Source organism: Chanodichthys erythropterus, chromosome 3 (assembly GCF_024489055.1).
Source record: "Chanodichthys erythropterus isolate Z2021 chromosome 3, ASM2448905v1, whole genome shotgun sequence".
Taxonomy (NCBI): domain Eukaryota; kingdom Metazoa; phylum Chordata; class Actinopteri; order Cypriniformes; family Xenocyprididae; genus Chanodichthys; species Chanodichthys erythropterus.
The window spans coordinates 20,129,126-20,201,214 of record NC_090223.1 but is presented as its reverse complement, the minus strand read 5'-3'; the positions used below and the strand labels follow the sequence as shown (position 1 = coordinate 20,201,214).

The window sequence follows — 72,089 nt, the reverse complement described above, 5'->3', positions numbered from 1 at the left end:
GGTCTGAATACTTAGGACCATGTGATATTTCAGTTTTTCTTTTTTAATAAATCTGCAAAAATGTTAACAATTCTGTGTTTTTCTGTCAATATGGGGTGCTGTGTGTACATTAATGAAGAAAAAAATGAACTTAAATTATTTTAGCAAATGGCTGCAATAGAACAAAGAGTGAAAATTTAAGGGGGTCTGAATACTTTCCGTACCCACTGTAGTTGTGATTATACTGCCTTTTCAAGTATTTTTGATAGAAAAGTGAGATTTGAGATCAGCCTGTAATTGACTAATTCTCTAGGATCAAGTTGTGGTTTTTTAATAAGAGGTTTAATAATAGCCAGCTTAAAAGTTTTTTGGTATGCATCCTAGCGATAAAGATGAATTGACGATATTAAGAAGAGGATCTATGACTTCTGGAAGCATCTCTTTCAATAGCTTAGTCGGTATAGGGTCTAACATACATGTTGTTGATTTTGATGATTTAACAAGTTTAGACAATTCTTCCTCTCCTAAAGCAGTAAATGAATTTAATTTTTCTTCAGGGACACTACAATGCACTATCTGACGCGATACTGTAGTAGACGGTTGCATGGTTATAATTTTTTTTCTCTAATATTATCAATCTTGCAAGTAAAGAAGTTCATAAAGTCATTACTGCTGTGCTCTTTGGAAACATCAGAAGTTGAAGCTTTATTTCTTGTTAATTTAGCCACTGTATCAAATAAATACCTAGGGTTGTGTTTATTTTCTTCTAAAGGTTTTGAAAAAAATAGGCCGATCTAGCAGATTTTAAGGCCTTTCTGTACTCAATCATTCTCTCTCTCCACGAAATGCAAAATATTTCTAGTTTTGTTTTCTTCCAGCTGCGCTCCATTTTTCTGGCTGCTACCTTTAAGGCCCAAGTGTGCTCATTGTACCATGGCATTGGATTAATTTCCTTAATCTTTTTTAAACGCAAAGGAGCAACTGAGTCTAATGTGCTGGAAAAGACAGAGGCAATAGTTTCTGTTGCAAGATCGAGGTCTTCTAAGCTGTCTGGAATGCTAAGGTGATTAAACTGTTCAGGAAGATTATTTATAAAGCGATCTTTAGTGGTAGAAGTGATGGTTCTACCATATTTATGGCAGGGAGGCAGTTTAGCTGCCTTGACTAAATGTAGTATACACGAGACTAGATAATGATCTGAGATTTCGTCACTCTGCTGCAGAATTTCAATGGCATCAATATCGATTCCATGTGACAATATTAGATCTAAAGTATGATTACGGCAATGAGTGGGACCTGACATGTGTTGTCTAACACCAATAGAGTTTAGAATGTCTGCAAATGCCAATCCCAATTAGTCTTTTTTATTATCTACATGGATATTAAAATCACCACGCACAACAAGGACTTTATCTGCAGCTAGTACTAACTCCAATAGAAAATCAGCAAATTCTTTGATAAAGTCTGTATGGTGTCCTGGTGGCCTGTATACAGTAGCCAGCACAAATGTCAACTTACATAATGTTATGTAAAGTACCATCACTTCGAAGGAATTATATTTGAAAGACTTTTGACTAATACTGTAAATATTACTATAAATTACAGCAACACCTCCCCCTTTGCCTTTCTGACGGGGATTGTGTCGATAATCATAACCTTGAGGGTTAGACTCATTTAAACAGAGGTGGGTAGACTATCTAAAAACTGTACCTAAGTAAAAGTACAAGTACTTATAGAAATATTTACTCAAAGTAAAAGTGAAAGTAATAATCCTAATAGTTACTTGAGTAAGAGTAAAAAAGTATCTAATAAAAATCTTACTCAAGTAGCTCGTTACTAGTTACTTATATATATATATATATATATATATATATATATATATATATATATGTATATATATATATATATATATATATATGTATGTATATATATATATATATACACACACACACACACACACACAATAGCATGTTATTATTTAATGTTTATTATTTAAATAGATATTTAATTTATTATCATAATTAGATATCTTTGCAACAAACAAACGTATACGTATACAGCTAACGTTACATTTTAAAGAAGAGAGAAAACTCTTTACATGTTCTCGCGCTCATATCTGAACTAGACACAAACAATGATCAAATACACATTGACGGATCTTCTTCGGATCTTGTTCTCCAAAATGTAATCAAATGTATATTTCAGCAGGCGCGTGTAACTGCTTAACTGTGTCAACGCAAAGCGTTCATTTTCAAGACGAACAGGTCGCTGGCACCGCCATTGCGCAATAGTATATGTATAAAATAATGTATAAATTAAGATATATGCCCATAAAAACGGTAAAGAAATACTACATTTGTTATAGTGACGTAATAATCTGTTTGGTTGTAAAATGTCGGCTATTGGCTGTATCATGAAGTAAAATCAAATGAAATCGATAGGCCTACCTGAGCAATTGTTCACAGACAGCATACGCAGCTCAACTAATAAAGGTCTTCATTGCTGGGAAACAATTGGATGCATTTGCAGATTTGCTTTTAATTGACTGTAGGTCCACTGCCACTTCATCCAACTCTCCGAGTGAGAAACCGCTTCAAACGATTCAGCGCGTGCAGGCAGTGGCGGTTCTACATTGAAATACACCCTGGGCGAGACCCCTTTCGACAATGAACACCATTCTGCACAAAATATGAGTATAAGTTATCAGAACTTAAATAAATATACACTATATTAATATGCCAAAAATATATACAATCAGATATATAAAAAGTAACAAAAGCAGAGAGCAACAATATCATTATCAACAAAAAATATTAAGAATATTATACAAATAAAATATGTATTATAACATTATGAATGAAATGTGCATTATTTGGAAGAAAGTCGAGGTGTGTGACTGACTTTAGCCTATTATTAATTATATTACTGGGCTGCGTTCCAGTTCGGTTTTAGACACGCTCTCGCGAACTTCCTACACACTTCCCCTCGGGGGAATCCCTGCCGCCATTTTGAAGTGCGTTCCACTTCGTGAAGTGGACGAGGGAAGTTTATATGGACAGACCCTCGCTCCCTCGATTTTGACCGAGGGAGCGAGTCTACTTCATATGTACACTTCAGGCAGCTCCATAACCCACAATGCAACACGATTGTGACGTCACCGCATATCGCGTTTATTTTACCCCACCACAAACAACTCTATGATATATTAATTATTTTTTAAACATTTAAAACACACATATATACATATAGAATGCTGTATTAAACAATTTTGTAAGGGGAAAAAATAAATAATAAATCAGCTCCATTGCGGATTCCAAGTGGTCAAGGGCTTAAGACGTTCCAGTTCAGCCCATACAAAGGTTCCGCCAGAAGTGGGCACTCGTGCAACGTAAGCAATGATGTACATCCGAGTCAACGAGACCGAGTGAAGTTAGCGAGGGAAGGGCATTTAAAAACCGAACTGGAACGCAGCCTTGGTGTGGATCCCCCGTCCCCGTCCACCCGCCCTGTACGTTCCATTTGAGAGAGACCCAGAGGTGAAATGTCACCCGCGCCTCTCGCCCCACCCCCTTTTACACTTCTCTCACAACACACAGCTTCTGTGCATGGTACATTTTCAGCAAGCAGGGGCGCCGGCAGCTGCAGGGAGCGCCAATTTGCCAATTCCATACACAGAGAAATTATATAAATGATGAAAAACCGCCTCGCGACGCAGAGGATTTTTTTTTTTATCTGCTCGTGCTGCCGCCCCCAATGTGTCACGAAAAAATGACGCCCCGGGCGGCTGCCCGGTTCGCCCGTGCCTAAAACCGCTACTGCTAAAAAGTACAAATTTTCCAAAAACCTACTCAAGTACATGTAACGAAGTAAATGTACTTCGTTACTACCCACCTCTGCATTTAAAGTAATATAATCGTCTGGTTTTAGCCAAGTTTTCGTCAAACACAGCACATCTAGATTATTGTCTGTGATAATATAATTTACAATAAGTGATTTTGAAGAAAGGGATCTAATATTTAACAACCCAAGTTTTATCATTTGTTTATCATTATTATCTCTATTTTTTATTTGTTGAACATCAATTAAATTTTTACCATTAAATGGGGTTTGGAAGTTTTTTGTTTTTACTAATTCGGGGTACAGACACAGTCTCTATGTGATAATATCTATGTCTAAGAGTTTCTATGTGTTGGGAATTATCTGACTTCTGTAAAGTGAGGCAGCTAGCAGACGGTCGGTTTAGCCAGTCTGTCTGCTTCCTGACATGGGCCCCAGTTTGTCATGTTTCAGTTCTAAGACTATGTGCCATATTACTAGAGTTAAGAGCAGCACCATCCCGAGAGGGATGAATACCGTCTCTTTTCAACAGGTCAGGTCTGCCCCAAAAACTTTTCCAATTGTCTATGAAACCTATATTATTTTGCGGACACCACTTAGACAGCCAGCCATTTAGTGATGATAATCTACTAACTATCTCATCACTCCGATGAACAGGAAGGGGACCAGAACAAATTACTTCTCCTGACATTGTACTTGCAAGTTCACACACCTCTTTAATGTTAATTTTAGTGATCTCCGACTGGCGAAGTCGAACATCATTAATGCCGACGTGAATAATAATTTTAAAGTATTTACGATTAACATTAGCCAGCACTTTTAAATTTGCTTTGATGTCAGGTGCTCTGGCTCCCAGCAAACATGTGACTATGGTGGCTGGTGTCTCTATTTTCACGTTCCGTGTAATAAAATCGGCAATAATTAGGGCACTTTCAACAGGATTCTTAGTGGGTGCATCACTGAGTGGGGAGAACCTGTTTGATGTTCTTATTGGAATGGAAGAGTGGTGTTTTCTGCGGCTAGGCTGCCTCACCGTTACCCAAGTGCCCTGCTGCGTGGGCTCTACAGCCGGAACCAAACAATGTACAGAGTTCACTAAGCTAGTCGCATCCAAAACAGTATCTGAAGCCCTTGCATTCTTACTATCCTTGATTAAAGTTTGGATGCGTGTCACTAATTCTGAGATTCTCTCTGTCAGCCTGACTATTGCTGAACATGTGACAAATGGAACAGGTAACAATGCTAGGAGAGGATGACATGACTCACCGTGTTTGTAGACTGATCCAAGTTACCACAGGTGTTTGATGAACGCATTGAAAAAGGAGCGCGCAAGAAACTGATGACGCTAGCTATTAACGTCATCAAACGCATTGCAACAGCGTTGTAACAGCGATTTAGATTCAAAGATTACAAGCTAGCAACGTCAGATTAATGTGGTAGGTAATGTTATATATAAGGTAATAATAATATAAGCAACAATGAATAAAAGTAAGAGATTCAAAACAAAGCTATACGGAGCTTTGTGAGTTACAAACGCAAACCACTCTGAGCAGTGAGGCTGACAGGAGCAGAAAGTGAACTTACTTTTCAAGTTTTCAATACCAAAGCTCATGTTCATTCAACCTAATTTGACTTATTTTCTTATTTTATGTTTTAGCCATGTTTTGGTTGATAACTTTTTCATTTGCATTCAAATTCATTTCTACTGCAAATAATAATTGATCTGCTGTCAGCCACAGAAACATCAACTGCAAACAATTAAATTAAATCTATCAAGATCTCAGCAGAGGTTGATTAAACAAGTATTTTGGTGAATAGCATTTCCTTTAGTCCAGGAAAAACATATCAAAGAAATAATGTTAAACTGGTCTGTAATAAGTGAAGATGTTAAAGCTGTTTTTGGAGTTGTTTAATCATCCTCTGCTCAGATCTTGAGAAATATAATTGATTTGATTTGCAGTTGATGTTTCAGTGGCTGAAATCAGATCAGTTATTATTTGCAGTAGAAATTAATTTAAGTGGGAATAAAGTTCTCAACTGAAACATGGCTGAAGCATTTGAAATAAAATATTTACAACCGACACAACATAACTTAAATGAGATAACGTCTCAGGTTACATATGTAACCATGATTCCCTGAGAACAGGGAACGAGACTTTGCTTTCGAAAATGCTATAAGGAGCGCCTCCGCATGAACTAGTGTCTGAAAACAATATCAACTCACGACAATCCTATTGGCCGGCAACAGCCTATGATGTAATGCACAATAGCACAATCCAGAAGTATATAAGGAGTGCCTAGAGAACCAGTCAGTATCTTACCGTTTGAAGGGACTGTTCAGCAGGCAGCTCCGATGCATGGCTTGAAAACGCAGAATCTCATTCCCTGTTATCAGGGAGCATGGTTACATATGTAACCTGAGACATTCCCTTTCAAAAGAGAACTCAACTCTGCATCCGAAAACGCTATGGGGAACGATATACCCACGCCACCATGCTTGAGGGGAGTGCATGCCAAAAATGGCTAGACAAACATCAGAACTAGCAGCTTTAACTGAAGTGCCAGAACCACTCCCCCTACAGGTCATACATAGGCTGTCAGTGACAGCATTCCCTATGGCCAATAGCCCAAGCTATAATCCTCAAAGAGACCATCTGCAGAAGGCCTACCAAGGCCACTCAAAGGCTTCTGGAGCCAAGCTTCTTTTCAAAGAAAAGAGGGTACCTTTAAGGGAATGTAGCCAGGGGGGCCTGAGGGAACCCTAGCCAGTCACTTCTCAGGGGAACATACTCAACCCTGACTGCCACCAGGGAGGCCGACCTGGTCTACTTTTACAGAAACCTAGTCTTGGCCAACAACCTGTCTGATCACAGAGTCTCAAATTACATTCTTCAGAGAAGATATCCATTAAGAGTCACTGCAAAGAGGCAGTAACCTTTTTTACTCTTACCAATGAGGGGAGTAACACTCTGCTCAATCCTAGGATCTACTCAGTGCATGAGGCTGTGCACTCTAAAGGAACCCAACAAGGGGAGTACATTTACCAGCCTGGGGGCTGATCCTCATCAGAGAGGCCTTCAGCAACTGACCAGCTTAGGGAGCTAAGTACTATGCAGGACAACCGTCAAACGAGGGGAGTACAGAGCTCAACCTAACAGATAAACCGTACTGTAGCCACAGAATCATGGAGGCCCCAGAAGGGGCCTGCAACATGATGCAAATTCTACATTGTGTAGAAACACCTCACAGCAGCCTTGCAAAAGGCCAACATGTGAAACTACATGCTCAGTCTGCATGAAACGTAAACGTGTTTGATGGACAACCAACAAACCCTGCTGAGAAGAGTGAAGACTTTGATTTGGAATATAAGGTGTTAAAAGATGAGATAAATACTCTGGTGCCAGGCTCTAGAGAGCTTTGTTTGTGAACATGGGAACTTTAAAATCAACTCTATACTTAACTGGTAGCCAGTGTGGTGACTTCAGAACGGGAGTAATATTATCTCTAGTTTTGGTTCTAGTTAAAATTCTAACTGCAAAATTTTGAACTTAAAGTATGCTTAGAAAAAGAACACCCATGTGGGGGGGAGCTTAAAGAGCGGCCTGTGAAGGCCACACACCTAGAACAGTTTGCTTGCTGATAAGCAAGATCCCACAAACATGGAACTCGCTCAGAATGAACCAAGTTTAACTAGCAAAAAAGACTGTAGAGTGCCCACATACTACAATCTACTTCAACACATTCCAACAAGCAGTGTACTCATTAAAAAACACTTTTTACTCTTTAAGCAAGAGGAGTACAAACTCACGCCATCATGCTCTGAAGGAGGCCAAAACAGGGCCTGCGACTCCAGAATGACACGTGGCATCAGCTAGTGGCAGTGTCTGAGCTCTAAGGGAGCCAAATCTGAAAACCAAACCATCCAGTGAGGTTAACTAGTTTAGCTCAACCTGAGCTTAATTTTATCCACACATTCTACCAGGCAATGTACTCAGCAAAACACTTTTTACTGTTTAAGCAAGAGGAGTACAAACCTAAACCATCATGCTCTGTGGTAGGTCCAAACAGGACCTGTAACTTCAGAATGACATGGGTGTCAACCTGTGGCAGTGGTAGTTTCCAAGTGAGAAAACTCTAACTGAAACATCTACCAACAAGCCTTGTAATACAACAAGCTATTGTGCTCTGAAGGAGGCCCAAATAGAGCCTTCTACTTCACACAACACGAGCGTCAGCTTGTGGCAGTATTCAAACTCTAAGGGAGCCATATATGAAAACCAAACTATGCAGTGATGTTAGCTTAATTAAACTCAGCCTGAGCTTATACATTCCAACAGGCAATATACTCAGTAAAAACACTTTTTACCCTTACAGCAAGGGGAGTATAAACCATGTCACCATACTCTAAAGGAGGCCAAAGTCAGGCCTGCTACTCCAGAACACACTGCCTGTGGCAGTATTAGAGTTACTGAGCTCACAAAGTGTAGGGCAGGAATCAGAACTAACATATTAAAGTACGATAACCTTAAACAACATAGGAGTACTATTAATCCAACCCTGAAAAATACAGGGTGGGTACTTCATATCAGAAATTCTCACCAAAAACAGATACAATCGGTACTAGGGAACAGGAGCTTTGCATAAAAAATTACAACCATATCACTCAAGCTTGAACATAGTTCAAGGGGTTCAGGGGAAAAACTGAAGTCAAAGTACCATTAGATAGTTCTGGGGGATCTGGGCCACAGAAACAAAGTTTCTATTCACATAGGAAAAAGGGGCCTACACCGCCTGAGACAACGGCACCAGGGAGACTTAGCAATAGTCTGCTACCTTAGCTGCTATCTATTTTGCACCTACACCGAAGGGACAATGGGTCTTGGCCTGACAACTCTGATAAGAGGAGGCCAGAACTAGGAAAAACTACACTCACATAGCAGGGGTAGTATAAAAAGGGCGTAAATGCTACAAGCAGACCGCCTAAACCCTAATTCTAGTTTAGGCCAGCTATAGCTGTGGGCCTATAAGGCCAACATATAAGCATAGATCTGACTGGTGCTAAGAAACAACAGCCTCTACCAACGACTCTCAACTGAGCGGAGGCAACCTCTGAGAATACTACTGCTCAGAGGAGCAAGCTCAACCCAAACACACAATGTCAGGCGGCCTGTAAGGCTGACGCTAAACATCGATCTATCTGAAGTTAATGAAAGCTAATCCCAAAACTCTAGCATTTACCAGAGGAGAAAGCTTATTAACCAAAAAGTGGCTAAGTGCGGCTTAGTTAAAGCCGGCATCTGAATACATCTGAACGGTAGCTTCATTATCTGAAGCCAATACATCCAAAAAAAAGGGGACAAACAAAGTACTACCCTAATAATATATTGTTACAGCCAACCTAATGGGACTTCAGGGCCCTCAGTCCACAGGAAACTGATTATAAATATAAAGAAACCTACCAAGTCAATTTCAGCAGGTCTAACTGATATGCTTACAAACAGACATTGAGTGTAAGCAACACCCGCCTGACCTGGCTGCTGCCATGTATCGAGCGTTGGAGCCTACCTATATCACAAGATAGTTGCAATCATCTTGTCAGTAGGAGGCATTGACGCACACCCATACTCACTCCATCAACACCAGTGAATTAATCTGCTGATGTTGATGAATGGGAGCTATAAGTTCAAACAACATTAAATATGTCATGTTGAACATACTTAATATTCTACGTACATACAACTTAAGTTGAGTCAGTGCAAAAAGATAACTCCAAAAAATGAATTCACTCAATTTAACTTTTTTTTATTATTTTTTTTACAGTGTAGTTGTTTGATATAATGCATATGTACTGTAAGCACTCCAAATTAGTAATTTATGAGTTTTTTTTTTTTTGCTGACTGAAGACAGCAGGCAGTGAGGCAGATTAATGTAAACGGAATGTGATAAATAATTAAAAATGTCATTAAACATTTTGTAATTCTCAAACATGAAAGAGATGAAAAGTCAGTTTTCCTCAAAACATTGACACAAACAGTTTGTGTATGAAGATCTGAGTCTCCCTCTGCTGTCCGTCAACAGCAGAAAATCAGTCAGACATCAGAGCAGAACCAGAGTGAAGCCGGATACAACACACCGCTGTCTGTTCAGACTTTATTCATTACCAGTAATAAATACACATAAATCTTTACAAGCTGAGATACTTACACTTAGGAATGACTCTTAACTAATGGGACAGATATCCGTTAGATGATATTTCACTCTTTCAAAGTTTGAAATATCATGAAATATTATGTCTAGTGCCTTATTTTTTAAGTTTTATGTCAACATGAAATCAATATTTTTCTGTGGGATGAATTTATAAAATGGATGATAAAAAATATTTTTAAATTATATTAATAAATTAACACATTAATTAATTTCCAGTTATATTTTTAAAAGGAACTGCACATGTCTATGATTCAGTGAATGCAACTATTAATAAAGACAGAAGCACAGGAAACTAATGATGTCATTTAAAGTATTTTATGTCATTATGTCTATCTTTTTTTGTATCACTGTGATATTTGCAAAGGAAATCAAGTTCAACCAAGTGTCTCATTTCTTTCTCTGTTGTTCATTGTAGACGGTGTAAGAGCGCCGACTGAGATCACATATGCTGAGGTTGAACTCAAATCTACAAACAAAGAAAAGAAAGAGAAAGAAAACAAAGGTAAATCGACACAAAAGTCTCTGCTCTTTTTTAGCATGTTATAGTGGCATATTTCATATCACTGATGGATGTACAGTAAACACTAGAAATATGAACTGTTGGCTTATTCTAGACAAAAACACTGAGAGTTGTGACGTCCTGTACTCTAAACTGAAGCTGGAAACTGATCAAGGTGAGCGTCAAACTAAAAACATCAATCACAATTCACAAGAAATCACTGAAAACTACATCTACATGCATTATTGATTAAATGAAATTCTGCATATAGAAACTAGAAATGTGCATTTTCAGGTGCTGGATCTAGTGAGGTTAAATAAATGCCTGCAGGAGAAACTTCAATCCCAGGATGCTGATAAGTGTAGGATCACTTGAAGGCAATGGATTTTAATTTTTCAAATTAAGAATCTTTGATTTGTTGATTCTCTTAAACATTTATTTAACTGACAAAAGTACAAAGAGAAGATTTCCAATGTTTTCACTGAACAACTTTATTGTATTTACTAAACATAAACAAATTTTGATTTTGATGGCTGCAACACACTCCAAAAGATGGGACAGATGCATGTTTAAAACTGTCACATCACCTTCCCTTTCAATTACAATTTCAAATAATTTGCGAAATGAGAATACTAATTGTTCCAATTTTGCAAGTGGATTTTTTTACCCAATCTCTTCTGATACAAGTCAACAGTCTGTGGTCATCTTTGTCTGATTCTTCTTTTCATGATGGGACGTACATTTTCAATAAGACTCAGATCTGGACTGCAGTCAGTCAGACACATCCACTGTACGGTGTAAAGTATCTAGAAACCACTCTGATGTATTTTGTGCAGAATGAGGCCTGGCGTTATCGTGTTACTCAGGAAAGATCTCCTATTGATGGCAGTTTATGTCTCTGTACAATCCAGATATTTTCCTCCACGTCAATGATTTCTTCACACAAATGCAAGTCACACCTAAACCATGACAGATGTTTGCTTTTGCACCTGTCACTGATGAAAGTCTGGATGGTCCCTTTCGTCTTTGGAACTGAGAACTCAATGTCTGTTTTTTCCAAAAACAAGCTGAAACACGGACTCATCTGACCACAGCACACATTTCCACTGTCTTCTGATCATCTGAGATGAGCTCGACCCATGAACTCGACATCATCTCTGTATAAAGCTGATGAACTGATTTCTTCTTGAGTAACAGAGATTTTAGTTTCATCTCTTGATGCAGCATCAGACTGTTTTGAGTTACAACTGTTTTCCAAAGTATTCCCGAGTCCATGTGGCTTTATTTAACACATCAGCATGCAGTGCCGTCTGAGGGGTCTAAGGTCACACACATTCAACTGAGGTGTCCTACCTTACCCTTGAGATTTCTCTCGATTCCCTGAATCTTTTTAGAATATTATGTATAGATGGTGAAAGACATAAATTATTTGCAATCTTTCATTAAGAAATGTGATTTTTGAATTCTTTGACAATTCTCTCTTGATATTTGACACAAAGTGGTGAGCCATGACCATCTTTCCTTGACTGAGAAGCTCTTTTACAACCAAACATGATCATCTCACCTATTACCGATTCATCTGCTAATTGTGGACTGTTTAAAAACAGTGTAACTTGAATATTATATAATCTTTCCACTTTTATTTTGTCTCTGTCCCAACTTTTCTGGAGTGTGTTGCAGCCATCAGAATCAAAATTTGTTTATATTTACAAAATACAATTATGCTGGTCAGTGAAAACATTTTCTTTGTACTTTTGACAGTTAAAAAAAGATTAAATATTAACAAATCACAGATTGTGGTTTTTATTGCATTTTACAAAATGTCCCAACTTTTCTGGAATTGAAGTTGTACAATGTTAATCTTTGAAAAGCAATGAGATGATTATTCATTGGAAAAAAGTCAACATATTGGTTAATACCAGCAGCAGCAGCGAATGATTTGACAACTGAGAGAACAGAAGATTCAGTGAAAGACTCTTTCTTTTCTGACTATTGAATAAGTGACCAAGTTTCCTTTTTCTTTATTTTCCGTCTTCTTGGTTTTAAATGTATTTCTATAGCTTCACATGATCATGGAAATATCACAGAATGTTAAAATTTAGATTTCCAGGTCCAGACAAGTTGTTTTTAAACATATATGTATATAATCTGGTGAAACTACTTTTTTTTTCTACCTTTGCTCAAAATATTCCATTGTCTAGAAATCTAGAAATAACTCTTTGTGAATGCAGTCTTAAAAAACCTTATCCAGTAATCAAACAAATGAGGGAAAAACCAACAACAACACAGAAAGACATTAATCACAAGGTTATAGCTTGCTTGTTTGTCTTGTGCTATTTATGTTTTGTTTTTGTGTTTTTAAGTTCTGAGTGTATCAAGATTTTTTTTCTCAGTATTATATACACTGCCGTTCAAAAGTTTTGGGTAAGATTCTTATATATGTATATATATAATAAGAAATCTTATATATATATATATATATATATATATAAGAAATTAATACTTTTATTCAGCAAGGACACAATGATCAAAAGGTAAATTTCTACTTCAAATAAAGTGTACTTTCTATTTCTCAAAAGATCCTGAAGAAAATGTTTCCTCAAAAATATTGTCAAGAGAAATGGAGTGTTCTCTTCTAAACAATTTGATAAAGATTTTTAAAAGATATAATAAAAAGCAGAATATTGTTGAACTTGGAGAATCTCTGGGGTCTATGAAGTGTTCATAAATGAGACATGCAAAAACACATGCTGTGGGCTCGAGTGAAGTGTATACCACATCCTGTAAAGATGACAAATGCTGCATTATGTGTGTAAGTGAACATGGGTTCTGGGGAGAGCATTGAAGCATTGTTGTGTGTAACTGATAATTAAGACAGTTAGGAAATAAATGTCTAGCAAGGTAGAAATCTGATAAAAATGTATAATAAAAAAATGTGTGTATTGCTTAAGGCATTGCTGCAAATACAAAATGCATTGACGCAAGTAAAAAAGGTGATAGACAAGTAACCTAGCAATTGAAACATGCAGGTAATATGATAACGCAAGTAGAAACCACATGTGCGTAAATGAAAAGATAAAGTGCGTCAAAAGAGAATACAAATATTGGGGCCTTTATAGCTCTCTGAGTAGTAGTAGTAGGAAAAATAGTTGTGTCATTTTGCTGAAGAAAGAAAAAGCATACAAGCAAGCAGCAAGTGGAAGCCGGCGCCAGACCACAGCCCTCAGAAGATCAAAGAAGACACCTTACTTTCTTAGAGAGAACATATACTGAATAGAGTATAATTAAAATGTAATTATTTATCTGGCCCATGGAACTTCCAGCTTAGCTGGCATAAAGTTGTGTATTTAGCTTTTGCCTTTGCAAGAAATAATAAAATGAGAATGGGGACTACCCTCAAACTCTGATAGTATTGTCTCAGTCTGTTTATTGGTGTAGAGTGAGAATCCATTTGGGGTATCAGAAGTTGGCTGTCTGAAAAAGATAGATTTTTGTAAAGATATCCCAACAGACTTTACAAAGTCAGTCAAGGTTGCCAACCAGTCGCAACAGAGTGGGCTGTGGGAGTGCATTAGCAGGCATAGCTGTCCTCGCGAAGAGCCAGCTGTGGTGCACTGAACAGAAGGGCTAACCCACCCCACCCAGGTAGGCTTGGTTGATATCTGAACCGTAGGCCTAGTAGGTATGGTAGTGATCAGAGAAGACCCTGAGATAATATAATCTAAAAAGAAAATATTATACGCCTACCTGACTCCTCCTGAATCTATAAAGGTAAACCTTTTACAGGAGTTGAGTAATATGAATAGAGGAAGTGGCTCGTGACCAAGATAGTGTTATGTGGTCGCAGCAGAAACCACCTAGGGCAGGACAACTCCGGTCCTGGAGGGCCAGTGTCCTGCAGAGTTTATCTCCATCCCTGATAAAAACTCACTAGCCTATAACTTTCTACTAATCCTAAAGACCTTGATTAGCTGGTTCAGGTGTGTTTGATTAGGGTTGGAGCTAAACTCTGTTGGACACTGGCCCTCCAGGACCGGAGTTGTCCATCCCTGACCTAGGGGGTGACGCGGCACAATATTAAGCATCAAAACACTGATAATAAGAAGGATCATGTGACACTGAAGACACCAAAAGACTTGATGGTGGTTTCGATAAAAATAAATACTGAAAATTCACCTTTGCCATTACAGGAATAAATTACCTTTAAAAATATTTAGACAGTGGATGTCAGATGTCACATTACTGCTGTTAATGTATTTTTGAAAATACTTTCATTAAAAAAAAAAAAAAAAACATCTTTCTGACCCCAGTTTTACTTAAAAGTTCTTTTATATCTTATTAATTAATGAATAATATTGAACATTTCTTGCAAGAATGCAGCGTCAGAGTTGGTCATCACAGAACAAACAACATCTCTGAACAGATCCAACAAACAAATTTAAACAAACATATTTACTTCCATGTTGTTTATTATTATAAATAATGTATAAATACATTATTTTGCCTTGAAAGCTTCACAATAAATACTACGAGAAATTATAATAATTGTATCATGTCTTTAAACCTGATATTGTTACATCATGTTATCATGAAGGCAGTCGTGATTACAGTGAGAGATGCTGTAATCCTCACAGCTGCAGGATCTGACAGTCTGGAGGAGATTAACAGGCTTTTAAAACTATTCTTCAATTGGCTTGAGCTTTGGCCAACGCTGAGTGAGATGATCGAAACCACCATCAAGTCCCAGATCTGTCCCGCCAGATACCCAACTAACAGATTTTTGTTATGAGAACATTCTCCAAATATTCAGTGTTGGTTCTGGAAACGTAAAAAAAAAAAAATGTCCAGTTTTCTTGACTTTAGAGGAACATGTTTTAAATGGTATGATGTTCCTCAAACGTTCTTTTGACTTAGTTATGATTAACATTTCAGCATTTTAGGAACGTTGATTTGTAACATTTCAAGAACATAAAAATGTCCAGTTTCCTTAATGTTAGTAGAATGTTATTTAAAGGTTAGTTTGATGTTCCTGAAACATCCTTTCAATCATTCAAACACCTGCTGTGAACAAGCACTGAAAGAAAGAGAAATAAGAACGAACAACTCCACAAACAGCATTACCAGCTTCAGTTATTACTAACCAGATTGACTTTATTTCTGTCAGAGAATTAACAGAGGTTTAGATGTTGATGTTTGGTTGAAAATGTTTAGTTTGATCTTTGAAGATGCCATCATGATGTTAAGACAACTATTTTTTTTTTCTTTTTTCTGTAGTTTTGCTTACTTTTGGAATTGAAGCATTTTTTGAGAAGTAAACCAATTCGAAAAACTTAATTTGTAACACTGAAGTGATTTGTGTAAGATTGTCCAAAACTATTTGAAAGTTAAAAAGTTGAGACACACTTAGACATCAACACTCATCAAACCTGAACAATGGTAACAATCAAAACATAATTCAGCTATAATGCATAATTGATCCATGCCGTAATCTGTTTTGTATGCTGGCATGAAAAAAGGTTTACACATACCCCTGTTAAAACATAATAACATAATTTAACTTTTGCACATTTAATGTATAAACTACAATCTATTCAATGACACTGACACAACCAAAGTCATATAATTCATAGAAAATAATTCTCACTCTAAGCTGAACCCAAAAGTTGGCAGCCCCGTGATTATGACATAAAAAGTCGAAATTATGACATACTAAGTCATAAAGGTTGAAAAGTGAAAATGATTCAAAAAGTCAGAATTATGACATAAGTTGAAATTATGACATTCTAGGTCATGTGAAATAAATTTCATAAATGAGATAAAAATTCTGACTTTTAAATGAGATTAAAAGTTAAAAATTATGACTAATTTCAACTTTTTAATATAATAATTATGAATTTTTGCATAATTATGATATAAAAAGTTGAAATGATGACATTCTAGTTCATATGAAATGAATGTCATAAATAATATGAAAAATAAAAATGTTGACCCAAGTCAGAATTATGTGATAAAAAGCCATAATTATGACAAAGTAAATTATGACAATTATGACTTAGTACTGTATATCACAATTCTGACTTTTTATCTCATAACTATAACTTGTCATAATTCTATTTTTTTTTTTTTTTTTTTTCACATTTTTTATGTCATAATATTTACTAGAGAATGTTTTTTGTTTCTTATGTGGTGGAAATGGGCTTCCATAATAGCAACTTTCTATCTCAAACAACACTTTTAATATGGAAACATCAATACATGCTTTAGAAAAAAATATGAGCTGCACAAATTAAATTCTAAATCTTCAGATTGTTTTGTCTCATACTGTCACGATCACCGTCAGTTCCTGGACTACATTTCCCATAATCCTCCCTGCCAGTCACATGCACACTCTACACCAATCACCCGTTGCCACATACAGCTTAGCACATTATCTGGACTATTTAAGACTCACTCACACACCACCTCTTTGCGAGGTCTTGATTCACCCTGTGTTCAATTCTGAGCATTTCCTTGTGTTTATTGTCTGTCTGTTATCAATCCTGTCTGGTTACCCGTTTATGATTCCCTGCTGCCTGCCTTTGGATTGTTTATTGTTATCTGGGTTATCCTGAGTCCAGCTTCATTACAGATACAACCTGAAGATTTAGATTGTAATTGTTCTGTTTTCTCTGGTAACAGACAGAATGCATAGAGCTTAATTTATACATCTGAATCATTACTGAAAATGATTTAAATAAAACACAAACCAACAGTGAATGCAGTTGTGAATTTATTACTCATTACAGTGAAAAGAACTAGATGGAACAATTGAAACAAATAAAAAAGGGATTTTTAATAAAAAAAAAAAAAAACTGTTCTAAACCTTAAAATGAATAATGAAATTTAAAATAACTACACAAATCATATCACTGTACTGTATATCAACATCACTCCATTCCTTTCAAAGTCTCCCAGTGCTTCAAAAAACCTGTCAGTTACTCAAAACACAAAATAATCAAATTAAATGATCTGCATAAAACCCAATCACAACCATTAATTCAAAACACTTCACATACATGCCCATCTCATGATCCGATTAGTAATGTAACAAAGTAACATTTCCTTTGGTTCAAAACGTCATGTGAATGTTCAGCCCCTCAGCTTTTGGTACATGAAACACTCTTCAAGAACATTATTCATCAGTATAAAGACATGTTAGCTCTTATACAAAACTTGACTTCTGAAACACACACCTTTCTGACAATCTGAGAAAAACACCTTTAGTTAACAGACACATGCCAGAAACAAAATCCCCCATAATCCTTCTCAAATGCATCATGTCACAGTGTCTTGGTGAACATTGCACATGCTATGGTCTTCGAGGGGAACAAAACTGTTAATATGCATTAAAAGTCACATAAAAAAGACTCAAGAAATTATTGCATCCATAAATGTTAATAATGTCATACTGCAAGTCAGATCAATGAATCAATGTTCATTCTAGCTTGTACAAATACAGTAGACTGTACTAATTCAGTATTGTTCCCTTGTTTAAATTGCATTCAAATACTTAATATATCTGATAATTGTTCATCAGAGCCATGAGTGATAATCAGTGATGGACTGATATATCAGCCTATTGTTTACACACACATATATATATATATATATATATATATATATATATATATATATATATATATATATATATATATATATATATATATATATATATATATATATATATATATATAGTAGCACTTTACAATGAGGTTTCATTTGTTAGTTAAAGAGTTCATGACAAGGGAAATAAAATTTGCCGGAATCTTTTGACATATAAGAGGTATTTGTACCATTAATACATCCAGCAATTTCATAGTTTAAAACATCCTCATTATAAACAAAGCATTCACTTAATCAAACTCTAAAAATGGTTCGTTTTCATATAGTGGGATCTGTGATGTCACAATCCAGGGCAAAACATCGACGAATAGTTTTACATCATCGCATCACAGGCCCGTCCACTGCTGTTCAGTCACTTAAACTTACTTTGCCTACACTGGATGTGAGTGTCCCATCTAAAGCAAATAGAAGCCATTATAGTCACTGACACTGTCTTCACTTCACTTCTGCAAAAAACAGGACAAATGGAAGAGTAAACTGAATGTGTCAAAGCAAACATTCTTTCAAACAGACTGTTTGCGTCTCTGTGAAGACTTTAGAAGGATCCCAAAGTCAGAAACAAGTGTCCTGAATCACATTGGAGGATTATATGTTTGTTCAGAGCATATTATTTTGTCAGTGAGGCACAGTGTAATGGAGAGTTCATAAAGAAACTTATTTTTGTGCAAAAAACACTATTAATAAGGAACATATTTGAGTTCACAAATGGTTCGATTAAAATGAACCCTGGTGTGATTGCTCTTAGGGATGTCCCGATCACGTTTTTTTGCCCCTCGAGTCCGAGTCATTTGATTTTGAGTATCTACCGATACCGAGTCCCGATCCGATACTTCTATAATATATAAAAAAGAATAAAGAAGAGCGAAAAAACAGATCCAGGATCCAGGAACAGTGCTTTTCAGGTTTTTCAGGTATCTAACAGTAGTTTTCACGTACAGAAAATGGATAAAGTAATCAAATATAAAATATCACTGCATATTATCTTTACTGTATAAAATAAATAAAGATTAATTATTATTGAAGTTACAAAAACTATTCAGTCAAGAGCAGTGAGTGATTTCTTTGTTATTTGTTGTTTGATATAACATTAAAAACAGGCAGCAGGATAAGTTTTTTTTTTTTTTTTTCCCCTTTTAGACATGCACGATCCAGTACATATACGTTCACTTAAGACATAACCGACTATGTTTGCTAGGATACTCGCTAAGACGGGCATGTTGACATTTTTGTATGAATTTGTCCGCTGAAGTGCAAGACTTGAAAGAGAACTCAGTATTTGCGCGCTGACTGAAATAAGCGTGTGCGCGCTTCAGATGAGCGCACACAAATCTTCTCACCAGCGCGTGCGAGTTCTCTTTCGCCTCTTGTTCTTGAAGGTTTAAATCAGCAAGGCTTAAATGATTTTATTTTAAACACAGATAGCAACCTGTGCTGTTCAGGTCTCACCTGCGCTCGTGCTATCAACACCCGTGTGATGACGGCGTAAATGACTGGACATTACAGCAGACGGCACTCGCAGTTAACAGTTTACAAAGAGTGACTGTTTTGTCCACGCTTTCTGATTATCGTTTTTGTAACGTTTTGCGCATCCATCGACTGAAACATACATTATCTGAACTCTGTCTGTCTGTTTTCCACGTTGCCATTTTAAACAAACCATATTAACCAATAGATGCGTCGTCATTCGAGATAGACCGCAGTGCAAGTGCGTACCTAACCGTAAGTGGAGAACCGTACACATATATCCGAGTCCTGATCGGGAGGTAACGTCCGATTCCGATCGAGTCTGAAACCACGTGATCAGGCCCGATTTCCGATCACGTGATCGGATCTGGACATCCCTAATTGCTCTGTTAGTGCGGTTCATTTGAATAAAGGCATTTTCACAACTATGAATTGTTTGTTTTGTTCCGCAACAAGAATTAAATTTGTTACAATGTTGCATTTCTTTCTTGGTTCAGTTTGCTTTCACAAGGCAATATTTCAAAGCATAAATAATGTTTATGCAAGTCATAGTACAACTGTCCTCTTATTGGTCAGAGTTTCCTCTGCGTCATCCATTAAAATGATTGACAAGTTAGCTTACTAACACTGTACGAATGTAGCCGTCATTCCAGCTGTTAAATTATTTACTACATTCGTATTAATACTGTGCCAAATTCAAATGTGCTCTCTCTGGATCTCTGTCTAATAGGCTGTGTCGAGACCGTATATGAATGTTATAATGCAGCTAGAGCAGAAATCAGGGCTTTGTTGGGACAGCGCTCTCACATGGAGGAGCGCAATTACACAACATTTTAAGATGAAGAGGAGATTTTTGGTGTTCAATTACAGCAACTAATGTGCTCACTCACAGAATCAGACACTACTGCTTTTTATATAACACATTTCTCGTTATGAATTATGGTATCTTTTGGTTTGTTGGTCCAGATTGAAGTGAACCCCTCCAGAGGTCTTCAATAAGGTCTCGGTACGCTTGTTTGATCCGCTTCTGCTGCACACCCAAGTGCGATTGCTGCATTCACACCTGCCCAAATTAACCACACCAAGGGGGACAACAAAATGAGGAAGGTGTGAAAGCATAGAATTTTTTGGGGTGTTCGGTAAGTTCCATCTCAAATTAGGGAATATGTAATAAAAGCTGACCTTTAGGTTCGGTATCTTTAGGTTTGGTGACAAAAAAAAATGCCAATCTTAATGCTAAGTGGACCATGTGTTTTTTGTTTGGTCCTGATCAAACAAACCGAAATACAAGTGTAAATGCACCGCATGTCATGACCCCATTATCATGGGAAAATATCATTTACTGATCTTGGTTAATGTAAATATCAGCATTTACTAATACACTAGACCTTATTGTAAAGTGTTACCATAATATGTACAGACAATAATAACAATAATAATATATAAAATATATTTATCTTCATCATCACTGGTCAGTGGTCATCATAACTGAAACACTCAATTCGGTCAACCACTAGTAAAAACAGTTCATTCTGGCCCATTTAACCGTTTCTGTAGAATATCCCTAAAAGCAGAGTCCGTAACATCATGTTGTGCAACTAAACAAAAATGACCTTTTGCAAAATTGTCTGAGATGACTGTGCAATTCTTCCATCATTTACATTCTAAATCTCTTCAAAAAGGCTTTTCTTCATTAACCGTTGTGGCCGTCATTTACTGTCCGGGCATCTCAGTAGTCAGAAGTACTGCTTTTCTTTGTAAATGCTGCATGTATGCATAGCATATCTCATTTGAAAGCATGCATGACAAATGGGCCCATAAAACCATGTGCTTTTCTGTATCAAACCTGTTATAAACATATTCTACACAATGTTTTGCAAGTGCCTTGTCCTGTTGAACATGTATTGCTGTGGCGATATCAAACCTCAGAGCTAAAGGGGGGGTGATAGAGTTTCCATTACATGTTGATGTCATCAAAACAAAAAAAACGACAATTTGCTCTAAAACATTCTATAGCGCCCCTTATGGTGATGAATGAGAATGCAACACACTTACCAGGACATATGTAATCAATCTTGCATTTACGTTCACGTACTGGCGTAGAATATGTTTCGGCCCCTTGTACTCGTTGCACCAAATGACTCAATACTGCGATAAAACTATAAAAATAACTCTCTGCATGTTTCTCCACCCTTAACTTCAACACTGACAGGTGCAACAGTAACGGCTGCCACAATAATCTATGCTATCCTGCATTTAATAGTCTGTGTTCATACATCATTATTATTATTATCATAAGAAATCACATTATACCCAAGAACGAGGGGGCAAATGGGATGCACTAAGAGTGGGTCAAAGGAGGTCACATGAGGTACCAAGCAGCCAATCCGGCTAAAGCAGCGATCCAGGCAGCCAATAGGACTTGACCGGAGGGATTTTTAAGCACGGTCATGGCCATTTGACAAATGTAAGATGATCCTTCACTGGCAGCTGAAACACAAAGAAGAAAAAGCATGTAAACAGTTTAATTTCTTAGGTTTAAGACAGGGTTTCTCAAAAAGCTAATAATTAATAAAATCAATTGTAAAATTAAAATGAATAAACAGGGATGCACAATTAATGGAAAAAAAAAACAGTAATAGTGATATAGATAACTGCAAATATTAAATAAAAGGCTGAAATTTAAAGGAGTATACAATAAGTATATAATCTATCCAGGGTTATAATTAACATAAAAGATTAAAAAAAAAACATATACATATATATACACACACATTACATTACATTACATTACATTACATTACACACATATATATATATATTCTGACTTAAAGGGATAGTTCACCCAAAAATGAAAATTTGATGTTTATCTGCTTACCCCCAGCGCATCCAAGATGTAGGTGACTTTGTTTCTTCAGTCGAACACAAATTAAGATTTTTAACTGCAACCGCTGCCGTCTGTCAGTCAAATAATAGCAGTGATTGGGAAATTCAACTATAACAGTAAATAAAACTTGCTTAGACAAATCCAAATTAAACCCTGCGGCTCGTGACGACACATTAATGTCCTAAGACACGAAACGATCAGTTTGTGCGAGAAACCGAACATTATTTATATAATTTTAACTCTAATACACCACTATGTCCAACTTCGTTCAGCTTCCTGTTAGTGAGGTCAAAAAACACGTTCTGATGATGGAAGTGATGTCTCGCCCATATACTTCAATGAGAGCTAGACATCACTTCCGTTGTCAGAGCGCGATCAGACCTCACACACCAGAAGTTGAACTAAGTTGGACATAGTGGTGTATTAGAGGTAAAAAATGATATAAATACTGTTCGGTTTCTCGCACAAACCGATCGTTTCGTGTCTTAGGACATCAATGTGTCGTCACGAGCCGCAGGGTTTCATTTGGATTTGTCTAAGGAAGTTTTTTCGACTCTTACTGTTCAAGTTCCCAATAACTGCTATTATTTGACTGACAGACGGCAGCGGTTGCAGTTAAAAATCATAATTTGCGTTCGACTGAAGAAAAAAAGTCACCTACATCTTGGATGCTCTGGGGGTAAGCAGATAAACATCAAATTTTCATTTTTGAACTATCCCTTTAAAATATAATAAACGTTAATTTAAATAAAATAAAACATAAAAAACCTATTGCCACTTCTCATTTTCATTTAGTTTAACTTGACGCACTAAAATAACTAAAACTGAAATAAAAATGAATAAAAACTAATTTTCAAAAAAAGTAATTTAAACTAAAATAAAAATGACAAAAACACAACAAAATTACTACAACTTTAAATTTAAAATGAAAAGAAAATATAAAAATATGAATAAAAAAAATATCTATAATAGTATTACAATATTACTAAAATAATACTGAATCTATTCGCCGTAATAAACTTTTACTTTGCAGTACAATTGTAATTTACAACAGTAGTATATATTTTAAATGTTTTAATCAGAGTTAAAACTAATAATAATGATAATTTCACTTAAATATTTATAAAAGGTATTTTTAAAATGTAAAATAAATACATTTACTAAAATAAACATTTACTAAAAAAAGATTAAATATTTTATCTGATTGCTTGCTGTGAATGCATAAATGAGCCATTAATTTTTGAAATATTAATTTAAAAGCTCAGGGGGTAATTAAAGTAAATATTTTATGGGTTTTGCTGACAAAAAAAAGTTTGGGAATCCCTGGTTTATTAAGATGAATAGTCTGTTCAAGTTTACCCATTTTGGCAGCGTAGTACGGACACTGACTGATGTCTCCTTGCATTTCTCCATGAGCAGGAGCGGCATCCAAAACATCATCCTGAAGGGTCTTTCCGACCTCCTCTAGTTCTCCAAAAATCTGCATGCAACAATGACAGGAAACAATGAGGAAACACTGAGGAAATGACCAGCATTTAATGAAAAGCTCTTTGTCATGTGTGTGACGTCACATGCAGCGTGACAAACACATTCAACTAGATGTCATTGCAAACAATCAAACGCTTTAAGAGATGCTGGTGAGATGCGACATTGTTTTGAGCCAGGTTTGTCCATTTAATTTCACAGCTCATCTGTAATCTGCCGTGAGGACAAAGGACTATCTGCTGACGGATGAAACTCAAGCCGCATGGAGCAGGAGAGACTCTCATCTTTAATTACACGCTCTCTAATATTACCACAGTGACAGCAGGTTCAGCCGAACGGATCAGTCTAATAGAGCGACTGCAGAGCTCTCCAGGTGATGACAGAGAGAGTGATTATGAACGGGCCATTAGTTTAATTCACTCAGTGTTAGTGGAGGATCTCAGAGTGAGTGCAGATATAATGATCTGCGTCACAAACAGAAGATCTTCAATTGATTGTCCTCAACATCAACCTTTAAAAAGGACCCCAACCTTTACATTTTTACTGATTATTTGACTTTCAGAATCAAATAATCATATTATAATTATATTAATTGAACATAATTATATTAATTGAATGTAAAAAATGTAAAAACAAAACAAATCATGTATTTGTACATTTTAAATTTGTATTTATTTGATTTAATTAAACTTAATTAAACACAATGTTGCTTTATCTATTTATAAATAAAAATAACAACAAAAAATAAATAATTTTATTTTAAAATAAATATATTAAAAAAATTCACATATACATATATATATATATATATATATGTCAGAATTATGAGATATAATGTCACTCTCGCAATTGTGTTTTTATCACGCAATTCTAACTTTATAATTCACAATTCTGACTTTTTTCTCAGAATTGCAAGACAAACTCATTTATAATTTATATCTCACAATTCTGACTTTATAACATGCAATTGCGAGTTACAAGTCAGAATTGTGAGATATAAACTCTGAGAAAAAACTGTTTTTTTCACATTTGGAAATTACACGCAATTGTGAGTTAATGTCTCACAATTCCGAGAAAAAATGTAGAATTGCGAGATATAAACTGACTTTTTTCTCTCAATTTTGACTTTATAACTCGCAATTGTGAGAAAAAAAGTCAGAATTGTGAGATAAAAGTCGCAATTACAGTTATTTATTATTTCATGGTGGAAACAAGCTTCCATAACATATATATATCATTAATTTAAAATAGGTAAATGTAACTAAAATAAAAAAAAAAAAATTAAATGTAATTAAATTTAATTGAGAACATTTCATTTATAAACGTCATCCATTTGCCAATAAAATAGGTAAAAAATGTATTATTTATAAAAAAGTTATTTTTAAATTATATTTAAATTATTATTTTTAAAAAAGAAAAAAGTTGGTAACACTTTAGAATAACTCACGCTATGAAGCATTAGTTAAGCATTAGTAAATAGTTAATTCATCATTTATAAAACATTAATAGACATTAGTAAGCCATTTATAAATACAGCTATAAATGCTCTGTTCTTGATTTATAAGCATATCTATAATGAGTTTAATAATTGTATTTTCATACTTTATTAATGATCAATTTATCATTTCTAAATTATGTATTACATTATTCACAAAGCAGTAATTTAGGAGTTGTCAGTGGTTCATAAGATCATTTCGGAAGTGTAAGTAAATGATTAATAAAATATTTAAATGTACATTTATGCATCTTATTATTTAGACATATACTATTAGTTACTCAGTGTGTTAATAAATGCTTTATTAACATATTCCTAGTGTCAAAACTACCTCTGTACTAACTTTAAAACATTAGAGAACAGCAATGCAGAAGATCACTGAACCTTTAAATCTCATTTATAAAAGCTTTACAAAGCATAAACAGTCCTCACTTTAGATGAGCTCACAAAAATAGTTAACTGACTACTTCTAAATGTTTTATAACTACCTGAATTAATCATGAATTGCAGTAGGAATATGTGTTAATAAAACATTTACTAACACACTAAGTAACTATTACTATGTGTCTAAATAATAAGATGTATAAATGAATGTTTAAATAGTTTATTAATCATTTACTTACACTTACTAAATGAACTACTGACAACTCCTGAATAACTGGTTTGTAAATAATGTAATACTTTATTAATAATCAGTTTATCATTTCTAAATTAAGTATGAAAATACAATTATTAAACACATTATAGATATGCTTATAAATCAAGAATAAAGCAATTATAGTTGTATTTATAAACTACTTACTAATGTCTATTAATGCTTTATAAGTGATTAATTAACTATTAAGTAATGCTTAACTAATGCTTCATAGTGTGCAGTTATTATAAAGTGTTACCAAAAAGTTTTAAAAAATTGTATTAAAGAATTTATTATGTGTGTGTCTATGTATAAAATATTTTAAAAATGTAGGTAAATGTAACAAAATAAATAAAAGCAATTTTAGAAATTAATTAAATTAGCTCAATTAAATTTAATGTAGAAAATAAACATCATCCATTTGACAATAAAATATGTAAAAATATATTTTATAATGCAATAATAATAATGAATTTTTAAGAACATACATATATATATATATATATATATATAGTTTAATAATTCAAAAGTCATGTTTCAATTGTTAAATTTATATATTTATATATATATATATATATATATATATATATATAAATTTAACAATTGAAACATGACTTTTGAATTATTAAACAATCACTGAATCCTTTGTTTTGGTTTTTCTTAAAATGGCACTCCTTGACCTCATTAGGAAAAAAGCCATAAAAAATATTACTGTTGGTACAAAAAAAAAATCTTGCTTGAAATAATAAAAAGAAAACATGAACCATTTAAATCTGAAAAAAAAAAAAAAACCTGCTCACCTCCATGTTGAACTGAAAGGCCAGGATGGCTTCCTCCACGATCTTCTCCTTGATGTGTGTGTCCAGCTCCAGCTCATTCATCCGGCTGCGGTACAGCTGTTTAAAGGCCTTGGCGCTGTGGATGCCATCAAACTCATAGAAGTTCAGCCCTTCTCCTGTGGGCGGCAGCTTCATGGCGCGCTGGGCCACCTTCCTCAGCACCTGACCGCCCGAGAGGTCGCCCATGTAGCGCGTGTAAGCGTGGGCCACGAGAAGCGCGGGCTGCTCATGGCCGACCTGGTGGATGCGGTCCACGTAGCGCTGAGTGGCCGGAGAGACACTGATCTGATCCTGCCAGTCCTCGCCGTAGAAGAACTCCAGATCCCGAGCCAGAGCGTCACGCCGGTGGAGCTCATGCGGGAAGTAGAGCGGAGCAAACTGAGGATGCTCTTTATTTCTCTCAATCTCCTCTTCCATGGCAGAGTACGTGAAGTATAAAGCCACATGGCCGAGCTGACAACACAAACACAGATCAAGATATCACAATGAATTATAGGTCCCCTTTAAAATCCTCCATGATTGACTGATCCACTTACCTTGAAGAGCTCCTTGCGGATGCGTCCCTTCAGGAAGTCTTTGACAAACTCTGTGTTTTCAGCCTTCTCGTGAACTTCTTTGGTTCCTGCTGCCAACATCTCAGACAGATCTGTAGGACTGTAGGGTCGAGATGACATTAACAGTGTGTTTTAGAAAAAAAGTTATTTTAATATCATTGATATATCACAATTATTAATAGTTTTATTTTTTAAAATGTTTGTTTTGTTTTTAATTTTAGTTAAAAAATTTTTATATATATATATATATATATATAAAAAGATTAACTAAAATTAAAAAACAAAACAAAAATTAAAAAAATAAATAATAAACATATTAAAATTATAATATATATATATATATATATATATATATATATAATTTTAATATTTCTTTATAGATCTAATGTTTTTTTTTATTTCAGTTTTAGTTTTTTTAGTATTTCAAGTCAAACTAAAAGAAAATGAAAAACAATGTCTTGGCAGTTTAATTGTTTTAATATTTTCTTTAATTTCAGGTTACATTTATGAATTTTTTTAATCATTTTAATTTTTCTTAACAATAATAACCGTGACTATTACAGTATTTATTAGTATTTTGAATTAGCTTTTTGTATATTTCCAGTTTAAGTAATTTTGTTGTGCTTTTGGAATTTTTCTAAGGTTTTTAATACCTCTATTTGACTTGATTTATTTTTTTATTTTTTTTAAGTTTTAATAATTTTAGTACTTCAGCTTAAACTTATTTTATTTCTATTTTATTCAGTTTTTCCATCTAATATTATTCAGCTTTATTTCATTAACAAAAATGATTTTGAATAGTTTCACAGGAACAAACCGATCACGGGAAATGCTGATAATGTCAGATGTACCTGAGGACCGTGACGCCTCCTTCTTCATACACGATTCCTCCTCCATTAGCTGTGCTCTTGCCGTTGGCAGCATCTTCTGTCTTCATAGCAGACATTCCTCTGTCTTCTGTTCAATCTGTCCTGACTGATCAAACACACACATTCCAGAGCGTTTCCTTGTTACATATTTACACAGCTGACATTCCTGTTTTTGACCATCCGAATCTCCTGGTGTTCAAATAGATCAAGTTGACTCATTATTTCGATTTAAACTGATAATCATTTTTTATTAACTCTTAAATCCAAAGAATCGATTTTTCAGTCTATGCTGATTTCAGCTGATGAATGAACAAAACTTTGTAGCACCTCCCATCCCATAAATCGCAATAGGCCTTATGCTTTCTTACTTTTTATATGAAAAAAAAGTTGCAGCTTTCAAATTCTGTCAATTTTATTTCAAAATTTGAATAAAAAAATACCACTTTGTCACTCTTTAATGTGTCGTGACAGATCACTGTAAAGCCTCAGTTCAAGTGAAGCGGCACATGAACATCAGAAGGTATGTTGAAAGATACAGTGCAACTTACTGAAACCAATATCATGTTTCATGTAATCGCTCAGTGTTTGAAAAAGGAAAATATGTAAATAAAATGGCTTGAAAACAATATGGTCACATAATGTTACATTTACCTTAAAGAAAAAAAGCCATTCAATGTCCATAAATTTGATAGTTGGAAAAATTAATACTAGTGAGGAGCATTATGCTAAATATATGCACTATTACATACTTCATTGTATTTTTCTTCACGTTTTTCAATATTTTAAATGAATCCTTTATTTTTTATGACAGCCACCATTTAAATGTTAATAGTTCAGAATAATTAAAGGCACAAAATGTACATTTTCGCCACTAGAGGTCACTTATTCAAAACAAAGGCGTAGCTTGATGACGTCTTGATTTCGTGGAATAATGGGAGGTGTTGTCTTCACAACTACAGCCACTGGAAAAGAATCAGGATAGGACTCAGGCAGAAATCATGTTCATGGATGAGATTATTAATGTTACTGTAGTATGAAGCAGAGCTGGAGCGATTGCTGAAGAGAGATGAGTGCGACACACGGCTCAAGAGCAGTGGAGCTTTTATTATGCTGCAGGCGAACGTTTCCGCTTCTTCCGGTCAAACGTATGTGGGGTAAAGCAGCGCTGTTTATCATATAAGATACATTTATATGTCGAAAGTTGTTATAATGCTACTCTGTTCGCTCGGCGGCTGCTATGAGACACTTGTTGCACATTGCAGTAATCTAGATCAGTATTAGTCATGGTAAAACATGGTACTCGCGGTAAATCAAGAAAATGAGATTTAAACAATAAGAGTTACTGTGTTGAGCTATATAACATAATTCATTTTCTGTCAAATTCTCTGGATTTAAACATTCTTGGAAACATTTGGGATAATATAAGTATGCCACAAGTTTTAGTGGTTTTTGGATATTTTAATCTAAAAATCTTACATATTCTGCCTTTAAGTCATTAAAAATGTATCATTATAATGTTATTATTATAAAACCTTCCATAAGTGTAATTTAAATGTAAGTAGCTTATACAAAATAAATCAACTTTACAGCATTAGTTGAGAGGGATTTTTTTCTTTCAGAAAATTGCCTATACTGTACTTAATACATAGAGCAATTAAATCGATATTGAATCAAATCAAAATCAAAATCAGAACTGAATCAAATTGCAAGCTTGTGAATCGAAATTGAATAGCATCATGAAATCTTTGTCAATTCACAGCTCTAATATCTCTCTATCAGTGTTTTCTATCTATCTATCTATCTATCTATCTATCTATCTATCTATCTATCTATCTATCTATCTATCTATCGATCTATCTATCAGTGTTTTCTATCTATCTATCTATCTATCTATCTATCAGTGTTTTCTATCTATCTATCTATCTATCTATCAGTGTTTTCTATCTATCTATCTATCTATCTATCTATCTATCTATCTATCTATCAGTGTTTTCTATCTATCTATCTATCTATCTATCAGTGTTTTCTATCTATCTATCTATCTATCTATCTATCTATCTATCTATCTATCTATCTATCTATCTAATCAGTGTTATTGTTAACTAAACTGTTAAAACTGATTTTGGTGACTCAAATTAATGTAAAATCAAATATAATTTTTTGATGAAAATTTGAAACTATAAAAAGTTAGACAAAAATGTTGCTTTGGCAAATAACTAATATAAATAATTTTAAGTTCAAAGCAAAATAAATAAATAAAACTAAAATAAAAACAAAGCCAAATAAAAATGCACATGAAAATGCACAATTACTAAAACTTAAACTGAAATTAAAATGAATAGTGAATATATAAAAATAAAAGCTCTAATATTATATTAATAATAGCAAATCAACACCGCTACCTATCAATCTATCTATCGATTATCACTCAGATTTGATTAGAAGTATGACCTCATTAAATGACATCTCATGTTTTGCCTGTAGTTTTTATTAAAATGAGTGATATATGCAGCTTAGCACTAGTTTAAAGTCTTCAGAGTCTGTCCAGATGTAAAAACACACACAGATCAGTGATGAAGAAACGCTCTTACCTCAAACTCAGCCTCCAGAGCAGAGCTTCAGCTGTCAGTGTCTGTCCAGTCTATTGTTACAGATGACACTAGTTGAGCATCAGTGAGGGGATTGTTCCTGAGGACACACACACTGACAGTGAGCCTCCATTCATCAGCACACACTGAGGCTGTTTCAAGAGCATTTGTGTTTGTTTGCAGGGTAAATGAAAACACACAACAAAAGAGCAGTCATGAGCATTCTGGTGTTTGCCAGTCAAAATACTATCTAATCCCACTGTCCTGGGATCAGCATCCTTTTCAAACAAGCAGCTCCAATTGGATTAAAATAATCTAGTGTCATTACATTAATTCAGGTTTTACTAAAGTGCTGACGTATATCAAAGCGACACTAGCACTCATTGTGTCACAATATAGCACAAGTACTTTGAAAAGAAGCCAGTACTTACAGTCGAGCTCTTCAGAAAATCCTGCTTTAGATCAGATGATATAATATTAAATGGTCCGACCAGGCTGTAGGAATGATAATAGATTGGTAACTGATTATAGGAATGATCAATAGTCGGATGCTCGTACGCTTTTGTTTGCGGCGCTCGAGCTCTCCGTTAGAACTCAAAACAGGAAGCTGCAGATGAACCACGTGGCTCTCAGAGCTGATGCTTAAAGGCGCAGCGACCATTAAATTCATTTTCCTGCGATATACATTGTGTATTGCTTACTTTTTTTTACAAATAGTTTGACAAACAAAACAACCATAAACTTTGTGTTTAACCCTTTTACTCTTCTCGCTTGCGAGTTACAAATCTTTGGGGGTCGAACACCCTGCACTGTAACTGTGTTAAAGGGTTAGTTCACCCAAAAATGAAATTTCTGTCATTAATTACTCACCCTCATGTCGTTCCACACCTTCGTTCATCTTTGGAACACAAATTAAGATATTTTTTGATGAAATCTGTGAGGTTTTTTTATTTTTATTTGTATCCCTCATAGAAAGCAATGTATTGCCACATTCAAGATCCATAAAGGATCGTAAAGTCGACATGACTGCAGTGGTTCAACCTTAATGTTATGAAGCGACGAGAATACTTTTTGTGTGCAAAAACAAAACAAAAATAACAACTTTATTCAACAATTTCTTCTATACCCTGTCATTCTACTTCGATGTTCAGGTAGTAAACACAGTGCAGAGCTTCCGTGTTATGCAAAGTCCCTTCAAGACAAGTCATTTCACTCAGCGGCCATCTTTGAAACGCCTCTCGGGTGCATTCAAGTGCATCTCTTTGAATGGGGAAACATCAAATTCTCCAAAGCTGTGTGCCAAGCTTTCGATTAAATTTCATATTTGAAATCACCAATGAAATCTGACAACTGTCTCAGAAATTTTGTTTCTAAATGCTCAAATCATGTTTAATTTTCTCATATTTTTCAGGCTGGATCAAGGTAATGCGCAATGCACAAGAAAATGAGTTACGTTCCATAATTAACACAGAAATAAATAGCTGTTTTGGATTTTTAATTGAATTTTGTGTAAAAATGTATTTACTTTTGGCAGCTGAATCAAATCATGGGAAATAAATTTGGTATTCATCAATGGAAGATCAAGTACAGGGAAAAAATCATTCTGAAAGTGATTCCAATGATATCGTTAATCAGTATTGCTATAGTGTTGCATTATAGGTTAGGGTTAGGCAATGCTTATATACTGCATAGTTTTGCAAATTTAGTAGCCAATCTCAGTATTCTGTGCATAGAGATCCTATCCTTCTCAGTCATTCTCATTTGTACATCTGTACTACCTAATGTAAACCATAAAAGCACATTCACACCAAAAACAATATCTATAAAGATAACTATATAATGAAAACATATTATCATCAACACTAATGGATGATAATGTGTTTATTATAATCACACGATGCAGTACTATCATCTGCTGCTTTAAATCCTCAAACTTTTTAAAGTCGGATCTATTCTGATTGGCTGTCAATGTTTATATCATTCATCAGCTGGGAAAAAATCATTCTGAAAGTGATTCCAAGGATATCGTTCATCAGTATTGCTATAGTTGTGCTTTAGACTTCCCTATTCACATAAAATTAGAATGATTATTAAAACTTTATAGTTACTGTCCTTGGTGTGGGGCCTTGTGTAGCAAATATTCACAAGACCACCCAATGAACAACAAAGACTACAGCAGATTATATTAAAAGTCATATTTTATTATCATTTTAACACTCTAAAAAATGCTGGGTTGTTTCAACCCATGTTTGGATCAAATATGGACAAACCCAACCGTTAGTTTAAATAAGCATTTAAATCAAAATGCATCAAATAAGCATTTATTTTTATTTTATTTTTTTTTTTAGAAGTAATTAACCTTTTTATGCTTTAAAATTTAATTTCTGTGGTAAGGCACATCAGAAGGAAGGGTTTCCGAACCCAACACGTGACTGCAGGTCGTGGATCTCCTGTAGAAGTGACTCTTTTTGCAAATTCATCTGTGAAACCAAACATTAAAGAGAGCAAAAATTAAACATATTTCGATACCACAGACTTTAATATTCACAAACACATTAACTTTAGACAATACAAACCTTCATGGCATATTTATATGACTGCTCTGCCTCTAGTTTTCGGCCAGTCTGAAAGGACAAAACAACTAAAGTCAAATCTAAAGTCAAAAAATGCAAGATTATATTCATCAGTTTGCTCTGTTGTGAAAACTATTAAGCTGCGTTGCTCTCTTCTACATAGGCAGCAGGTTTTTGAACAGAGCTATTGTGCTTATTAAACAATAGTAACTGTAATTCCACTGTAAGAAGAATCAGGGAATGAATAAATGAAAGAAAGCAGTATGAATGTATTTGACAGCCACTCACCCGTAAACAGACTAGAGACAGGTAACCCCACACCTCTGGATTCCTGTTATTCAGTGCGTTGGCTTCAGTCAGCGCCTCTTCAGCCTCGCTCAGCTTCTCCAGCTGATGATACAGCAAAACACAATCTATACTTTTATAGAAAGTAAAAGCCTTTTGATATAACTGTAAAATATCCACCTTCAGGTTGTGGTTCACGTGTCTTTTTGCTGTGAAATCTTTACATTTTATAAAGTAAATAAGATTAACTTTGATATTGTTAGTAACATTTCAAGATGAACACTTGCTGAACTGAAGCAACTTAAACTCATGTTAAATTCTTTGCGAGTGAATGCAAAGTTTCTCATGGGAAAGCAAGTTTTTAAATATATTTTTCCTCTCAACTCATATTTTTTTTCCACCACATGTTTCTTTAGGGGCTTCATATAGGGGATATGTATTAATTTTCTAAATGTACTCACTCTATAGTAGGCAATTCCCAGCCTGAGCCAAGTAAGGCATGACGGAGAGTGTTTGCAGGCGCGCAGGAATATAGCTTTGGCTTTTTCATACTACAGAGGGAATGAAACACACATGATAATTGCTTTATAAAAAGTAAAAATAACTCATAAACAAGATTAAGCTATTAATCCAAACTCACTTCTCCTTCCTGCAGGTAGATGGAGCCCAGACGGAGGAATATGGAGTGTGTGTCTGAAGTGTCCAGCACAGAATCCAGCGTCCGTTCATAGCAGCTCTGAGCCTGAGCGTAATCGCCCCTCGTGTGATGTAAGTGACCCCACAGGGCCCATATGTCTGGGTTCTGCCAGGATCAAACACCAAGAAAAAGTGCATTCCATCAGTACCTAGTGAAGGGACACACTTCGTGAAGCTTTGAATCCTTTGCGAATCATTTGTTTTGAATCAGTGATGTGGAGTGTGTATCAAATTCTGCGTTCACGTCATGTTGTAATTACAGTAATTTCGAGATGGCAACATGTGACATTCTACTCTGAGCTATTCACTTTCTCGGATTGGGAATTATGCTTTTTTATGGCGACACTATCAAAGCCTAAATTACTCAAGTGTAGACAAATGCCGATATTCGGTAATACAATATATCACGATAATGAATATGCACAATATTGTTATCGTGGGAACTAAATTTTTATAATACATTTTAAGAATACTTTCCCCATCAACCATATAAAATACACAAAACCGCTGTATTCTGCGTCAAAGGGACACGCGCTCAGATGTAAACAAGCCCAGCGGGCACGAGAAGCACATGCATGGCGGAACGAGTGAAGGAGACGCGCTGAATGAAAGTGCGCGTTCACTCTCTGACAGCAGAGGGCGCTAATCGAACAGCAAAAAATGCAGCGGTTACCCCGGAAACCTCATAAACGAAGCAGCTGCACTACTGAACAGTAATTAAAGTGCTTCAAATCTTCAGTCAGTTTTTTTTTTTTTTTCGCAATGTTGTTCGTCACATTACCAAACCCTTAACACTTTTAGACTTAACAGGCTATTTATTTTCAAACTTAATCATTTTTATATTTTAATCTGGACTACAACATGCCCTAATGATTGGAAATGTTCTGATTATTTGTTATTGTTAACACTTAGTGATAAAAGGCTTCATTGGTTAAAATGTTAATTCATTATTACTAAACTGGCAATGAAAAATACTAATAAAGCATTTATTAATCTTAGTTGAGACCTTATTGTAAATTGTTACCTGTTGTTCTTTATAATTCTTTTGCACTTTAATCTGTTTGAAGCATTTTACTTTTAACGTATACCGTGATAGAAGTTTCAGCAATTATCACAACATGAAAATTTGATACCGTCACATGCCTAGTCAGGTGGTACAAGTAGGAGTTCTCAAAAAATTCCCAGCTTACAAGTTGTAATTACGAGTTCTACAAGGATGTGAACACTTTATACAAGTTGAAATCTTTAAAAAATTACTTGCCAAAATCACATAATTTCAGAAAATGAGGCTTTGTGTCGTCATGACTGTTTCAAAATGTTTCAAAATATCTCAATGGTTTGCCACTAGGGGGCGATGATCTCTGTAAATGCTTATACAGACACTTCATATTTAGTGGTATTAGATGATTTGTTAATTGCATTTAATAGAGTACACCTTCAATAAAAACATTTGTAAAAGGTGTTTTTATGCTTATTTGGGCTGGGTTTCTGTTGCATTTACACAATTTTGACCAGCAGGTGTCACCAGCGTGTGGTGTTTTGAGCACTTCGAAACAGTGAATCATTTTGTGAAGCAACTGGCTCAATTGATTCAAAGTTATGAGAAGCTACATTTCTCCCATCACTCTCAGTGCCAAGTACTGGGAATGGAATTCAGCAGACCTGGAAGTTGTCGGCCAGCGCCTCCTTCAGGCTGGCCTCAGCACTGTCGTGGTCTCCTCTCAGCAGCTGAAGCTGGGCCAGAGCAAGATGATACGAGCTGATGGTTCCTCTGTCTGGAGACAGCAGCTCTAGTGCCAGAGTCCGCTGGGCCATCTGGATGACACGAGCACAATCCAACATGAACTATTAACATAAATAATCAAATGTGCTTGATTCCTGCTCTGTGGAAATAAAACTGTTTGTTGGGGAAGTAAAAGCTCCTCACCAGTCAGAACATTTATTGAATCTAAATATGGATAATTCAGAAAAAGGTTGAAGTCACTCATTAGCATGTGACCGCCCACTATATGGAGAAAAATCCTGGAATGTTTTCCTCAAAAACCTTAATTTCTTTTCGACTGAAGAAACAAAGACATAAACATCTTGGATGACATGGAGGTGAGTAAATTATCAGGAAATTTGAATTCTGAAGTGAACTAAACCTTTCATGTAAAAATGAGTGATTTTAAACTGATGTGCACAGGATCTACTGACATAACCATCCGCTGACCTGTAATGCATAGTTGTGCAGGAGAAACCACACTGTCTCCATGAAGATAGTGGATTGGACACTGCTGGGGGAAAGTTGGTGTTGTACTTCCTGTTTACTCTCCTCTCTGTTCTGTGGGATGCCTTCTTCTTGTACGGCACCTTCATCAGTATCATCACCTTTAAAGCAAATGATCCCATATGAGCTATAAATGATTTGAGCATTTGTCAGAGAGCAGATAGAAATGAGGTGATCACCTGTCTTTTCTGTTTTTCCAGCTGGAATCTCACTTGTTTCATCCTTCTGGTTCTTCTCCTGACCAGATTGAGTCTCTGAGGTTACTTTTGGTCTAGATGACTGGCCATTTTGCATGATGGAAATAAAATGCTTATTGGCCTCCCGAAAAGCCATTTCTGCCTGGAATACCTTGCCCTGAGCCTGGCAAAACACACCTGACAACAATTTGACACCTTTTTGTCAAAATTTTGCACACTAACTATATAATGTTGCAAAATGAACTCAAATTAATGGATATGGTATGACAGAATATTGAAAAAACACAATGCAAACACAGTAAATTCCCCGGTGTTAAATGAACACTGCTCAGTAGACTCAGCAGAGAGTTAAAAGTAACATCAAAGTAGTTTTAGAGTTAATTATGTACTTAAAGTTCACCCAAAAATTAAAATAATGTCATTTATTACTCACCCTCATGTTATTCCACCCCTTAAGACCTTCGTTTATCTTCAGAACACAAATTAAGATATTTTTGTTGAAATCCGATGGCTCCGTGAGGCCTCCATAGCCAGCAATGACATTTCCTCTCTCAAGATCCATTAATGTACTAAAAACATATTTAAATCAGTTCATGTGAGTACAGTGGTTCAATATTAATATTATAAAGTGAATATTTTAAAGAGAATATTTTTGGTGTGCCAAAAAAACAAAATAACGACTTATATAGCGATGTCTGATTTCAAAACACTGCTTCATGAAGCTTCGGAGCGTTATGTATCTTTTGTGTCGAATCATGGTTCGGATCGCCAGCGGCTAAAATCACGTGACTTTGGCGCTCCAAAACCGCTGATTCGACACAAAAGATACATAACGCTCTGAAATAAGTCATTATTTTGTTTTTTTGGCACACCAAAAATATTCTCATCACTTTATAATATTAATATTGAACCACTGTACTCACATGAACTGATTTAAATGTGTTTTTAGTAAATTAATGGATCTTGAGAGAGGAAATGTCATTGCTGGCTATAGAGGCCTCATGGAGCCATCAGATTTCAACTAAAATATCTCAATTTGTGTTCCGAAGATTAACGAAGGTCTTACGGATGTGGAATGACATGAGGGTGAGTAATAAATTACATTATTATATTTTTGGGTGAACTGACCCTTTAAGTGATTGATTGTATGATGATTGTTCGATAATTGAGGAGCCTTATATGAAATCAACTGAAAAGAAAATTGAATTTTTCATTTAGTTTTACTAAAGTTTTACTCTTGACTTTTTTATGGTAGTTGTTTTTTTTTTCTAGTAAAACACTGTTAGAAAAACCACAAACTAACATGAAAAGTCAAGAGTCAGACTGCCCAACTAAAGGGAACACTGATCATAATTATGGTGAACAAAAATTTTCAATAAAACATCAACATCTAAACCTGTTAATTCTCAGAAAGAACTCTCATTCAGTCTGGTTTGTAATAAGAGAGATTTAATGTCTTTCAGTTGATTTCTTCTAAGGCTGTGGCAAGAAGTCAGTTGTAGTTCTTGTGTTTCTCTTTCCTTCAGTTCCTTCTGCTTATTATCAGGTGTCTTCAATAGAGGGTATGCACGTGACGTCACCGTCGAACGTTATGACTGCGATCACGCGCGCTAAGTGGCAAAACACTGAGTGGCAGCATTGGTTTTCAGCGTGAATGCTGCGAAAAACACACAAAACACATCCAAAACGAGAAAGAGCTTTGTGATTGACTGTACAAATAGCTTTGACACAAAACTTGAGGTATATTTTTACAGACTGCTGAAAGCTACAGAAAAAAGAAGCAAATGGATCACTGCAATTCACAGACACAGCTGGACTCCAGCAGAGGAACATGGATTTGCAGTTATCATTTTGTGTCAAATTGTTGGATTTTGAGGTAAAATCATACCGTAAATATTGTATTGTTATATATTGTGTTGACAACTCATCAATTAAATATTTTCTATCTTATATTCTGCATAATTGGGTGTTTTTAATTAAACAACACTGACAAAAACTATACTATAAAACTATATGTTTCAGGGCTGGACAATATGACGACATTGATATAAGTGATTACACGGATTTAAACCTACCTATATTGTAGTTATATAAAATATTCACAGGCAGATTTGCTTTATGTATTTCCCCGCCGTCAAAATAAGGCAAATTTAAATGTCAGGAAACACGACTCCTGGCTGCATGTCAATATCCATGGATTAGGCTAATCTGACATGTTCTAAGAAACACTTTCGTGCCCAATCTTCAGTGTAATCTTTTGTTTTACTTGCGTTTTCGCAGTTTCCCCTATTAAATCCAGTCATGCAGCAGATTCCTTTGCCACTCAGTCCAGCTGAGGGAGCGTGTTCCGGCGGGAAAGTGACGTCGATGCATACCTTCTATAATTGAACAATCAGCACTAAATTAATCATTTAAGTACATACTAACACTGCTTCAGTGTTACTTTTAACACCAACAGTGTCAATTTCACACCGGGGAATTTAGTTTTGGGGTCTGTAAGATCTTTAAATGTTTTTGAAAGAAGTCTTTTCTGCTCAACAAGCCTACATTTATTTGTTCAAAAATACAGAAAAAAAACAGTAATATTGTGAAATATTATTACAATTATATACAATAACTGTTTTCTGTTTGAATATATATGGTAAAGCTGAATTTTCAGCATCACTACTCCAGTCGTATGATCCTTCAGAAATAATTCTTTCCTGTCACTTTTAATCAATTTAATGCATCCCTGCTGAATAAATGTATTATTTTCTTAAAAAACATCTTACTAACCCCAAACTTTTGAACAGTAGCGTATGTACTGTTTAATTCTGTTCTCACCAAATAAAGTCCAGGCGACCACATTGTTCGGCTCTACACCTGTCGCCCTTTCAAAGAAAGTCTCTGCATCCTCATAGCGTTCATTCATGTCCGACAGAACACCGCACATGAGCAAACTGCACCAAACACAAGAGCAGAAGACTGAAAGAGTTCAAGCACACATTTAGAAACCTACTAATTTCTGAATGCTAACCTGGGTATGTGAGTTTGCTCAATGGATAAGGCCTGTTGAAAGCACTCCTCTGCCTTCAAGAGGTCATCGGTCAGCATGTAGAACGCTCCATAATCAAACCAGTGGGACGGGTCACTGCGGTCTCGAACCAAACACTACAGGGGGGAATTCAGAGAGACATGAGTCACATCCAGTGATACTGGCATATCACAAATGATAACTAGAGCTGTGTTTGAAATAGCACACTGCCATTAGAATGGAATTCATTGTGTATGCATGAGATACCATAATTATATGCTACATTTTTCACAAAATATGGTGCATTCATGCTTGAAATGCCAAATTGATCCTTTCTTGCATTACATTAACATCCAGGGGTTTCACTTTGCAGGGTTGTTTTTTGTACTTCTCATTATTCTCAATGGTGATCTCATTCTTATTACTGTAATAGAATGTTTTAAAAAAATAATAGCCTTGTGGGCAGCGCAACGACATATAGCATTGTTGTGCTTAAGGAGTCCCACCTAGTTGACCTTTCCCGATAACATACAACAAAATTACTAAAACTTTAACCAAAATTAAAATGAAACTGGAAAGTATAAAAATAAAAACTATAATTCAAAATATTAATAAAAACTAAACTATAATTGTCACAGTTGCAGTAAGAAACACACAAAGAGGGAATACTCTTTAAATAGTCTTTAATAATAAACTCAAAAACACAGAAGATAAGGAAACCACACATTGTGATGGTTTATTAACGTCTACACCTACCCCAACCCTAAAACTGCCCTTACAATAATGCAAATACAGTAATTAATTGTTGTTCAGCATGATAAAATGATGTAATATTGATGTGCGCATGCCCAGTAAGCCCTGGTAGGACAATCTGGCCATAGCTGAATCCTTTCTAGCCCCAACTGGAACAAAGGAAACAGGAACCAAACACAGGGAAACAATGTGATACAAACTAAAAGTCCATGAAAACAGAACATAAACCTGACAATAATATTATCTCAATGAAAATAAATTAATACTGCTTTACATAAAAACATGCTATGTCTAGTATTATGATGATCGAGACAGAATATAGTGTAATAGTATGTTATTTTTGAAGCATCTAGAGTGGCATAATGCTTTACCTCCTGATAGTACTGTGCCGCCAGCTGGTAGTCCTTGTTGAGTTGGGCCTCTTTGGCGAAGTGTTTGAGTTGAGCACAGCTCAGCAGAGGCTCATGATGCGTGTCCTGAGAGTCCACTGACAGGCTCTGATTCAATGGAGTGCATGAAAAACACAGAAGAAACAGAAACACAACTGATAATACAGACCCTAAAGCACCAGTGCTTAATACTAAGCTTAAAGGTTTCAGATCAATGACCCTCAACATGAGTGATGCTTCCCTTATCAAATAACACCAATGAAATTTTTTGAGGGCCCACCTTATTGAGAGAAACATGCATCTCATCCACCAGGAACATGTAGAGCTGACTAAGGAAGGCTTGGAGCTGTTCAGGATCTGAGAAGGCCTCTGTCCTCAACATCTTCTCTCTTACGATCCGGACCACAGAGTACTGCCACACAACAAACACCAGCAGCTCATTAACATAAGCTAGTCCAAAACACCCATGTGATGTTATTGTTAAACTAAAGCTATCCAAAACTATTTACGTTAATTAAAGTAAAATAAAATATAAAAATTAGATGAAATCATTTAGAGTTGAAGTAAAAATAAATTAAAGCTAAATAGAAATATTTAAAAACAAATAAAAATGACAAAAGCACATAACACATTACTCAAATTAAATTAATGGAAAATAAACATATGAAAATAAAAATGCTTTTAAAGGTTGTTTGCATGTCCAAAACAGACAGTGTTATTATTGGTAATTAAACTAAAACTATTTTAAATTGTTTTCATTAATTGAAATAAAGCTGATTTAAAATAAATTATAAATATTAGATAAAAACAAATGAAAATTAACAAATGAAAGTTGAAGTTGTAAAATTACTAAAAACATATAAATGATAAATAAAAAAAATAATACAAATGACGAAAGCACAGTTATTAAAATGAAATGAAATGAATTAAAACTGAAAATATAAAAATAAAAGCTAATTATATATATATTTTAGGGCTGTTCAACGATGACCGTGGTTATCGTGTACAAAATAAGAGTCTGTGTTTACGTAATATATGTGTGTTTGTTTTGTGTATAATTATTATGTATATATAAATATACACACATACATGTATATATTTAAGAAAAATATCTTATATTTTTATACAAATATTTACATTTATACATAATTTAAATATATAAAAATATAAATATATTTATATATTTATACATACATGCTTATATTTCTTAAATATATACATGTATGTGTGTGTATTTATAATAATAATAATAAGGAAAGAGAGAAGAAATGGTTAAGAAACACTAAATTATGGCTGTTTTGTTGCAAGGAACTTTGAATAACATTAAATGAACTAAATTAAAAATTACACATTTAACATGATTAAAATTCACCTTCATCTGTTCCTTGAAGGCAAAGTATTTCCCAGAGCAGTTGAGTTCTCCAAGTAGCTGGGTTTTGCGCTGTTCCTGCAGGACGGGGTCCAGAGGTTTCCCACCAGGCACAAACGCTGTCCCAAACAGCTGCTGGTACTGATCCAACACCTGGGCGGCCACACTCGCTATCTGAGACTGGTATTCCTGTACTGCCTGATAATACCATGGATACACATTTATTATTATTCATATCATTTATTAGCAATTTGGGTGATTCTTATAAAAAACTGGTTACATTTCACAGCCAAATATTTATTTTTTTAATAAAAAGCTTGAGAAAGTTTGAGAGTCAATTTGTGTATTAGAAGTGGTGGTAATCAGATCGTATGACATCAAAGTATCTTTAATCCCAAGTAAGAGTGATTAAAGAGCAGTACTTTGACGTCATACACCGATCGGTCTGCGCAGCGCTGCTTCAAGTCGAACACACCTAAAAAGCAACTGTCTGAATGAGTGAGTCATTGAATCACTCAACCAATTCATTCAAACTAGAGATGCACCGAAACTAAATTTTTTCCACCGATACCGATAGCCGATTATTCAGAGTGATATCTGCTGATACAGATAGTGTGGGGGTTCTGCCTTTTATACCTTCTTTTAAATTAATGATAATTTTATTATAATTAATCATTATATTTTTAATTACTATATTTTGAAAGAAATGCAAATAAATAATGTATTCCCTTGTTTTAGAGTAACTGGTATCAGTTATAAACAAACACATTACTCAAATTAATATTAACACACATTAAGAAATAATAATTTTGAAAATTCAATTAATATTTCTTAACTTTCTAAATGTTATTAATTCATATAATTACTATTAATATTGAACATAAAACTAGTTTCTTAGCATTTTCTTCACAAATTCAGTGCATGTCCTTGCCATTTTTTGATTGAAAGGATATATCGGCCCTGACTTTCAGCGATAGTGTGAAAATCTGCTTTTATCGGCCGATACCGATTATTGGCCAATATATCGGTGCATCTCTAATTCAAACACTCGGATTCATTCTTACATATTCGGAACAGCAGCACGACTGCAAGTGTCTTATTGTTTAATAATTCAACGCATACAGTTTAATGCAAGGGACAAAGTGCTTAACTGTCATGTTATAGTGGAAAATATTCTCTTTTTTTATTATTTATTTATATTGAAGTGAAATATGACCCAGGCATTTCATTGCAAGTTTCAGCCATTCTCTTTTACCATGACAGTGTAAACTGTTATAGATAAATAAGACTGTGAGGGGAAAAAATATGACAAAAGTAGTGAGAAAACAAGAACACATGTTGTTTTTACTCTTTCTGCTCCTGCTGGCCGTCGAGGCAGAGGAGGTCTGGGAGGAACCAACTCCATCACACTGTATCAGACAGAATGAATTAATCTGAAGCACTCTCTAGACATATTTTGAGGACAAAACAATGAATCTGAAAGAAACTCTTTCTTATTACCGTTTGGCCAGCTCCTCTGGTGGTCTCTTTGGAACCAGTGGCTTTTCCACAGCAATTTCAATAATAATGTACGATCTTGAATCGGCATACATCTGAGACAATAACAAAAGTGAAGATCACACCTTACCAAGACTATTTTCATATGTGACTGCTTCATTTTGATGCATAATCTACAGATGAACTAACCTGTCCCTCCGTGTTGACCTGTGGCTCCAGTCCAGTCATACTGTCAGACTGAGCAGGTTTTCCCTGGGAATCTGGCTATAGAAAAAGGACATCAGTTAGTCTTTCCTACATAGTAATCCCATTAATTACTGTCTAATCTTATTTGAAATGTTTTGTGTGTATTTCGGCATTCAAAAACTTGTGCAAGTTTGTGCAATTTCGCTTATGCAATGTGATGTACACCACCGTTCAAAAGTTTGGGGTCAGTATTTTTTATTTACTTTTTGAATGAAATTAATACCTTTATTCAACAAGGATGCAAAAATTGATCATACATTACATTAAAGACATTTATAATGTTACAAAAGATTTACATTTTAAATAAATGCTGTTCTTTCTGTTTATCAGATTTATAAGAATCCTGAACAAAAATGTATCACGGTTTCCACAACTGTTTTCAACACTGATAATAATCAGAAATGTTTCTTGAGCATCAAATCATCATATTAGATTGATTTCTGAAGGATCATGTGACTGAAGACTGGAGTAATGATGCTGAAAATTCAGCTTTGATCACAGGAATAAATTACTAATTAAAATATTTTCAAATATAAAACATTTGATATTTTAGTATTATAATATTATTGATATTAAAATTATTTGAAATTGTAATATTTTTACAGTATTGTTGTTTTTACTGTTATACAGTATTACTGTATTTTACTGTATTAAATAAATGCAGCCTTGGTGAGCAGAAGAGACTTTCAAAAATATTAAAAAATCTTACCAACCCCCAATTTTTGAACTTTAGTTTAATTCATATTGACAATGGATATTCAGTGAGCGGAAAAACAGAAGGACAGAGCTATTGAGATTTATTTAATATGTCAATCGTATCTAAGGGTACGTTTACGTGACAACAATGTACCAAAAGCGGAAAAGTTTTTCCTTTGCGTTTTTCGCATACAGACAACAAAAATGTTGTCAAAACGATCCACAAAAACAATAAAAAACGCTGTATTATTCATGCCAGGCCATGAGTTGGCGATGTCACTTTGTAATGAAACACTACGTGCCTATAGACTGAACACATAATAGGCATGTGCATGACATCACTGTCAGATGGTATCGTTCTCATAAACTCACACTTTAAAATCTGTTTTCAAAAGTTTCATTTTCAGGCCCCCAAAATGCTGTAGTCATGAAAATGAATGACCAAAATGCAAGTTTTTAGTTGAAAAAGGTGTTGTGTCCCTAAAATGGAGACTAAATGGAGACTTTTGGAGATTCTTCTTACAAAAAATAAAAATAAAAAATTACAGTAATTTCAGTGTCTCAGACCATGCTCCAATTTGCCAAGAGAGCAAAGTCTATCAAAAGTCAGAGATCTCAATACAAACTCAAACATTCCCCATCAAATTCTCTTAAGATTAAATAATATATTCATTTAATAACTGTAAAGTCATACCGTTGTCTCACTTGTGTCTCCATTGACATTTTAATGGTTGGTAGTTGAACGAAACAACATCTCTAGATCTCAAATAAACTCCATTGAGCTATGAAAGAGACCTCTGGACAATAACATTTCTTCAGGGAATATGATAAAGGTGTGTGTGTTTGTGTGTGTTGATTCAGCGGCTGTTATTTGTCTAGCGGGCAGCTGCGGCGTCAGATGCTCAGTTGGTGGGGCGGCTGTGTGTTCCTCGCCTCTCTCCATCTGCTGCGGAGCCACGGGGCGTCAGAGAGGGGCAGATGAGCAAAGGAGATGATTCACCGCGCTGCGACGAGGCCGGCAATCTGCTGCTATTACAGCTAATTGGTTTGGGAAGCGTGCCTCGGCCACAGATCCGGATTTAATTAGGGGATATCAAAAATGAGCCCCAATGCCACGCGGAAAGGGGAAGAGATGGCATCTGCTCCAAATGATCTTATCCCATGAAGTCTATGACATCTCGTTTGGGTAAAACGTATGCTTTGTGTGCATGACATTTTAAAGCAGCTGTGGCTTTGAGGAACACTGAACTGCTCTGAAGTTGCTAGCTCATAAGTGGCCTAAATGTTGTCTCAGATGTTGTTTCAGGAGAAGTGAAAACAAACTCAAATAGTTGTCAACCAGAATGAGTATAAAGCTATAAATTAATATGCATAGCAGGTTAGATCATTTAATTATGGAGAATTTGATTTGAGCTCATATTGAAATCTCTGACCTTTGATTGAGATTTTCAGGTATCTGAGCAGACTTTTGAGGCAGTGAAATTTCAAACACGTAAGAGGAGAAGTGATTTAGATATTAATAGGAACTGATTTGTCTTTTTTTCTGTACCTTTTTGGGAACATCTTTGTTTCCTCTTTGGTTTTCAAAGGTTTTACTCTGAAACGCCCTTAAGGAGTCGACGGAGGAATTGGCTCGGGTTCGGCCCAGTGTCGGCGGTGCTCTGCTGAGCTCTTTCAGAATGCTGTAGGTCCTCTGAGTCTGGAACAGTACATAAAATAAGATTCACTGTAATAGAATCAATCAATTGTAAGATAATATATATACTCTTTAAACTTTTTCTGAAAAATGAAAATGATGCACTTAGTATCTTGTTATAGGCTTCGCTGGCTGATTAAACTGGTCTTGGACTTTTGTGACCATATCATTGTATTGCAGGGTTCCCACTCTAAGCCAAATGTCAAATTCCCTGACTTTTCCCTGAGTGTCACTGACTAAAAAGCTGAATTTCCATGACCTATAATGAATGGAAAAACAAGCCGCTGTTGTGCTGAGCATTGAGCAGACAAATCAGCCACAGACAGTAATTCATCCATTTACAAGCTTTATTTAATTGTTAAACTTAGTTGAACACTCATACACGCCTTTACCCGTTAAATGCACTTTGATGTTTTTCTGTACTTTTTCTACAGAAATTAATTTGTAGTTTTAAGGGTTTAAGGGGTTAAACGCTCTAGAGCAGTGGTTCCCAAACTTTTTAAAGTGGAGTGGCTGTATTTACGAATGAATCACTGAATCAATTACTTTCACAAACAATTCGTTTAAAGCCGTAGATTCGTTCACGAAACAGCGCTGTGTGCTGTAGTTAGAACAAATACTAAAAATACTATGAAGAACATCACTTTTTGTTTGTTGAACTGTTGTAAAATTTCACATTTGCAATCGTGTGGATATTTGGATTTGCATTCTTGCTTGTATAATATTATCAACATTAAAAACAAGAACTCAGATATCAGATATCACTGATATTCCATGACTTAGACAAAAAATATATAAAATTCCCTGACTTTCAATGTCTGGAATAGAACATTTAAAATTCCATGATATTCCAGAATTTCCATGACCCGTGAGAACCCTGGGTTTTGGTGCATGTGAACCAATTACAAACAACTGGTCCAAAGTACAATTAATTTTTGGGTGTAAAACTACTAATTTAAAACTAGTTTAATGCAACTTTAAGCACCATCCCTGATACAGGAGATATCAGCTTAAATCACTGCAAAACATGATTTTTGTCTTGTTTTTAAATCAAGATACATTTACATGAGAAGCAAAATTAGTTAAGAATAAGATATTACTGTAAGTCTTGTTCAAAAAAGAAACTGCCAATTGGGGAAGAAAAATCAAAGACTCTAGAATAACACAAGACACGTCACTTGTATTGTTTTGAATGGGAGAAAGTGCAACGCGAAATATGGCAGAATCCCGCCTTCTAAATAAGAGCCAATTGCCAATTGGTAAAGTCATAGCGTCACTGCAGCGGCTGTTAGAAGCTCCGGTTCCTATAGAAACAGTCAGACATGCGCCTCCGAAACACGAGAGACGTGCACTTAGGACTACGCATGTGCATTAGCTTGATCCAAGCTGAAAAATACAGGTTTTTTTGTCATGAATCGAGCGTTTAGAAACAAAATTTCTGAGACAGTTGTTGTCAGATTTCATTGGTGATTTCAAATATGAAATTGAATCAAAAGCTTGGCAAACAGCTTTGGAGAATTTGATGTTTCCCCATTCAAAGAGATAGGAGTTGCACTTGAATGCCCGAGAGGCGTTTCAAAGATGGCTGCTGAATGAAATGACTTGTCTTAAAGGGACTTTGGAAAAATATACTTGTTTCCCCTTTGAATTAAGTTTATTTTTCTTAGCCTATTGGCAAATATTTTTTCTTGGTTTAATCATAAACTCTTTATTGTCATATGTTCTGTATGTTTGTCCCTGGACTTTTGTTTCTGCCATCTTTGTAGTCATTTTGTAGTTTTTCATGTTTATTTCCCTTTGTTACCACATTATCTTGTTAAGCATGTTAGCCCCTGTGTATATAGCAGTTGTAACTTAATGGTTAGAGAGTCGAACTGGTAACCTGAAGGTTGTGGGTTCAAATCTAAATACCAGCAGGAAATGACTGAGGTGCCCTTGAGCAAGGCACCTAACCCCCAATCACTTCCCGGGCGCCACAGCAAAACATGTGTGTGTATCCATGGTTTGCAGTGTGTGTCTTCACTACTCACTACTCCTAATGTGTGTGTGCTAACTGGATAGGTTAAATGCAGATGACAAATTCTGAGTATGGGTTACAATACTTGCCCTTCACACGTCACTTTCACTTTGTCACTTGTTGATTGTAATGGTGCTGTTTGCTTCCACTTGCCTTGTTCCTATCGTTTATTTGGCTTCTATCATTAAAGCCTCTGCAATTAAATCCATGTCTCTGCCTGCCTTTTATTGCCCCGCTCATTACATTTATTAAAAAAAAACAATATCTTAAGTCATTTTGCTTCTCATGTAAATGTATCTTGATTTAAGAAAATAGGTGTCAGACTATGTTCCATCATTTCTTCATCATCTTGATTTGGTTAATTTCATGTGCATATGACTTATATTCACTCACCTTATTCAGTAGATCAGACTCATAAAACGGGTAGATTCTGTACACCCCGTGTATACGCCGTACTCCAGGGTACAACAACGGCACCAGGTCCATGTAAACCACTCCGTGAAATGAAATCTGTGGCTCATCCTCCCCCTATACAGCACACACAAGCAAAATCGTTTTGTGTTTTAATCTACACGTCATTGCTGACTTGTTTTGGGTTTTGAATGCCATCCCGAGATATGATAAAGTTCAGGACATTTCTCACCAGCTTGTCTCTGGCTGATCTCCCACCTTTGGTTGGAACCGTCTGATTGGCTTTCATGATCTCAACAGGCCACAGTCTGCATTCTGCAATCCTGCGGGACAGACTAAAAACAAATGGAAGTCATCATTGGAGAACGTGACAAATAACGACAAAATAAAGTCACGTGCATTGATTAAAAGAGGTGATTACTCACCAGGCCACGCCTCCTGCATCAATAAAGCAACGACGGGCCGTATCCCAGCTCACTCTGTTCTCATTACACTCCGCATTTACTCTGAAATCATTATCCTACAACACACACACAGATCAATGTGGTGACACTGTATATTCCTTTCACATCCATCACTGTCCATTAATGTCTCAGATCACCTCTATGTCAGTAAGGTCTCCGTGATCCATGTCCGTGGGTTCTGCGTCAATATAAAGGCCCTGAATGACCTCTGCCCCTTGTGCAAGAAGAGCCCCCAAGGGCCATTTTTTGGGTCTTGGCACCGGCTCCCGCTCGCCACCCATTTTTAAGACGCCATTGGAGAACAACAACACTTGCTCTCTCTGAAAAAAACAATAAATAATAGGTGAATTATTTCTTTAAACATAAAAATATCTTGCACATATTTAACCCTCTGGTGGTTTTCTGTCATTTTAGACCAAAAAATGTTCACATTTTGAATTTTTTAGATATTTTTTTTTTCTAACAGTACTATGAAACACATAGTAAAAAAAAAAAAAAAACTATATATATATATATATATATATATATATATATATATATATATATATATATATATATATATATATATTACTGAAACAAAATATAGTACATACATTTCATTACAAATATATATATATATATATATATATATATATATATATATATCTATATATATCGCATATTGACCGCTGAGGTTCACTTGTGTGACCCCTAAGTAAGTACCAGAGGCTTAAAGTGTTTTGCTTCTTGTGATTTGAAGAATCAACTACTGATGAATCATTTGAAAAGCCAAACAAACACAATCACTTGTTTCTTACTGTGGCTGAGACGGGCATCTGCAGGGCAGCTACATAGCTGGATGGAGGTGTGGAGGCAGGATTCCAGACTTCAGGAACGGAATACACCGTCTCCACGGTGACCATCAGCACATTAGAGTCAGAGCGCTGGGAATCAGAGAGCAACGGCTCCGGAACGCTCACCGTCACATCTAGTGTGGACTGTCCATGGAAACACATGCACAATATAAAACGTTTATTTACAAACATACTAAATTAGTGGTGTAGAAATGTTGTTACTTTAATGCCGTCCTCATGTGCAGCAACATCTGCCGATGATCCGGGCACCGCATGAAGAAGCACAGTGGATGAGAAGCTACACTGACCTGGAATAAAAACAGATGAAAATCTCAAGAATATGAGAATGCATATAAAATGTGCATGTAAAATGTGCCAAGTTTGAATAAAATAAAATGGTTTAACCTCGCAGTAGTGGCAGGAGGTCCACAACGGCTTGTCCTAGTACAGTGGTTTTTTCCTCTTTTTGTTTTTTCTCTTTTGGTAAGATCTCGAGCACCGTCACTGAGGGCACACATGCATTTCTGCTTGTATTTAACCACCAATTTAACTGATGAATAGGTTTAGAAAATCTTTTGTGAGTGAATGTTCAAAACTCACGTATGACAGGTTTATGTGCCACATCATCCAGGGAATGTGCTACTTCTGAGCATTCAAAACTACAGGTGAAGTTGTAAACCACATCTTTGTCCACAGCAATGTCCAGTTTTTGTGAGTCTCCCAGCAAACTTCCATTGAACTCCACCCGAACAAAACTGAGACACGAATCAGTCCTACTGCCTCTCTGGAATAATCACAAATGAGTGTAAAAACATATTTTATAACGAACTTTATAACAATCATATACAATCATAGTGCCAAAATATTACTACAGCTATACTGCATAATAATCATAATAAATCAATATGGGATCTCATTAAAACAGAGCAAGAGGCTTTCATAATCTCACTCTTGTTTTGTTTATGTATTTATTAGATTTTTTTTTTCTTTCTCAAGTCAGTGGTGACTAATGCCATGTTTGTTTTATTATTATATTTTAGTAGCAACAGTAGTAGGGAACACCGGGGCTAGTTGTCACACTATGATGGTAGGTATATTTGTGAAAGTCAGTTTCTTCTCTAATTTAAAACAGTTTGAACTAGGTGTTTAAAGCATATATCAAGAGAGAACAAGAATTTAAGACCCTACAGTTAGTGAGATATAGCCGTTCCTCGTGTGACAACTAGCCCCGGTTATGGTTTCCACGAGAATATCTCGTCACAGTCATTTCAAGGCTTTTATTTAAGTGATTGTAACGTGATTTTAACGACTTACCAAATGATTTCCACACAGCACAGTGACCTGCACCGGAACAGCTCTCCCAAACTCTCTCTGATTCTCCATGTTGAAAAACTAAATGAGTTTCTCCTCAACACTAAACTGTTGTTGCGCAGCGCTCACTTGTTTCCACAGCAACGACGCTCCGTGTCAGTCTCGCGAGATTTGAGTCTAACTAGCGTTTGTGAGAAGTGAGTCTCGCCGCCGAGCTCGGAAGTTTGACGCAGAATTTGCTCTGTTTGTCGGACTTTATTTTGACAGTCTGAGTTACATAAGATTCATTTAAAAAACTCAACGAGCTGAAGGAACATAAAGGTTGGATAAAGGAAAGTGAAAGCTGTGTTTTTAGACACCAACGTACGCTTCCGTGTGGGTAACTTGACTCACTCAATAATAAGAGTGTTGAATATTCATATACATTTTGACCAAATGAATACTGAATGAATGAATGTAGACATATTGTACTTAAGTACGCACTCTTTAGTACGCATTGTGTGTTATATTACAGCACCAGCTGTTTGATGACTGAACTGATGTGTATTTGTGCATGTGTAGCATCTGTGCTTACATTCATATTCATTTTAACCTGTTAAAAAGCAAAATTGTCACACATTTGACACCTGTATACACGGTACTGTTGCTATAAGTTTACAGTTCTTGTGTATTTACTCAGAGCAGCATGTCTCTTCATGCTGTTGAAGAAGCTGTCAAGATGTGCAAAGCTGAAGAATCAAGACTCACTGAAAACATCAGGCTGTGCAAGGAGATATTGAGCTCAATGTAAGATACTTAAGTGGTTTTCTTGTTCTTACGGCATACTTGCCTTGAAATAGAGGGTGTAAAAAGGTACATTTTGTCGGTTCATGTGCAGGAGAACACGTGTGACAGAAGCCAGTGAGCTGGAAACTGCTTCAGCCGTCAGTACTGAAGATGGTTAGAGGAAAATCATTTATCTGTTTATCTTTCTTTTTTATATAATCCCATGTCGTATATTACATAACAATATTTTGTCTCTGCTTTCTAAAACAGATATTCCACCTGAAGAAAAACAAGAAATTGAATTGTTGGAGCAGGTTTTAAAAAAGGCGCTGAAAATCCGCAGCTCATCTGAGGCTCATAAAGAACTTCACTCTGACAGCAACCAAAAAATACAGAAAAATAAAGCACTCATTAATTATACTGTTAAAGAAGAAGATAAAAGAAAACCAGTGAAATCTTTCCCCCCCTCGGAGACATGCAAAAAACCCAATCATTACAGACGAGCAGCCGGAGGGTACGTGTCCCACAGGTCCGTTCTGGTCCGGAAAGGACCGACTGGAGACAAAGGAAGGCCGACAGTCCCAAAGAGCGCTCCAGGGAAGATCTGCTCCACAGGATCCCAGCAGAAGATGTGTGTCAAAGCCACTAATGCTAAACAGTCTTCCCCATCAGTCTCCTGCCAAGATGGGAAATTCACAACAGGAAATGTGCTGTCTAATGCACAATGGTATATCTGATCAGATATTCATCTTTGTTGTGAAAAAATATGAAATGCATCTTTAATCTAATATGTGCACTACCTTTCGAAAGTTTGGGGTCTGTATCGAAGAAATTAAGAAATGAATACTTTTATTCAACAAGGATGCATTAAAGTGATCAAAAGTGACAGAAAAGACATTTATAATGTCACAAAAAAGATTTCCATTTTAAATTGAATGTTCTATTTATCAAAGAATCCTGAAAGAAATCATGGTTTCCACAAAAATATGAAGCAGCACAAATGTTTACATCATTGATAATAATCTTAAATGTTTCTTGCACATCAAATCAGCATATAAGCATGATTTCTGAAGATCATGTGACACAAGACTACAGAAAATTCAGATTTGATCACAGGAATAAATTTAATTTTAAAGTATACTCAAATAAAAAACATTTGATTAAAATTATAATTATATTTCACAATATTACTGTTTTTACTTTATTTATTTTTTTTAAATCAAATAAATGCAGCCTTGGTGAGCAGAAGATACTTCTTTTAAAAATATTAAAATCCCATTGACCTCAAACCCTTGAATGGTATTGTATATGTATTATATAACATATATAACATTTTTTTTTTTCCATCAAAATGTGGCTTATGGCTTTTCTTTGTTGCTGTGTAGGATATCGTCTCCTTTGTTACCAGTCTGGCGAGCACAGAGAACAAAGCAGATCCGGTCAGTCTGATATTGTCTTTTAAATCCTTTTTAAAAGGAATATTTTGGGTTCACAACAAGCTAAGCACTATCACCAGTGTTTATGATATAATATTCATTAGACTGACTCATTTTTTTTTTAATTATTGTACAATGGAAGTAAACAGAGCAACGCAGTAAACCTTAAAATAATGTTGCAAAATTAAAGCATCAAGACTTAAGCAACAGACATGTTAACGTGGGACTAGTGTAAGAAAAACCTTGTCTGTGAAACATTATGTATCCAAGATTACACTGCAAAAATATGTTTCTCTTACTTAGTATTTTGTCTTGTTTCCAGTCCAAATATCTAAAAATTATTAAATCCAGATGCTTTTACTAGATAAATAAAATGACATAAGATATTTGGGGGGAAAAAAAAAAATTCTGTTTTAAATCTTGATTCTTGTTTTTGTCCCAAACAGAAACGATGTTATTTTTTCTTACCCCATTGGCAGATCATTTTGTTTGTTTTAAGCAAAAACTCACTTAATTTGGATTTTTTCCCCCAGAAAACAAGAAACAAGTCATTTTATTTATCTAGTAAAACATATTGTATGAATATATACAGAATATTAAAATCACAATTTTTATTGTGAGAAAAAAAAAAAAAAGTTTTCTTAAAGTGTAAGTGTTTTTTCAGATTGTGGAAAAAAGTATTGAGCCAGCAATCAAAGCCAGTACCAGAGAAAGCTCAATTTACTGAGAGACTGCAGGGAACTGTATCCTTCAGATCAATCCTGTCACTTCAGACCTGTCACATTTGATCAGACATGATCAATACATCCATGCAATCATCATTTTCTCCTCTTGGTGTTGTTGTAATCCTGATCTAGGAGTAAACTGCACAATATAGAGCGCTGCAGTAATGACATATTTTTGTAGGCCAACCCAGGAGTTCACATCACTCTCGTTCCCTCAACAAAAACCCAATAGGATTTTTCCATCGGCTTGGGATTAAAGCAGAAAATAAGGTCTGTGACTAACAAAAGCTTATGATTTTTACTCGTTTTGTTTATCGTGATAATCTTCACAAGCGTAAATACAATCAGCAGAAGTAAAAAGCTAAACATATTGTCACATGACTTCATCACCACCACTAAGCTTCAGACAACACTTTATTTAAAAACATTTTCCTCAAAAGTTCAAGTTATAATAGTTTTCAAGAGTATTATTATAAACACAACAAGGCTGTAAAAGCAGACTAGTGAGTAGATGAATTTACCTGTTCGGTTGATGACGTTTAATGTCCTCATTTAGCCATTTGTCAGACAAGTAAAAGCTTTAAAAAAAAATCACAAGAGAGTAAAAGGTGAAAATCTCTTGACCACACCACAGACCTTCAACCATTTAGCCAAAAACACACATTGACGATGGAACCGGAAGTGTTAAAATGCAACTCATTTCCGGGTTTTGGCCTACAAAAATACATCATCCCTGCTCCACTCTATACCACTTGCTGTTTATTCAAAAGTCCTTGTCAGGTCAGACGGCATATTTAAGACTGCTTTTTTTCAGTGATAAACATACAATTTTGTCATATTTTTCTCTCCATTTCTTTTGTATCTATCAAATTAAATATGCTGTCTGACTAAGATTTCTCTTATTTTCTTAAACTGCTGCTGTATCAGTTCCCATCAGATTGGCCTTCCCGATGTCCTGCTGATATCACAGCAGATCTGGACGTGCTTTCACAGCGTTGTCTTGACCTGACGCACTCCTTCAACGCTGAGCAGAGCTGCTCCACAGACTCAGACTCAGGTACCCGCACTGGGGGCAGGAAGATGGAGGGCTGCAGGAAGACAGAAGTGTGTGGGTGGAAGTAGGGGGCTGAGAAATGAGCATCTGGACAATAAGGATCCGTCCAAGGATGACACTGTCATCTAGTCTTTATTCATCTGAGTCACAGGCGGGCAGCTCATTTGGAGTAGATCGAGATTGAGATATGTTTTTGTGTGTGTGTGTGTCACAGGGACATCACATGAGAGAGAATATGAGTCCTTGCGGATGCTGGAGGGTTTGGAGAGGATGATGGCAGAACTTCTTACATGTGCTGATCAGCTGAAGAAAGGTACTTCACCATTTGTAAACTATTTGATGTCATTTTCAGGTCAGGGTTCATGTGCAGAGGTTGCTGCTTGTGGTGTTACTCATTTGTAAGTCACTTTGAATGAAAGCATCTGCTGAATGAACAAAGCAATTTAAACAATTTAATTGTACGGCTCAGGAAAAAGATACAGTTCATTTAACACACACTGAGCTTTTGTGACAACATGCCCCAATAGTGTATAATGCATAAAAAATCATACAAAAATATTAATCCATTGTTTTTACCAACAGAAACTGTAATTAAAACATTTTAATGATATAATTTTATTTAATTTTTTTTAGAATTTTAAATATTTATTAGAATATTTATATTAAATTTATTTATTTAGATTTTATTAGAACTATTTTTTGTTATTAATATAAATTATAATATTGATATTAAATTATAATTAATAGTATATTATTTGTAATTGTTTTTAATTGTAATATGATGAATTCAATTATCATTGTATTTAACAGATGTAAAAACTTGACATTTATGAACCATCCGCTTGTCCTGAGAACACAGTTCAAACTTTTGGTTCAAATCTGCTTTTATTGTACAGTTGACTCTTGTCTGAAATATGTCAGTGTGGTTTTTATTGTTAAACAATAAAATAGATGGATATTACAAAATATCGTTATATTGTAATTTTACTTAGAGGGTTAGTTCACCCAAAAATGAAAATTCTGTCATTTATTACTCACCCTCATGCCATTCCACACCCGTAAGACCTTCATTCATCTTCAGAACACAAATTAAGATATTTTTGATAACATCCTATGGCTCACTGAGGCCTGCATTGACAACAAGACAATTAACACTTTCAATGCCCAGAAAGGTACTAAAGACGTATTTAAAACAGTTCATGTGACTACAGTGGTTCAACCTTAATGTTATGAAGCGACAAGAATAATTTTTGTGTGCCAAAAAACTAAATAACGACTTTATTCAACAATATCTAGTGATGGGCGATTTCAAAACACTGCTTCTTGAAGCTTTACAAATCTTTTGTTTTGAATCAGTGGTTCGGAGTGTGTATCAAAATGCCAAAGTCACGTGATTTCAGTAAACGAGGCTTCGTTACATCATAAGTGTTTTGAAATTTGAATGATTTACCACTGACTTTGGCAGTTTGATACGCGCTCCGAACCACTGATTCGCTGATTCAGTGTGAAACGTGAAGCAAGATAACCCAGGATTCTGTTTACCTGAGGTTTAGAATGACCCAGGGTTAACTATTTGCCCTAAAGAAACACACAAGACAGAAGTACTGAACTTCATCCATTTTCTTTACTCTTTTCACTTCCGTTCTCACATACTGTACATTACGTCATTATACAAGTCAACAAAGTACAATTCTTCTCATGAACACAACAATGTTCACATGGTAATTGTAGTGATCAAAAACTCTATAAACTCTATTTTTGGATTCAGTTTAGTACAGTTTAACCTGTTAGCATTACACTGTACCATAACCATGCATATACTCCAAATGGTTCAAGAACAGCATGCAGCATGCCTTTTTTAGGGATTTAAGGCAAATTTTACAGGAATGCTAAGGGCTTAACAAATCACACCGTTCTATTTTGGGTGTAATGTGGTGTCAGTAGTCTTTGATCTGTTCACCCTCCATTAAACAGTGCTTGTTGAGTTTCTGTGCTCAGTTTCACAAATTCACATGTTCGATTTCTACAAGTCACATGCCATGCAATTATCCAAGAAGTCAAAAGTCCCATCCCTTTTTCAACGTGGTTAGCTATAATATTTTTCTCATGTAGTTTAAAGTGTTCCCTCTGGATTTAAAGGGTAATATCTCAAAAAGCCTCACACATGGTTCATCATTTTGAAGCTTTGTCCTCCACAATCCCATATATATCCCCCGACCCCACAGAGATCCATTTACCAAAGTTTCCATGTTCTTGCGTCTTGGGAAAGCAATTAATGCACTGTAGATGCTTGCTCATGTTCAGTGTAGAACAGCTTTATGTAATCCAGATCAATAGTTAACTGCTCTGAACTGTATATGATAATATAATTTCTTAATAATGTTCTAATAATATTGCTGCAAGCAGCAATTGTCAGGTTTCAAGCGCTTTAAGGCCTTTAAGCACATATGTAAAAATGTATTATGTTTTAATTTAGCAAGCCTGTAACCATCTCGATCATAGATGGAAAAGACAATTTATTTTTAAAGCTGTTAACAGTTATCGAGGTTGAGCCAAAAACGTAGAATTAGTTCACGAAATTAGGTTTTTGAAATAATCTCCAATATTTCATGAACGATTTCATTGACAGCAGCGGTTCCAGAGGCAAAGTTGCTCAGAATGAGGAGTTCTTCCATGTGGCATGAATGTTGTGGGTGTGTGAGAAAATCACATAATTTACGATCCTTTACGCACGTAAAAACATGAATCTTTGGCAGATTTCTTTAGAACAGTCCCAGACAGTTTCGTTCTGCTTATGTATAATTAAAACACCGATGGTGACCACATTTTTCAAGACATGAAATAAATGTCCTCAAAGGCAGTTTTGGCACCTCGGACAAAGACACCGCATGCCAATTTTCAAGTCAATCAGACTTAGGGTTGCATAGTTACAGCCAATTTTTAAGTTTTTTTCCATGTTATAGCGCCACCAAGTGGCAGTCGCCACGTCATTTTCTGTGGTCACAGCTCCTACATATGTGTGCTGAGTTTGGTTAAAATATCTCATTCCATTCACGGGTTATAGCAATTTTAGTAAAAGTGGCTACGCCCACTTCAAAGGTTTTGGTGGCCCTTCGAGTCTGTGAATCGAAATTTCAACTTTTTTTGATAATTATAGACAATCAGACTCTGGAGAATCTCTGCACTGGTTTGGTTCCAGTCGGGCCGAAAACCTAGGACTAGTTTGCAAAAGTAGGTTTTTCAAAAATCTAAAATACCCAAAAATTTCACTCGAATAGAATCCGAGGCATACATTTTGTCCGTTTTGAGCCGAGGATTCCAACAATAAAAGAGACGCCTAACGGTTGAGGAGTTATTTCGTACTTTTCACCGCTGTAGCGCCCCCCATTAGGCCGATTGGGGCGAGCCTTGGTGGCATTGTAGATGGTGTGAGTAATACCAACCCACAAATTTTCAAGTCTCTACGATTGTGGTTTGTTCTGCCTGATCCATGGAAATTTTAACAAATACAATGGGGTTTCAGCGCTGCATGCTTGAACCCATAAATACCAAATGCAATTGTTATAAGGCATAAAATCCAATGCAAAACTACCTTGTGTTTCTCAGACTGGGAGAGGTGGGATACGAGGAGCTCTGGAGCTTTCTGTCCCATCCGGAGGAGAGGTGAATGGGGTGACCCCATATCCTGTCTGCCGCCCATCCTGTCATACAACAGTGAGGCTGAACTGAGAGAGCTGGAAAGCCAAAGGCTCAGAGTAGAACAACTTCAGCAGGCCGTTCATCTTCAAAAGGTTTAAAATAATTTCGATGTCTCTTCTTTTTAATATACAAGAGATAACCTTTTTTCTTAATTTGTCCAAAAAGGCATATTATAAGGCAGCATATTGCTGATGCTATTGAGTTTACATCATTGATCATTATTATCCTGTTTATATCACTGTAAAGCTGCTTTGAAATGACCTATATTGTATAAAGCACATGGGGTTTTTTTTCTTCCTATTTTTAGGCAATGTCCGATAACCTTGCGTATTTCTGGGACTCTCATTCCGGTACTGAGCGACCCAGTGCTGTGGTTCTGCGTGGTCTGTACTCGCTGCTGGTGGAGGGAGGGGTTCAGTTCCCGTCACTGGTTTTGGATTCGGAGTGAGATTGAGCAAAAACAAGACTGAATTTCAGGGTCAGTTCACGAAATTCCTTGAAGTGCAGCTGGGAAGTGTTCCACACAAAACTGTTCTCCAGAACTCTTATTCTGAGAGAAACTGTTTGCGTTTCAGCACTAAGCGTGTTCACTTTGTGCATTTGTCTCGGATATTTAACAAAGTGCCTTTTTTTGATCAGTCACACAACTGGAGACGTGATCAGCGAGTGCAGCTGCTGCTAAAAAACACAAATAAAGCTTCCAGCTGATGACTCTCATGATCCATGAGTCAGGATTTCATTTCATTTCATGTCATACTCCTCCATCCCACATCTGTCACTGAGTGGCAGAAGTTTATTTGGCTCTCTGATGAGTTCTTCCTGTTTGCATTCATTGCTCTGAGCCTCAACGTGCCAAACCACCGGCATCTTTTGAATACTAATACCGTGCGTCCTTGTGAGGCCTGTGGTGTTGTGTTTTGCCAGCAGAGGGTGATGTGTTCTTGATGCTGTCCTGAACGTCTTCCAGGGTCTCTATTGACAGCATCTGTGGCATGACGTCTGTTAGGACTGAAAGTAATTTAGACTCATCCCTCACTTTATAAAAGCAAACAATGATTGTGTTTATGCTCTAATGCACTAGTAATGGATGTCTAGACGTTTCCGAGCCCCATCACGAATTCAAAAATGTGTTATTCGATCTATAAAGTGTCTAAATCGCCCCTCTGGGTGTTACTGACGCAAGTACTGTTTGGATTTGTGTCTGTGTAAACAGTCTAGGATAATATCCTTGTACATATAGGCCAATGTGAAAGTTTTATCTCACGCCATCAGAACGGGAATTATTGGATATAACTTTGCACAGATAGTGTTTTTTGATAAGATTAGCAAGTTCTGTTCTATATTTCTGAACCCGTGTGTATTTTATTGTTTATTCCCGTGCATTGCCTTGCCCTATATAGAATTGTTAGTGCATTAGCATAAATTTGAGTATTAGCATAGAGTACCTCAAGGATGACGTGCTTTTGTATGCAAAACCCGGAAGCGAGTTAGCATTTTAGGACTTCCGGTTCCATCGCCCTGAAGTCAATGGGTTTTTTGAATAGGTTTTTGCTAAATTGCCTGAAATAAGGTCTGAGGAAAACAAAGCCTCTGAATATTTTCACGTTTTGATCTATGACATAAAACACCAGTTATAACTCACTTGTGATTTTTTTTTTAAACATTTACTGTGTCTTAAAATCGGCGGTTGCAAACAAGTTGCTAAAAGGGACTACTTCCTTTGGCGGGCACTTTAGACGTCTTCATGACAAACGGGACATTTGAACAGCATTTCTCATGAAAAAGTGGATAAGTATTCATACACAGCACAGATCATAATCAGCGAACATGTTTTTAAATAAAGTTGTTTTTTTAAATAAAGTTTGAGGACGCTTGGTGGTGACGTTGATCCGCGTCCATGGTGTGCTGTAGTCCGTTTATAGCCTACTGTTAGCTTTTTATATCTGACCACTTTATTTAGTCTTCAAGATGTATAAATGTGGTGTTAACTTGTAAAGATTATCTTGATAGACAAAACGTGTGTCATAACCCTTTGTTAAACACAGAGCTTATTTTTTGTGATTTTCCAGAAGTCTATGGGGAAAATGAATAGGCTTTTGATCGAGGAAACCCGTGCGCTGATAACTTCTGGGTTGACCTACAAAAACACATCATCTCTGAGGTACTCTGTTGTGCTTAATTTATATCATCCCATTTATAATCCTAAAACTCAAGGTTGCCAGGTTTGCGTAACAAAACCAGACCAATCACAGCCTAAACTAGCTCAGTCGCGTTCAGGGGGGGTTCCCATGTAAAAATTGTGTTCTGGGGAAAAATCGAGTTCTTTGGGTGACGCTTCAACCCATGCACTAAAGAAAACAATATGCGGCAAAAGTGTAAAAATAGTCCAATTCCACGGGAAAACAGTGGACTTGGCAACTCTGCTAAGATTCTGAAGTGAAGAAAGTTTTTGAATTTAAATAAAAAAAAAAATAAAAAAAAAACTTTACACAGAAGAAATTGAGTAATACTTTTGAGTTTTGACAAATGTTTAAAATCATGTAGAGGTACATGAAATGAAAACCACAGTCATTTTGTTGCAATTTCATTAGAAGTTCATATTCAAAACTTAAAAAAAATTACCCAAACTTTCGATCGTATAACAATATTCAAATGAGAATTTGGCAAGTCAAAGTCAAATTTGGCAAATCAAAAAAAACAAAAACAAAAAAAACGAACGTGGAACACGTTCAAGGGACTGATACTTCCATCATGGGAAACAGAAAGACAAGAAAGTAGAAAAACAACCGATGAGAGCATAGGGCGGCCGTTCAACCAGGACATGCTCATTTTGTTCCGAAATTCCAAACAGTTGTTGGATCCCATTGACTTCCATAGTTTTTTTTTCCCCATACTTTGGAAGCCAACTGTTTGCTTACCCATATTCTTCAAAATATCTTCTTTTGTGTTCAGCAGAAGAAAGGGACCCTCTTTATATTAAGTGGCCTTAACTACTATGTACTTACATTTAAATTAATAATTTGATACAATGCACTTATTGTGTACATACATGTTTTTACATTGTACTTATATTTTAAAAAACACCTGCATGTAATTACATCTGTAATTAATTTCTGTTATTACATTTATAATTACTCTGTTGACCCATCCCTTTAATCTTACCCCTACCCTTAAACCTACCCATACCACCAAAGCTTTCCCTAACCTTACCCGTATCTAACCTCAATAGCAGCAAAAGTGTTTTGCAATTCAATATGAACCCAATAAGTACATTGTACTTTGTGTACATTGTGTTTTTGATGCAAGTACATAGTAGTTAAGGCCACTTAATATAAAGTGGGACCGAAGAAAGATATTCATACAGGTTTGGAACAACTTGAGGTTGTTATAGAATTATTTGTGGGTGAACTATCCCTTTAAGTTCACTCAAACTGTCAGCATTTTCTCACCATCTTCCAGTCTTCCTTGGAACAGATAAGAAAGGGTCAGGCAGAATCGCATTAGGAAAAAAAAAAAAAAAAACAGACAAATTGTCATACTTTTTATAAGAGTTAATGGGAAAAAAATGGCTGCTTTCTTTCAAAATTCATTCATCTGACTTGAAGCGTTGTTTCATTGCATTTTTTTCCAAGTAGGGTTCAAAGGCTTAGTTCACAATGCAACCAATCAAATATGATCATAAGGACTGTCTGACTGTAATTTTGCTGGTAATGAAAGAAACTGCATCTGTTGCTTCAGACAGTGTAGTCAATATCTGTGTCTATCTACATTAGTTGCCATAGTGACTATGAGAGTAGCTGTCACTGTGGATAGACAAGTGCAAAAAACAAAAAATTTGCTTATGTTTGTGTCCATCATGACATCTCACAGGAGTGCTGTTATATGATGCGTCAGAAATGATTTACTCAATCACTCATTCACCATTCAAAATATAATGTGTATAACGTTAGAATCATGTTATATCCTAAATGACATAAAAAAAAAAAAACTAATTGACATCTGAAATGACCAATCAGACTTAAATGTATAAAATCTGTTATCTCAAAGCAGATATAGACATTTGTAAGAGAATCAGAGTATATTTTTTGGCAATATTGGCAACATTTCTGTGCCTTACTCCATTGACGTCCATTCATTGTGAGCGTAAATGTTAGAGTAAATTTGTCTATTGAGCTTAAAGGGTTAGTTCACCCAAAAATGAAAATTATCCCATGATTTACTCATCCTCAAGCCATCCTAAGTGTATATGACTATCTTTTTTCAGACAAACACAATCCGAGATATATTTAAAAAATAAATACTTTAATGCATACTGCGTAAGTCGACTCGCACCAAATGATTAACCCGTGACATGATGTATGACACAGGATGTAGGATTATCATAAGCTTAGACGCCTCTCGTGGTCCAAACAAACAGAGCTGTGAAACAAACTGAAGCTCCTCTTCTCTTATATTGAAATCCGCCAACATTTCTCTTTAAAATTTCTCATTTAAGACTTCTAATTCATGATCGGTGTTTTGTTTTGCTCTCTCCTCTGCGCTTCCGTGTTCATCAATGTGTCATGCGTTGAGTCAGAGGTCACTCTTCCACCGCAAATCGATGCATACGAAAGCTAGTTATTATAGTTTATAAAGTTTTAAATATAGATATTTTTCTTACAAAAACCCATCGCTTTGCTTCAGAAGGCGTTTATTAACCCCCTGGAGCCGTATCAGATATTTGCTTCTTTTCTGAACAAAGTCAAAGTAAATATCATGTAAAAATAAATAAAAAAATGAGCCAAATGGCCTCTTAAACTCGTAGTGACTAGTTCTCTAAAAGAATGTCAGTGTATGTTTGAAATTGTTCCTGTTAAATTCAGAAAGAAGTGCATTAGTCACAGTGAGTATTATTTTTCCACCTGGTAAGTTGGTTATATGTTAAATGCCAATGGTTTGTGTGGTTGGGATGGTTGTAGGTATCTCTTACTGTTCAAACCTCTTAGTCAGTGGAGAACAAAGGAGGTACTTCTCATTGATTTCATCTCACTTTTAGAGTCCCACATGGTTTTCACACAGCCCGAGGAGCACAAAGCTGTCACGGGCACCGCCGCCAACCTCCTGAGACGATCGATAGATCATAGGAATGGTAAATCGAACAGGGTCGTGCCGGTCATATAATGTGCAACCCTCCACGGGTAACGCTCCAGGATCTCCTGCGGTATGTATGCTTGGGATGTTTATTTATGTAAAGCAAACAGTTCTAAAGCTAAAGTGCTAAAAACAATTTATTTATGTCGGATTCACGCTGAGCGTGTGAAAATGAGTGATCGAGAGGTTTCATGGGGCCCGTTAGGGGATGGGAGCCCACAGACAGGAGGCACAAGCTGTTCCAGACTGGGAGACAGGTGGCGCTGGGTTCACGCAGCGGGCCGTGGGTGGGCGTCCTCCTCCAGCCCCCGCCCACTCCGCGCTGATGTCACTGACTCAGCCGGGAACACGTTCAAGGGACTGATACTTCCATCATGGGAAACAGAAAGGCAAGAAAGTAGAAAAACAACAGATGAGAGCATAGGGCGGCCGTTCAACCAGGACATGCTCATTTTGTTCCAAAATTCCAAACAGTTGTTGGGTCCCATTGACTTCCATAGTTTTTACTTTGGAAGTCAACTGTTTGCTTACCCATATTCTTCAAAATATCTTTGTTTGTGTTCAGCGGAAGAAAGATATTCATACAGGTTTGGAACAACTTGAGGTTGTTATAGAATTATTTGTGGGTGAACTATCCCTTTAAGTTCACTCAAACTGTCAGCATTTTCTCACCATCTTCCATTCTTCCATGGAACAGAAAAGGAAGTGTCAGGCAGAACCTTGTGCTCCTTTTCCATGCAATGAAAGAGTATGACGTCTGACGATTGGTCATGAGATAAGTGAAAGGAGCATAACCAGTCATTTCTTCTAAAAAGTAGTGGTTCATGTAAATGTTTTAACCCTCAAGTCACATGAACTAGATTTTATGTCTTTTGTAGTGATATACAAAATAACATTGATTTTTAGAATTATTGTACAAAATAGTTAAACAATTGAATACTTCTGCACATCACGGTTTTCAAGTCAGTTATTTTTTTTTTGATGGCATTTAATTTAAATGCCATGAGATTCTCACCGCTTTTTAGTACATAAATGTGTATTGTATGTATGCTTGTATGTGTATATAGTTGTTACCAGGGCTTGACATTAACTTTTTTTGCTCACCAGACACTGTGTCTAGTGGTTTTCCAAAGTTACTAGCCACTCAAGCATTTTCACTGGCCACAATTTTGACATCGATACCATGGGGAGAAACTGACATATAGATATTTTTAATATTATCTCATAATTTGGCAGCAGGTATATTAGGCTGCTGTCACTTTAAGACCTGACGCTTGGATCCATTGTACTGTTACACATGCATTTTCTTTCTCAACTGTTTACGTTCACTTAAAACAGAACTGACTGTGTTTACGTGAATACTCACCAAGACCAGCAATTTGACATTATTGTGTGATTATTTGACTGTTTAAGCGCAATAACTGCTTTATGTGTGCGAGCACAAAATCTACAGGAATGAGAAAAATTATGCACAATACACGCAATCCCATGCTGAAATTCAAGCCCTGTAGCATCAATAATATTCATACATCACAAATGAGACGAGTGAGTGAGGGGAGGCGGGTTTGTGTGTCAACTCGCTGTCAGAGAGATGAGAGAGAGAAAGAGCAGCTGGTATCATGTATCTATTCTGTGGAAAATTATTGCAAGCGTTTCAGATATTTCAGTATCAATATGTATTGAAAAATCTATATTTTCGACATACTTTGCACCTTTTTAAAACTACAATTGAAAAATGTATATATTATATATAAAATTCAACTCGCCAAAGTGGCTAGTAGGAGTGACTGTGTTACAAGCCACTGCTGAAATCCACCCGCATTTAGTGGGTTGGCGGGTGTTAAAGGGTTATTTCACCCAAAAATGAAAATTCTGTCATCAATTACTCACCCTTATGTCGTTCCACACCTGTAAGACCTTCGTTCATCTTCAGAACACAAAAGAAGATCTTTTTGATGAAATCTGAGAACTTTCTGCATATTTAATGATGCCCCAAAATAGGCAGTTAAAAAAATGAATTAAAAAAAATCTATGGGGTATTTTGAGCTGAAACTTCACAGACACATTCAGGGGACAATTTAGACTTATATTACACATTGTGAAAAAGTATTCTAGGGCGCCTTTAATGAATTTTCTTTTTGGGGTGAACTAACCCTTTAAAGCAGAACTAAGCAAGATTTGCGAAGCTCCCCCTACAGTTTCCTTCAGTGAATGACACTGTCATAAATACTCCAAGCGCAGCTCTGGACTACGACTACAACACTCGCCAGCGCAGTAGTTTTGCAAATACAGTACAAGAAAGAGGAGGTGGGTAGTTTGCAAGTACAGTACACTCGATGGAGGTGGGTAATTTTCGAAATTGTCTTATAAAGACGTGAAACATGAGGCAAGATTGTTTCGGGTCGGTGCAGCTCAAGTTGCAAGTGCTGTATTCTGGCGTAGATGTGCCAGAGGGGGTTAGTGCTCGCCTCAAACACACCACTACAAGTCAATTAACCATCGTAAGGACTTAGAAAACTATTTATGAAGGTAAAAAAAGTTACTTAGTTCTGCTTTAATGTCAAGCCCTGGTTCTCTTATATTCTCTGATGTTTCGTTTTGGTTGAAATTCATTGTGTTTTGGTTCTGTTTTCCCTGTGCCTTTTTGCCTGTATGACCCAGTTTCCTAGTGTGTGTCAGTGTGTTCTCTTGATTAATGATTCAGTTCACCTGTTTTCCAATGAATTAGCTCTTTTGTTCCTCTGTGTATTTAAGTCCTGTCTTCATTCATTTCTTTGTTCTGTGTTGTCAATGTTAAATGGTTGTTATTCTGTTTCCCTAGGTGTCCCTGTGGGTTTCTGGGATGAAAGACTATTTCCTTGAGTTCCCCTTCATTGTGCGCTTCCTGTTAGCAGCCAACCATGACAATAGTGGTTATTCAATGTAATTAAAATGCTTCTTGATTTCATTGTACGGAAAAGATTGTCTCAGACATTCAACCTGACATCTTTTGTGTTCTTCAGAAGTAAGAAAGTCATACAGATTTGAAACGCCATGTGGATGATTAAATGATGACAGAATTTTCTCTTTTTTTCCCCATTTGACAGAGTGGCTGCCTTCTGTGCAGAATAATATTGGCAGCATACTTGCCAAAAGTATTACAAATGCATCACTTTCAGCTTTTGAACCCGTATGGCATATTGTAGAGTGAAGGGCTTATCAGCTCTTGACTTTAAAGCATTCGGCATGCATTACATTTGCCTTTCCGTCAGCTTTAAACAGCTCATTTCTTGCACAAACCGTGTCAATAAAACCTCTTTTTTCACTCTGCAGTTTATCCAGCTGCTTTCTCATTCACACAAGTCTTCATTCAGCGCAACCCCAGGGGTCTTCCTCATTGTACAATGCTTTGAGAAAGGAAGGAATAATAATGAACAGAAGAAATTGTGTTGTCAGAAGGGAAAACGTCGTGTGAGCTATTTAGGATCTTTGAGATGTCGCACCACGAATTCTCTGGTTTACAGAATCTATTCCTTATAAGTCCAGTAATAACATTCATCTCTAGCTTCCTATGAATATCATCAACCCTTCCTGGAAAAGCAGTAATAGTATACAGGAAAAGGAGCTGTAAAGTAGCATAGTGTTCGTAAAACTACATGTCCACCCAAAAAGACAAATCTTCAAAATGTGCTGGGAACTGAAGACACAGTAGGTTGTCACTTTGGCACAATCAAAAGGCTTTTATTGTTTTCATGTGTCTTTCCTGGATCTTGTGGACATCTTGAAACAAATCACATGTGGAAGTGCTATTATAGGTATATTTTCAACTTAACCCTCTTGTGCTATTTGTTTTTTTGTTTGTTTGTTTTTTAGATTTTTTTTACTTCATTGGAATGGTACAAAACTTGGTAAAGGTTTTGGCACTTTCAATGTGAAAAAAAACAAAAACAAATTATGGACATGATTCAAAAAGGTTAAATAGTCCTGAAAAAATAGTCACACTTGTGCTCCTCACGGTTAAAGGTGCACTAGAACCCTTTTTCACAAGATGTAATATAAGTCTAAGGTGTCCCCTGAATGTGTCTGTGACGTTTCAGCTCAAAATAATAAAATACATATATATTTTATTATAAAATTTTTTATCTACCTATTTTGGGGAGTAATTAAAAATGCGCCGATTCAGTGCGTGTCCCCTTTAAATGCTCGCGCTCCCCGCCCCCAAGCTCGCAACTCTATAATATATTGCATAAACAAAGTTCACACAGCTAATATAACCCTCAAAATGGATCGTCATGCAGCATATCAGATCATGTAACTTGTAAGTATGGTATTTATTTTGCGGATATTTACATTTGATTCTGACTGAGTTTGATGTTGCGGCTAACAGGGCTAATGTTGACATTACACACTGTTGGAGAGATTTATAAAGAATGTTTATAAAGAAAGTTGTGTTTATGAATTATGCAAATATTGGGGGGCGTACATATTAATCATCCTGACTTTTTTCAGTGGTCTTTTGCACAAATCTAATTTACATAATGGTGTTTCAGACTCACTGTCATTCCATGTACAGAACTCTAATTATTTAACTATGCCGAGGTAAATTCAATTTTAAATTCTAGGGCACCTTTAAAAATTACGGCATTAGAAATTAATCGGAGATTAATTTAATCTAGGGAAAACTTTTGGTACTGCAGCCAAACAAAATCTTACGCTGCATTCACACTGACAGCGTCAACACTTGACGGAGGGCACGTCTGAAGCTTGTGTTGATGTGTTATAGTGATATTGTGTTATTGTGATAACAGCCAATCACGTTACTTTCCGGTGTTGCACAAACACAACTGGCTAGCGACTGCTCTTGGGTGTTTGCATAAAGCGATCTGCAATCTGACGCCTACGTTGGCGCTTGAAAAGTTGAGAAATCTTCAACTTCTTTCACAAGCAATGCGAGTGAATCGACGCGACAAAACCCACAATTCAGTTCAGCAATGTATGACGTCACCTATTCAAAGTAAATGAGAAACCTTAACGCTGATGCCCCTGTGAATGCAGCGTTACTGAAAGCCCATTTTTTGAGATATCAAGCTCAAATTTGGAACACAATGTTTAGATTTATGGCTTCGATTTTCTTGCGATTTTAGAGTAAAATGTGTTTTTGAAAATATATATTTCATATTAATGAAAATAGCATTTTTGTGCATTTTTCATAACAATAAACGTAAAACTTTTTTTTAAGTTAACTTTTTGAAACTTTTTTTCACTTCAAATTTGCCAAGTGTCATCTTTAAAAAGAGACCAACATTAAGTCTGTTCTCTAAAGCAAAAATTTATGATAGTTTAAATTGAAAATTTCATTTTCAGGTCCATGCTCAAAAAGTGAATAAATGGATTATAACTAATTTAATACCATAAAATCCCCTAAAAATACAAAACATTAAATTAAAAAAAAAAAAAAACATTTTCAAACTAAAATATAGTAAAATATATATTTTTTGACCGACACATGAAGATCACCAGAGGGTTAAAATCTACATATAGATTGCATATACTGTTGATTTACCAACAACATTTAGTAAAAATGCACAGGAAATGCATTAACAGTACATACGCTTATTATGGCAGCTAGCAAGCAACTGAATGGGAGGTTAGGTTGTATTTTAGTGAACCTGCATTAATTATTCAAGATATAATTTTGTTTTTGTACTTTTATGTGGTGGAACATATGGTTTTGCACAAGGAGGCCTCAATATCTGGCACCCCACCAGTTCGAACAGCCCGCTCTAAGCGGGACTCGAACCCAGGTCAGCTGGCATGGGAGTCGGGAGCTCTAACAAGGAGGCTTAAGACCGCAATCTCTAGCATCAGTTGCTAGAGGGCCATTTATGCATTTAGCAGATGATTTTATCCAAAGCAGCTTAAAATATATTAACAGAGCAGCAAATCCCACAAATAAAGAGGAGCAAAGCATTATTTAATGCAATCCTTCAGTGGTCACACTTTCTAAGCACTCGTCGCACTCACTTGCCACCCCCTCTCTGTACTATCCATCTTTCCCACCCCGTCTCACTCTTTCTCTCCTACGTCTTGATTTCTCCCTCAGTATGTCCGTGCTGGCGTGGGGCTACATCAGCGAGTGTTGAGTCACCAGACAGCAGTTAACTCTGTGTTTATGCTCCTCATTTGATTTCACCTCACTCATGAGGCCAGGGGGATAAACCGAGCGGGAACCACTTATTACGAATGTCTTATTAGATATAATATTTGGCTTTGTATGGAAGAGCGGCTTGGATCCATTTCTTATTTAGTGATCTCATCTTGAGTGTATTTGAAAGAGGCTTTGATATATGTTCATTTTGCTCATTTCAGGATTTGTCCTTAATTGATGCCATGAGCACACTGAATAGGATTTTCGCAGTGGACGGCATTCATAATGTTTGACTAACACAGACATGGTGATAAGAGATTGATCCTTTAAACATTCTTTGAACAATAAGGTGGGTGTTTTTAGATACAATGCACACAATATATGCTTTGCATGCTACTGCTTGTTTCCGTCAGGGTCGCATTCTAATTTCCAAATACATTCCTGAATTTGAATTGAGGGTAGCAAACAGAATGCAGAATTCTTAGTTTTCACATGACATCATACACTTATAGGAACGCCCACCTTGAGGGCAAAAAAACAAGGCTTTCCTCCATTGGCCGCTAGTGATTCTTACCAGGTATGTAAAAAGTACTAAAGAAGTAAGACAGTAATATTAAAAGACCAAATTCAAAATGTGTTGATGATCCATAGAAAAACATTATAAAGAAAACACTTAACCATTTAACACATTGCATATATATTCTGGGCTAATCTCTCCTGTATATAGTATTCATCATCAATTGACCTTTCGCCGGGAGTTTGATTGACAAGCGATCTAACCAGTCATAACGCTGAATCTGCCATTTTGTCCAACAAAGCAGTCAGGAGTTGGACCTCGGTGGACTTGCACTTGAAAATGGTGTGTATTGACGTCTTTCCGCATTTGAAACAACATTCCTTCTAATGTTCATTCATGTTTATTTGATGCTATAAATGAACTAGTAGGAAGAGATGATCAGTTCACAAGCCGCTTGAGCTGAGGCGCTACAGCAATCTGTCACGACACATTAAAGAGCCACAAAACGATTTTTATTGTTCAAATTATTTTAAAATATTACATAATTTGAAAGCTGGGACTTTGTTTAATATCATAAGTAACCTGCTCTGTCTTGTCTATTAACGTGTTATCAGTGTCCTCTTTGCTCTGCAATGTATTTTTCACTGCATGTGGCGTGACAGCGCCACGGCTTTTCGGACAAAGCAACAGTAACTAAGGTGGATAGGTCTTTGCGAAGGGTCAATAAGGTGTATATACTGAATTTAGTCTTTTAATATCACTGTTTCAGTACATGAAGTGTTTTTCCAGCATTTTAGAATGTCTCACTGCTTTTAAAGATTGAAATACTGCAGCAGGTGCTGGATATGGATTATGGGTGCCCCACTTGCATTTTATTCACATATTTTTCTTTTTCTTCTTTTGAGATGGAAAATTGATAGGC

The 72,089-nt window shown here is 35.9% G+C and overlaps 3 protein-coding genes across 8 annotated transcripts; 1 reads left to right on the top strand and 2 right to left on the bottom strand.

The window, feature by feature from the left end:
• Positions 1-17,285: 17,285 nt before the first annotated feature.
• On the bottom strand, positions 17,286-31,580 carry hmox2b (heme oxygenase 2b). Its single transcript, XM_067381279.1, has 7 exons — positions 31,431-31,580; positions 31,003-31,099; positions 28,394-28,517; positions 27,525-27,642; positions 26,950-27,441; positions 23,895-24,015; positions 17,286-22,138 (listed from the first exon to the last, which is right to left on the bottom strand). Exons 3-7 carry the CDS (start codon positions 28,486-28,488, stop codon positions 22,011-22,013), a joined length of 954 nt encoding a protein of 317 aa, XP_067237380.1. The 5' UTR covers positions 28,489-28,517; positions 31,003-31,099; positions 31,431-31,580; the 3' UTR covers positions 17,286-22,010.
• A 1,754-nt stretch (positions 31,581-33,334) lies between these two features.
• Positions 33,335-50,703, bottom strand: cfap70 (cilia and flagella associated protein 70). Its single transcript, XM_067381274.1, has 23 exons — positions 50,626-50,703; positions 50,368-50,547; positions 49,708-49,890; positions 49,532-49,626; positions 49,339-49,441; positions 49,089-49,223; positions 46,532-46,681; positions 44,230-44,304; positions 44,044-44,135; positions 43,892-43,952; positions 42,547-42,741; positions 41,455-41,586; positions 41,157-41,282; positions 40,036-40,169; positions 39,843-39,958; positions 37,002-37,196; positions 36,766-36,923; positions 36,216-36,368; positions 34,498-34,659; positions 34,319-34,408; positions 33,861-33,962; positions 33,576-33,623; positions 33,335-33,479 (listed from the first exon to the last, which is right to left on the bottom strand). The coding sequence occupies exons 2-23, from the start codon at positions 50,470-50,472 to the stop codon at positions 33,399-33,401; spliced, it is 2,691 nt and encodes an 896-aa protein (XP_067237375.1). The 5' UTR covers positions 50,473-50,547; positions 50,626-50,703; the 3' UTR covers positions 33,335-33,398.
• Positions 50,704-51,855: 1,152 nt separating this feature from the next.
• Positions 51,856-71,188, top strand: LOC137017240 (tubulin epsilon and delta complex protein 2). 6 transcript variants are annotated; one of them, XR_010894577.1, is made up of 13 exons: positions 51,856-52,089; positions 52,394-52,500; positions 52,592-52,653; positions 52,750-53,206; positions 53,865-53,918; positions 54,580-54,658; positions 55,568-55,697; positions 55,909-56,007; positions 59,301-59,485; positions 64,429-64,593; positions 67,345-67,445; positions 70,872-70,999; positions 71,163-71,188. XR_010894577.1 is itself a non-coding variant. In XM_067381278.1 (10 exons), the coding sequence occupies exons 2-10, from the start codon at positions 52,400-52,402 to the stop codon at positions 64,495-64,497; spliced, it is 1,236 nt and encodes a 411-aa protein (XP_067237379.1). In that variant the 5' UTR covers positions 51,856-52,089; positions 52,394-52,399; the 3' UTR covers positions 64,498-65,252. The 6 variants fall into 6 exon arrangements, 4 of the variants coding, with proteins under 4 accessions (XP_067237379.1, XP_067237377.1, XP_067237378.1 ...); XR_010894576.1 differs by lacking the exon at positions 71,163-71,188 and having other exon boundaries at positions 70,872-71,136; XM_067381278.1 differs by lacking the exons at positions 67,345-67,445; positions 70,872-70,999; positions 71,163-71,188 and having other exon boundaries at positions 64,429-65,252.
• The last annotated feature ends 901 nt before the right edge of the window (positions 71,189-72,089 follow it).

Bases quoted from the DNA above. Each gene is read 5' to 3' on its own strand.
- hmox2b (XM_067381279.1), bottom strand. From the start codon at position 28,488: ATGTCTGCTATGAAGACAGAAGATGCTGCCAACGGCAAGAGCACAGCT. The intron at 27,442-27,524 runs GTAAGTGGATCA...TTGTGTTGTCAG, and splicing joins TCCGCAAGGAGCTCTTCAAG to CTCGGCCATGTGGCTTTATA. The intron at 24,016-26,949 runs GTGAGCAGGTTT...TGTTGCATGCAG, and splicing joins CCTTTCAGTTCAACATGGAG to ATTTTTGGAGAACTAGAGGA.
- LOC137017240 (XM_067381276.1), top strand. From the start codon at position 52,400: ATGTCTCTTCATGCTGTTGAAGAAGCTGTCAAGATGTGCAAAGCTGAA. The intron at 52,501-52,591 runs GTAAGATACTTA...GTTCATGTGCAG, and splicing joins AAGGAGATATTGAGCTCAAT to GAGAACACGTGTGACAGAAG. The intron at 55,698-55,908 runs GTACCCGCACTG...TGTGTGTCACAG, and splicing joins CTCCACAGACTCAGACTCAG to GGACATCACATGAGAGAGAA.
- cfap70 (XM_067381274.1), bottom strand. From the start codon at position 50,472: ATGGTCACCGTGGAGACGGTGTATTCCGTTCCTGAAGTCTGGAATCCT. The intron at 43,953-44,043 runs GTAATAAGAAAG...TGTCTGATACAG, and splicing joins CCAGAGGAGCTGGCCAAACG to TGTGATGGAGTTGGTTCCTC. The intron at 36,369-36,765 runs GTCAGCGGATGG...CGTGTCATCCAG, and splicing joins TGCACAACTATGCATTACAG to ATGGCCCAGCGGACTCTGGC.